The sequence below is a fragment of the Gorilla gorilla genome, chromosome 5, assembly GCF_029281585.2.
Source record: "Gorilla gorilla gorilla isolate KB3781 chromosome 5, NHGRI_mGorGor1-v2.1_pri, whole genome shotgun sequence".
Taxonomy (NCBI): Eukaryota; Metazoa; Chordata; class Mammalia; order Primates; family Hominidae; genus Gorilla; species Gorilla gorilla.
The window spans coordinates 45,223,136-45,294,626 of record NC_073229.2 but is presented as its reverse complement, the minus strand read 5'-3'; the positions used below and the strand labels follow the sequence as shown (position 1 = coordinate 45,294,626).

General features: G+C 45.0%; 7 non-coding genes across 7 annotated transcripts; 4 read left to right on the top strand and 3 right to left on the bottom strand.

The window, feature by feature from the left end:
• The first annotated feature begins 1,300 nt into the window (after positions 1-1,300).
• Positions 1,301-1,374, top strand: TRNAT-AGU (transfer RNA threonine (anticodon AGU)). The gene has a single exon. It is a non-coding gene; the product is annotated as a tRNA-Thr (tRNA).
• A 12,326-nt stretch (positions 1,375-13,700) lies between these two features.
• On the top strand, positions 13,701-13,783 carry TRNAS-CGA (transfer RNA serine (anticodon CGA)). The gene has a single exon. It is a non-coding gene; the product is annotated as a tRNA-Ser (tRNA).
• A 1,813-nt stretch (positions 13,784-15,596) lies between these two features.
• On the top strand, positions 15,597-15,669 carry TRNAR-ACG (transfer RNA arginine (anticodon ACG)). The gene has a single exon. It is a non-coding gene; the product is annotated as a tRNA-Arg (tRNA).
• Positions 15,670-18,006: 2,337 nt separating this feature from the next.
• On the bottom strand, positions 18,007-18,080 carry TRNAI-AAU (transfer RNA isoleucine (anticodon AAU)). Its single transcript has one exon. It is a non-coding gene; the product is annotated as a tRNA-Ile (tRNA).
• Positions 18,081-35,485: 17,405 nt separating this feature from the next.
• TRNAV-AAC (transfer RNA valine (anticodon AAC)) lies at positions 35,486-35,558 on the top strand. The gene has a single exon. It is a non-coding gene; the product is annotated as a tRNA-Val (tRNA).
• A 12,557-nt stretch (positions 35,559-48,115) lies between these two features.
• Positions 48,116-48,209, bottom strand: TRNAI-UAU (transfer RNA isoleucine (anticodon UAU)). The gene is made up of 2 exons: positions 48,172-48,209; positions 48,116-48,151 (listed from the first exon to the last, which is right to left on the bottom strand). It is a non-coding gene; the product is annotated as a tRNA-Ile (tRNA).
• Positions 48,210-61,257: 13,048 nt separating this feature from the next.
• TRNAR-CCU (transfer RNA arginine (anticodon CCU)) lies at positions 61,258-61,330 on the bottom strand. The gene has a single exon. It is a non-coding gene; the product is annotated as a tRNA-Arg (tRNA).
• Between the last annotated feature and the right edge of the window lie 10,161 nt (positions 61,331-71,491).

The following is a 71,491-nucleotide window of genomic DNA, read 5'->3' as shown; positions in this document are numbered from 1 at the left end:
CCGTAGGCATCAGTCACTTGCTGTTTGTCATCGGTCAGTTCCCTAGGAAACAGACACTGAGATGGAGATTTGTGTGCGGGAAGTTCATTGGGGACGCTCTCAAAATCAGCATCTGTGAGAGGGTGAGGTGAGCAGGATTGAGAAAAGATAGAAGCTGAATTCAATACAGGCGCAACATAAGTCCAGCCCATCTCACAGGTGTATATAAATCTGGAATGGTCCTTCACAAATGTCCTTAATTATAGTGGGGAGGCGGGAAGGGCAGACCTATATATTCCTCCGTCAACAGTCATGGGATTTGAGCTGCTCCAGTGGTGGGGTGTGACTTGGAGCAAGTGACTTCCCTTCCACTGAAGGTAGGTCCCAGAGTCGGACCCAGACATGAGCCGTCAGTAGTTAATATTCCTGTAGTTGAGGAATGAGTGCCACCACCTGGGCTTGGGGGGCCCGGGTGGGGAATCTACACTTGATCTTAGCCAAAAGGCCGAGAAGCGATAGGAGGGGGGGATCTGATAGATGCACCACATACCCTCGTAGTTCTTTTCCTACAGCAACCACGTGTCAGACGTGCTAATCTTCCACCAATAACCCCTGCTTCTCCACACTAACAGAGAAGAGAACAGGTGTGGTTAAAACAAAATGACGGTTAATAAAGAGTCAATTCATTTTTCCTTTGAGGTTCAGCAAAAGTCCCTACCTGGCCACCAGAGCCTATAGTGAGTCTAGCGGTATCCATGTTGGAACAACTTTTCTTTTCTTTTCTTTTCTTTTTTTCTTTTTCTTTTTCTTTTTTTTTTTTTTTTTTTTGAGACAGAGTCTCGCTCTTGTCGCCCAGCCTGGAGTGGGAGTGCGGTGGCATGATCTCGGCTCACTGCAACCTCCACCTCCCGGGTTCAAGCGATTCTCCTGCCTCAGCCTCCTGAGTAGCTGGGATTACAGGCGCCCGCCACCACGCCGGCAAATTTTTGTACTTTTAGTAGAGACGGGGTTTCACCATGTTGGCCAGTCTGTTCTGGAACTCCTGACCTCAGGTGATCCGCCCGCCTCAGCCTCCCAAAATGCTGGGATTACAGGTGTGAGCCACCGCGCCCGGCCGGGACAACTTTTCAAGGGGAAATAGTCATTTCAATCCAGCCCATGAATTAATCCTTTCAAAATAAAATTATTTGGTTTTCACTGAGACCTGAATGTCTATTTTTGTTGTGAAGTCACCTAACAAACTAGTTGCTGGGATTGTTGCAAATTATGGAAGTGTGAAATAGTTGTCAAGTAGTATACGATCCACGTCTTACTTGGCTGTGGCTCCGTGGCTTAGCTGGTTAAAGCGCCTGTCTAGTAAACAGGAGATCCTGGGTTCGAATCCCAGCGGGGCCTTACTTTCTGTACTTTACACGTTTTGTAATTTCACCCGGTGCAACTGAATTTACACCCAATAAATGCTGTGATACTCAGGCTTTTAAAAGCCTTGCTAGAAAACAGGAGGTACATTAGGCGAGAAGCGGGAAATGCAAACAGTTTCATGGCAAGCATTCCTAATTCTTGATAACTTTAAGACACAATATTTGTCCTATTGTAAGGCTAGGCAGCCTAGCATAGCTGAGGTTTGCTCCTTTGTCCTACCGTTCGAGAGCAAGTGATGCAGATTCAACAGCTTTAGAAATAGGCCCTTTTGGCCGGGCGAGGTGGCTGTCGCCTGTAATCCCAGCACTTTGGGAGGCCGAGGCTTGCGGATCACCTGAGGTCAGGAGTTCCAGACCACCCTAGCCAATACGGCAAAACCCCGCCTCTACTAAAAATACAACAGTTAGCCGGGCTTGGTGGCAGGCCCCTATAATCCCAGCCACTCCGGAGATTGAGGCAGGAGAATCGCTTGAACCCGGGAGGCGAAGCTTGCAGTGTGACGAGATGACGCCACTGAACTCCAGGTTGGGCGACAAAGAGACCCCGTTTCAAAAAAACAAACAGACAAAAAATATCCTGAACGCAATTGGAATACAGATGGTACCCAAAAACTTTTTTACAATAGACCACTAATGGCTTTTCTAATTTTTTTTTGAGACGGAGTTTGGTTCTTGTTGCCCAGGCTGGAGTGCAACGGCGCCATCTCGGCTCGCCGCAACCTCCGCCTCCCGGGTTCAAGCGATTCTCCTGCCTCAGCCTCCTGAGTAGCTAGGATTACAGGCATGCGCCACAACGCCTGGCTAATTTTGGGGTTTCTCCATATTGGTCAGGCTAGTCTCGAACTCCCAATCTCGGCTGATCTGCCCACCTCGGGCTTCCAAAGTGCTGGGATTACAGACGTGAGCCACCGCGCCCGGCCTTAAACTTTGAATTGATTACTGTAGTAGCTATTCTTCCTCTTTGAATGATTCTGGACTTAGGATATCACCACAGTTTCTGAAAAGAAGAGACTGTGATATCATCTTAAAGAATTATTCATGACAAAACTGATAAACTGTTAACAATAGACTAGAGGCGAATGAAAAATGCATTTTAATATCTGAAGCCTTTTCTAGGCAGATTTTCACATAAAAGATCTGAGAAAAACACCAAACCGTAAAGAGTAAGGTGTTTCTGTCTTATCTGCTCTGTTTCTTTGGGTATTCTAAGACTTATCAACTTTATGTCAATCTTTACTCACATATACAGGTACATATTCTTTATTCAAAAAGACTTTCCTTCTTCAAGGGCAAAATGCCAGTTTTCCTAGGATCCTCAAATGGACAGCTCTCTCTCTGTGTGTGTGTGTGTGTGTGTGTGTGTGTGTGTGTATGTGTGTGTGTGCTCTTAATGTAAGCCTTGTGTTGGCTTAAGCTAACTATGTGGTTCTTTCTTCTTCACGTCCAGGTGTTAAATCCTGACATTGAGCATAAATAAACTTTACTTTATTTATTAATCTTTTTGAGACGGAGTCTCACTCTGTACCCCAGGCTGGAATGCAGTGGCGGTCTCGGCTCACTGCAAAATCCGCCTCCCCCGTTCAAGCGATTCTCCTGCGTCAGCCTTCCCAATAGCTGGGATTACAGGATCCCGTCATCACGCCTGGCTAATTTTTGTATTTTTAGTAGAGACGGGGTTTCACCATGTTGGCTAGGCTGGTCTCAAACTCCTGATGTCAGGTGATCCGCCCGTCTCGGCCTCTCAAAGTGCTGGGATTACAGGCGTGAGCTACCGTGCCCTGCGGGTCACTGAATAAACTTCAGTAAATTGATTTGAATATTCCTGAAAAGGTGAAAGGTATGGCATGGCGATGATGGAAAATGTTGGGAAGGAGAAATAGTCTCAGGAGGCATTTCCATCTGGTATCCAACCAGAGAACTTTAAGCGTGTGAGGCGAACGTGTTAACAACTACACTACAGAAAACAACTTCCAAATATTGTTATCCGGCAGAGTCAGCACAGATTTTTCTGGAGTCCACTGTTCTTACTGCCTTCTATAGTACTTTCTTCTCTTTGTTAAGACTGTTTAATGCTAACGCTGTGTCCACAATTCCACATAAGCAGCACACCAAACTTAGGAATGTCCAACACCCACAGATTGTTTTAAGTTCCCTGAACCTTGATTAAAATCTAAACCATGATCACACATGAAAAAAATCTCAAGAATCTTGCCACTTTTCAGGACTGACATTTACATCTTGACTGGATTGTGGAGTCAATCATTTTAATTTAGTAGAGACAGGGTATCACCATGCTGGCCAGGCTGGTCTCCAACTCCTGACCTGAAGTGATCCGCCTGCCTCTGCCTCCCTAAGATTTTTTAAATCTTTGGTTTCAACCATTTTCATATAATTTGAACAGTTATAGTTTTCTTTATGTTTATCTTTGTTGGCATTTGTTGATGGAATTAAATTTGTGAGTTGACGTCATATGTGTTCATTGACTAGTACACCTTAATAAATTTTTTAGAAAACCAAGAAAACAAAACTCTTCACTGGACGACATCTACATGCCAAGAATCAAAGATTAGTCCCCAATCTCTCCAATTTCTCTCATCACATTCAGATTAAAATATATCTTCCCCTCTTTTGGAGACACTTCCTCCCTTCTCTGATCCAGCCCATATATTCCCATTTAGTCTAATTTCTTTCCAGCCTTGCTTCAAATCCTTGGATTTCCTCCCTAAGATTATGACCACTCCATTCAGTTCCTAATGACAAAAAAATCATTTTCTTCGTCTAAGAGCTCCAGAGGGAGCAAAAAAAGAAAAAAAAAGCTCCTTTCTAACCTATCTACAACCATCATTCTTCTTTTCATCGATCAAGTCTCAGATCTGCCGTCTTTTTCTCCAGGAGGTCTTCCTTGATGGGCACTGGGGCATTTTTTAGTTTTTTGTTTGTTTGTTTTTTTGAGACGGAGTTTGGTTCTTGTTGCCCGGGCTGGAATGCAATGGCGCGATCTAGGTTCACCGCAACCTCCGCCTCCCGGATTCAAGCGATTCTCCTGCCTCAGCCTCCCGAGTAGCTGGGATTACAGGCATGCGCCACCACGCCTGGCTAATTTTTTTTTTTTTTTTTTCAGTAGAGACGAGGTTTCTCCATGTTGCTCAGGCTGATCTCGAACTCCTGACCTCAGCTGATCCGCCCCTCCTTGGCCTCCCAAAGTGCTGGGATTGCGGGCGTGAGCCACAGCGCCCGGCCCCCAGTTTTTTGACTGTTCAGGCTACTCTGAACACTCCGAACAATATTATAGTCGATATATTTGGCGAACGCATTTCTGCTCGTATCTGTCATCGGTATGTGATATTGGTGATTCCAATTAATAGGAAAAGTGAGGGTGAGAACAATACTACAATCGGAAAATTTTCTACAAGGAAAGAACAATTCCAAAATTTCTAAACTTGGGGGATCAGGGTATATACTTCCATGTTTCAAAGGAAAGGAGCACAAAGAGGGTGTTTCCGTAGTGTGGTGGTTATCACGTTCGCTTAACACGCGAAAGGTCGCCGGTTCAAAACCGCGCGGGGACAGGCAAGCTTACAACATTTTTCGTTGCTGCCTAGTTTCTATTCCTTCTTACGCACGAACCAGTTTGCGGTTCTGGACTTTAAAAATACGCAATTCTGAGCTCAATTTGTGGTCCAGAAGTCTAAGATGAAAGATTTCTCACGCCACTGACATAGAAGCCCGTGTCACCCCACCTCCTCTCGCCACAGTAAGTTTCCCATCGCTTTTCCTCCTCTTCTGGGCTTCAGAACCCTAGAAGGTGTCAATCCCAGGAGACGCCCACGGCCCAGGACTCGGCCTACGCAGCTCAGGTGAGACTGGCTTCCTTGGAATTCCATCTTAGATTTCTGGACCACAAATTGAACTCAGAATTGTGTATTTTTAAAGTCCAGAACCGCAAACGGGTTTGTGCGTAAGAGGGAATAGAAACCCAGCAGCAACGAAAAATAATATAAGCCTTTCGCGTGTTAGACGAACGTGACAACCACTACACTACGGAAACCTCGTGTTGCTGCGCTTTTACCTTACTAAGTCTGCGGGTTTCCCGCAATTCGAAATTCCGCAGCGGCCGCTACCGAGTGTCAGTTAACGGATAGCAGACGTCTCGGGCAATTATTAGTAGTAGTACTATCGGTACTGTTAGTGCCACACAATATTTCTAAAACCCATGAAGCGTGGACGAGAAGGAAGAGCTGTGAGGAGAGAAGGGTAAAGGAATAAATAAGAATATATTCCTGCCGTCAACGGCCTGGATAATCTGTATTGGACTAGGAGACTTGAATTTTCGTGACCGCCTTTCCCCTCCACGTTTCCACCACCCGAGAAGATCCTCTGGGACTTGATTCTCAGCGGGGCTTGATCTCAGACGTTTCAATTCCAGTGCGTTCCTCCCAGTGGGAATTCGGGGCGCGACTTCGTGCGCACTGGGCGGACTCCCGGCCTCGCTCGCTGCCAGGAGCCTTCTGTACAAACGCGACCTTCTCCCGTGACTCAGCAATGAGCGTTCAGCTCGGTTCGAAATGAGCTCCCAGCAGGCGACCATCCTGAGTGAACGAAGGGAACCCTACCATTTCTGGAATCAGCGTAGTGTTCACGCCGTTTGCGAGATTTCTCGGAAATAAGAAAAAAAAAGAGGAAAGGGTTAAAAAGTTTAGCGACTTTGTGTGTTTCGTGGCCTATTTTGGTAAAAATCGCGAACTTTAGGACAGGTTTTCTTCTGGGATAGACATACACTCGGAGGGCGTTTCTACTTTCCTAACCTACATTCTGAGAGATTATTTCCTCATTTTGTCTCCTAGTGTTAAACTCAGTTAACACCCTGCCTGCAATAAGTGACTCCCCGCAAGTGGCAAAGACTGGGCTCTCCTGATGGTCGATCGCCAACCCCTACCCCCAGTGCACTAAGAGAACTCTCACGATCATGCTGATACATGAATTCTTTCAAACTTATTGAAAGAAACTTAATTGACTTCCTTAGAGGTTAACTCACACCAGATCTCAGATTCTGGTTGTTTTATTTTTTGAGTCGGAATTTCAGTCTTGTTGCCCATGCTGGACTGCAATGGCACGTTCTTGGCTTATTGCAAGCTCCGCCTCTCGGTCCGCTTCTCGGTTTCAAGCGATTCTCCTGCCTTAGCCTCCCAAGTAGCTGGGATTACAGGAATGTGCCACCACGCCCGACTAATTTTTAGTAGAGACGGGGCTTCACCGTGTTAGGGTGGTCTCGAACTCCTGACTTCAGGTGATCCACCCGCCTCAGCCTCCGAAAGTGCTGGTATTACAGGGGCGAGCCACCGCGCCCAGCCCTCAGACCCTGGTTAATTTGAGAAGGTAAAGGAAAGAGGAGGCAGAAACTAACATTTTAAGAATCTGGGCCGGGCGTGGTGACTTAAGCCTGTAATCCCAGCACTTTGGGAGACCGAGGTGGGCAGATCACCTGAGGTCAGAAGTTCGAACATGGCGAAACCCTGTCTCTACTAAAAATACAAAAATTAGCCTGGCGCGGTTGCTCACGCCTGTAGTCTCAGCACTTCGGGAGGCCGAGGCAGGCTGATCACCTGAGGTCAGGAGTTTGAGATCAGCCTGGCCAGCACGGCAAAACCCCATCTCTACTAAAAATACAAACAATATCTCGGCGTGGTGGCACACGCCTGCAATCCCAGCTACTTGGGAGGCTGAGGCAGGAGAATCGCTTGAACCCGGGAGGAGGAGTTTGCAGTGAGCCGAGATCACGCCATTGCACTCCAGCCTAGGCAACAAGAGCAAAACTCTGTCTCAAAAAAAAAAACCCCTGATATATATACTACACATTTTAGAGGTGTTATCTTCTACACTCATTATATATAACTTCCTGAAATGCTGTGCGTGTCTAACTTTTAAAATGCTTCTTCATCTGCAAGTCATGGTTTGATGTCTCCTGCAGTCTATGCCTCATACTCCGTGAACTCCACGCAATCAGTCTCTTTTTCATGACTGGACTTTTCACCTGAGGTTCCCTCTAGCTGAAAAGCTTTGTGCTTGGCTTTGCCTAGTTAAGATATCTTTACCTCTTGACTGTATCTCAGGGAAACTATTTTTTCTTTAGGAAAGACTTCCTTAAACTACATCAGTGAAAGTCCTGTATTCCTCGTAGTACCATGAACTTTGTTCCCTTGCCACCTTTACATTTATGAGCATAATAACTAGATTGATGTCTGTCTCCCTAGAATGTAAGCTGCATTTGGACAGGAACAGTGTCTGTTCTTGCTCATCAATGAATCCATACTGCCTTGCGCTCAATGAGTACCTTTGAATATAAGACTGAACCCTTACCCTGATTCTCTGAGTGAACTATTATTTTCCTAATTTTAAGTTGAAGCACCGAGGCTTGCAGCGATCATCTGTCTTGCCTAAGTGTGGAGCTAGTATGTGAGTTACGGCTCACACACAGATACTCCTGGCTTTACAGTCTTGCTCATTCCTTAATATACTATTGGATGTGGGTATATTTTTAACAAATCCCCAAAGTTCTGATCTTTGTAATTCCCTAGAAACTAATAATGAAAAAGAAATCACTAGAACAATAGTAATAGCTACAATTTATTACCAGCCATTAAATCAAGTATTTAATGATTTTTCATATGTAAACGAACAAAGCAAGCCTAAGGTGTAGGTGCAATTGTTACTTGCAATCATTTGCCTGTCTTATAGATGCAGAATCTGAGGAGCGGGGACGTTAAATAATGTAAATAACTTCCTCAAGCTCACACAAGTTATAGAACTTGGAACCAATATTTCTATCCATGTGTGTCTGAGGTCAAAATATTACTCACAGCCGGGCAAGGTGGCTCATACCTGTAATCCCAGCACGTTGGGAGGCTGAGGCGGGCGAATCACGAGGTCAGGAGTTCGAGACCAGCCAGGCCAACATGATGAAACCCCATCTCTACTAAAAATACAAAAAATTAACTGGGCGTACTGGCAGGCGCCTGTAATCCCAGCTACTTGGGAGGCTGAGGCAGGAGAATTGCTTGAACTCAGGAGGCGGAGGTTGTAGTGAGCCAAGATTGTGCCACTGCACTCCAGCTCAGATAACAGAGTGAGACTCTGTCTCAAAAAAAAAAAAGTATTCCTCACTATTGCAGTTTTCAGGAAAAAGGAAGGGTCTATGAAAAGACACTGGTATTAAGAGGGTGAAACTGAGCATATAATATGAAAATGATTTTTACAGTATAGGGAGAGGCAGAAAAAGCTCAATATAGAGACACTCTGAGGATATGGAGAGTTGCCAGCGATAACTCTTACAAATATTATGCTTGTAATTGGTACTACTTCCTGGAGAAAATGGGAAGTGCATATTTCAAAGTAAAAGGAGGACATTTTTCATTTAAGAGAATGGGTATGAACAATGGCCCAGGAAATATTCCCTAATGCAAATTAAATGTATTGCTACCCTTGGATGCGGGCATTAGAGAAATACTAGTCTGCCGGGCGCGGTGGCTCATGCCTGTAATCCCAGCACTTTGAGAGGCTGAGTTGGGCAGATCACCTGAGGTCAGGAGTTCAAGATCAGCCTGGCCAGCATGTCAAAACCTGGTCTCTACTAAAAATACAAAAACAAATTAGCCAGGCTTGGTGGCGCCAATTCCAGCTACTCAGGAGGCTGAGGCAGGAGAATTACTTGAACCCGAGAGGCAGATGTTGAAATGAACGGAGATCACACCACTGCACTCCAGCCTGGGCAACAGGGTGAGACTCTGCCTCAAAAAAAAAAAAAAAAAAAAAGAAAAAAAAGAAAAGAAAAGAAATTCTAGTCAGATACATGGTTCTTTTGGTGAAAGCTGTTTGTTTTGGTAGCGAGAACCATCCCACTTCCCTTAGAGTCCTTTCTCTTTCCACACTTCAGACGAATTTGCCTCCTTGCCCTCCTCAAATACACTGTCTTCCTCTAAGTCTCCCTGGAAGACTAGAAAGATCTCTAGGCAGGAAATCTGAATATCTGAGCTTCAGTCTTGGTGTTTATTATGTTGTGTCCTTGGGAAACTCAGTGACCTCTCTGAATTTTGTTTTCTAATCTGTGAAATGGGATAATGAAACCTGTATTCTAATGTATTTTCAACAAATATTTATTGAATGTCACCCATATCTCTTCTAGGTATTAGTAATCTGACAGTAAACAAATATCTTGCCCTCATGGAGTTTGCATTCTCATAGGGAAGACAGACAATATGAAAAATAAATAAGTTATATAGTGTGTTTTTAAAATGATCGTAAGTGGGCCAGGCGTCGTGGCTCATGTCTGTAATCCCAGCACTTTGGGAGGCCGAGGCAGGTGGATCACCTGAGATCAGGAGTTCAAGACGAGCCTGGCCAACATGGCGAAACCCCATCTCTACTAAAAATACAAAAAGTAGCAGGGCGTGGTGGCACACTCCTGTAATCCCAGCTACTCGGGAGACTGAGGCAGGATACTTGCTTGAGCCCAGGAGACGGAGGTTGCAGTGAGCCGAGATCATGCCACTGCATTCCAGCCTGGCGGACAGAGTGAGATTCTGTCAAAAAAAAAAAAAGACTGAGCCCTGAGATATCCTGGTACAAGGATGGAGGAGAGCAGGAGGAACCAGCAAAAGAGAAATTGAAGGAGAAAGACAATGAGTGGTGAAAAAATAGACAAATAGATCAATGACAAACAATAATGACAAATAGATCTAGAGAGATCAGAAATAGACCCGTACAAACATGGTAGTCAAGTAGTCAATCTTTGACAAAGAAGCAAAGGCAACACAATAGAGCAAAGATAGTCTTTTCAACAAATGGAAACAATTGAACAACTGAACTTCCACATGCAAAACAGTGAACCTAGACACAGGCACACCCTTCACAAATATTAACTCAAAATGGATCATAGCTCTAAATATAAAATGCAAAACTGTTAAACTAAAATATAACAGGAGAAAACCTAGATGACCACGGATATGGCAATGACATTTTATTTTATTTTATTTTATTTTATTTTATTTTATTACTCAATTAGAAAATTTTATTGAAACAATGTGAGGGAATAATTTTTTTGCTGCAAATTTACAACTATTAAGATATGATCATGAAAATGGGTTGATCACTAATGAATGGGTTTGTCATTAGAGACCAACCCATTTTTTAAACATAAAATGAAGGATCAGGCCCAATATTAGCATAAACTACCTCAGTATCAATAAAAGATATTTTTAAAATCAGAAATAATTAAAGTGACACATACCTATTTTGTTTTTTTTATTAACTACATGGGCACCCATGAGAGGATTCTAATGATTCTAATAATCTTAGGATTGTCAGAAGTAACATATGGAAGAAGAAATAAGACAAAAGACCTACAAAAGGCCAGGCACAGTGGCTGACGCCTGCAATCTCAGCACTTTGGGAGGCCAAGGCGGGTGGATCACGAGTTCAGGAGATGGAGACCAACCTGGCTAACACGGTGAAACCCCGTCTCTACTAAAAATACAAAAAAATTGCTGGGCGAGGTGGCACGCGCCTGTAGTCCCAGCTACTCCGGAGGCTGAGGCAGGGGAATTGCTTGAACCCGGGAGGTGGAGGTTGCAGTGAGCTGAGATCTCGCCACTGCACTCCAGCCTGGGCAACAGAGCGAGAGACTCCGTCTCAAAAAAAAAAAAAAACCTAAGACTGTTGCTCATAAAGAAAGCAAGAAGGCAACAAAGCTAAGACTCCCACTCAGAGAGTGGGCAGTACTTCCTCTCGCTGGGGGCAGGTCAAAAGGAGGACTCCCACGGGAGCCTAGCTTGGGTCCCAGTTGGCAGAAAAATATAAACAGATGTTCTGTTGGGCGACTCGAATAACTCTTATTTTTATATACAATCTTTCAGAAAAGAACTATAATAATTATGATGTGATACTATTCTAGAGAATAACTACTTGATATTTTTACTTTATTAACCTTTTTTCTTGTGTGCATACAAACATGCACATATACACAGTTTTGGAGGAAAAGACAGTTATAGTTCATAGTTTACTATAAATGCGTATCACCCAACTCAATAGAAATTTACTACAAATGCGTATCATACAATTCTAGAGAAATCTATGTGCTCCAGAATGTACAGAAGTTACGCAATGTTCCAAAGAGTGTCATTGTCACCTCTGGTTTTTTGTTTTGTTTAAAGACAAGGTTTCACTCTGTCTTCCTAATGCAGTGGTGTGATTACGGCTCACTGCAACCTCTGACTCCCAGGCTCAAGCAATCCTTCCACATCAGCCTCCCAAGTAGCTGGGGCTACAGGCATGTTCCACCACACATGACTAAGCAATCACATTTTAGATAAAACATCAAAGATATGTCCCATGAAAGAAGTAATAAACTTCATTAAAATTTAAAATTCTACTCTGCTAGAGATAATATCAAAAGAGTGAGAAGACACAGATTAAAGAAAATATTTGCAAAAAGCTTATGTAATGAACAACTTATTCAAAATATGCAAAGGACTCTTAAAACTAAACAGCAGGAACACAACCCAATAAAAAAATAGGCTAAAGACCCTAACAGATATTGCTAAAGAAGATATACAGATGGCCAATGAGCATAAGAAAAGATGCTCCACATTATATGTAAACAGAGAGATGTATTATTGTTTTAATTGTATTATACCACTCACTACCCACCTATTAGAATGGCCAAAATCTGGAACACTGACCACACCTACACTGGTGAGGTTATGGAGCAACAGAAACTCTCATTCATTGCTGGTGGGAATGAAAAATGGTACAGCTACTTTGGAAGACAGTTTGGTGGTTTCTTACAACACTAGACATACTTTTATTATATGATCCAGCAATCACACCCCTTGGCAACTATGCAAAGGAGCTGAAAACGTGTCTACACAAAACCTGCACATAAATGTTTATAGAAGCTTTATTCATAATTGCAAAAAGTTGGAAGTAACCAATATGTCTTTCGGTAGGTAAATGAATAAATATACTACGGTACCTCAGACAATGGAATATTATTCAGCCCTAAAAATAAATGAGTTATTAAAGCATGAAAAGACACGGAGGAACCTTAAATGCTTATTACTAAGTGGAAGACAACCAGGAAAATTGTTACCCTAAAGTCAATTGAAGAAAGTGTTGTAAGAAGGAGAATATATTAATAGCTGCAGCTATCCCAAGTAAGGTGAGGACTGGGAGGTGATTTTAGCCATGTGGAGATAATCGGCGACCTTGTCAAGGCATTATAGGATCACTGACAGTCCTTCAAAGGCTGGTAGGTGGATGAATGTGGTGATAGATGTGCGTGGAAGGTCTCTTCTGATTGTGAAGTAGGAAGTAAAGTCATCAATTGAACGCAAGGATGAGAGAGGAGGTGTTGGAGCATTGGCATGAGAGATATGAAATAGTGACTTAATTTTTTTTTTTTTGAGACGGAGTCTCACTGTCTGTCACCCAGGCTGGAGGGCAGTGGCGCCATCTCAGCTCACTGCAACTCTGCCTCCCGGGTTCAAGTTATTCTCCTGCCTCAGCCTCCCGAGTAGCTGGGATTACAGGCGCGAGCCATCACATCTGGCTTTTTTTTTTTTTTTTTTAAGTAGAGATGGGGTTTCGCCATGTTGGCCAGGCTGGTCTCGAACTCCTAACCTCAGGTGATCCCCCCCGCCTCGGCCTCCAAAGTGCTAGGATTACAGGCTTGGACCACTGCATCCGGCTGAAACAGTGACTTAGAACAAGAGGATTGGGAGTGGACTAACCTAATCGCGTATGGTACAATTTGCCTGGTAGCCTTGAGCACCTACCTGACATTCATTGTCATGAATTTAAAGTGAGGTCTGTCAACTGATTGTTTTTCTTCCGCCATGTTTAGCTGCCCTGGTTGTGGCTTTGCCAAAGGAGTACAAAGTGAGAGAGGCAGGGAAATTGAGAGTGCAGCAAGAACGTAACTCTAACATGTGCTGGGTAAAGAGAGAAGAAAATTCATGAACTGGAGGGAGGAATAGGGAACAGACAATTGAGTCTTCGGGGATTTGTTCCAGCAACAAAAGCAGCCACTAAGCACCAAATAAGTTTCTGATGCATACAGAGTCAGATAACAAGTAAAGATTAAGACACTATTATGTTTCCCAGGAACTTCTTGTTGAAAGAGAGAGACAAATATATAAAAAGTGACAAATACAAACACGGAAGCATTAACCTGCGGTGGGAACATTAAACAGTGAGAGAGTCAAAGAGCCTAACACGACTTCCTCTGAGACAAAAAGGGTTCCCGGGGCTGTGATGGCCGAGTGGTTAAGGTGTTGGTACTCGAAATCCAATGGGGGTTCCCCGCGCAGGTTCAAATCCTGCTCACAGCGTCGCCATTTTCTGGTTAGATTTCCAATTTGCTACTTCCATCAGTTAGCTTTCATTAGTTCACTAGGATAGAAAGTTGTGAGTGCTATCGCTGTGGGTTTTACAGCGCGCGCACACTTGTGGAAATGTACATCAAGAAATATGTACATTTGAAGGCCGGGCGCGGTGGCTCACTTCTGCAATCCCCGCACTTGGGGAGGCCGAAACGGGCGGATCATTTGAGGTCAGGGGTTGGAGACCAGCCTGACCAACACGGTGAAACCCCGGCTCTACTAAAAATGCAGAAAAATTAGCCGGGCTTACTGGCGCACGCCTGTAGTCCCAGCTACTTGGGAGCCTGAGGCAGGAGAATCGCTTGAACCTGGGATGCGAAGGTTGCAGTGAGCCGAGATGGCGCCACTGCACTCCAGCCTGGGAGACAGAGTGAGACTGTCTCAAAGAAAAAGAATATGCTAGTTGTCTTACATCTAATCATAATGGCAAATACAAGACAGGTGCAACGTTGAAAATATTAGGAATACAATTTCCCTTTTAGATTACTAGTATGACAGCTTTCTTAAAGCATTCTCAGGCAGCAATCTTTACTTTGTATTTGTCCTGATCTCACAGCTGGTGGGAGCCAAAAAAATTAGGATGATAACACTCCGTCATATGCATTAGTTGCTCTTCAAAGCGTTTTGTATAAACGAGGAAACAGAGGCACAAAGAGGATACATTTTGGCTTCTGACCACCTTTTTAAACCCATACGAAACTTCGTCTCCTTATAAGCACTTCTTCATTTTCCACTGTTTTGCTTACTTTGAACAGCTATGCAAGTAAAGTTCCTTGTTTCTAAGTTTCTGTCAAATGTGATTCTGAAAAATGTGTACTTTTCCGAATTCTTGACTCCTTGTTAAATTTGAGTGTCTTCATCTGCTACTTTGAGTTGTAATACCATTTTACAATAAACTTCTCCCTAGTGAGTGGGTACTTGTTTTTTCCTTTTGGACGAGAAGAGGGAAAAACTATGATTAATACTTCCAGAAATGTATTACAAAGCACTTTACTTTTTGCAATATCTAAATTTAAAATAATACAGATTGCTCATTACTGATCCACATACATCATTAGTGCCCAATGTAAGTATATTAAAAATGAAATTCAGGCCGGGCGCGGTGGTTCAAGCCTGTAATCCCAGCACTTCGGGAGGCCGAGGTGGGCGGGTCACCTGAAGTAGGAAGTTCGAGATCAGCCTGACCAACACGGAGAAACCCCGTCTCTACTAAAAATACAAAATTAGCCGGGCACGGAGGCACATGCCTGTAATCCCAGCTACTTGGGAGGCTGAGGCATGAGAATCACTTGAACCCAGGAGGCGGTGGTTGCGGTGAGCCGAGATCGCGCCGCTGCACTCCAGCCTGGGCAACAAGAGCGAAACTCCGACTCAAAAAAAAAAAAAAAAAAAAAAAAAAAAATCAAATTCAGGTAAAACAGCTGATTGGCCTGAAAAAATAAGTAACAAAAAGCTAAAAAGTAGGCACACACATGAAAGAGAAGATAGAAACACCAATATTGCTTTGAAGGAAAGACATTCATCTTAGCACATACATAATGTTTCAAAGATGAAAATTGGTCATTATTTTCAATAAAGACACTTTATGTGAATGTCTATTATGCCAACAAACGACAAAAGAAAACATGCTTTCCTTGAATCAGTGCGATTTGGGGTTTTAATCCCTACCTAAATAAAGAAACAATCTTTTTTTTTCTGGCCCCAATAGTATAATACAATATAATTATGAAAAGAGTAACAGTTAAGGGAGCGTTACAGGCTAGGGCCAGTGGCGCAATGGATAACGCGTCTGACTACGGATCAGAAGATTCTAGGTTCGACTCCTGGCTGGCTCGCTTGTGCACTCACTTTTTCCTTCTTCAAAGCCATATTAACAATCCTGTGAATGTCCTTTTCCAGAGTGGTGCTGTTACTTGAACGTGAAAGAGACAAGCGTCGAAAGAGCCAACCTACAGGATTTTGTTTCTACCTTTCATCTCATTCTCAACTGGAGAAAGGAGAAAGGAGAAAAAGACCATTAGAAAGCTTAAAAATCAAAGAAGCTTTAAAAAATGTTTTTTCACATAAATCTTCTTCATCGGTATTTTTTTCTATTGGGAGAAGTCCACATTCCTGGCGTCTCTGAGGCACAGCTCTTTCCCTGGGCGTGACTGTTGTCAAAAAGAAAGGGGACATCTGAAGAAACGTTGAATCATAAAGGCAGGGCTGTGGGGATGCAGGATGCAAGCTGCTCCTTGCATCAGCTGGGCCCCCTACACAGAGCTCAACCCTGAAGTCGGTGGACCCAACTCAGCCTCAACATCGCCCCCATCCACCACTCCCGCCACGGGCCTCTTCTCTGCCTCCCAGGTTCCCACCACTTTTCCTCCGCCCTGAGATCCTAGAGAAATAGAAGACAGGAGAATCGGCAGGGACAGAGATAGACAGACAGACAGACAGACAGACAGACAGACAGACAGATAGATGATAGATAGATGATAGATAGATAGATAGATAGATAGATAGATAGATAGATAGACAGACAGACAGACAGATATCCCAGAAGAAGATGAATGTGGAAGGTGGCAGCTTTGGGGCGGTGTCTGAATAGAAGGACCTCCTTTCTCAGCGACCAGGAAGATGGTGGAGGAGAGAGAGGCTGGGAGGCAACCACAGTCAAGAGAGGGAAAATTCCTCAAACTAAACCAAAAGAGCATCTTAATATGTGGCTCGGTTTCCGAACGTGTAGCTTGGATCTTCGCTCTGCATCTCAGGTGAGTTTACTGAAGTCACTTACCACTATGCGCTGTCAGGGGCACTGCGGGTAAACGAATGAAACCACAAACCTGGTAGTCCAAATGTGTTGAGCTGTGGACAGGTTGAACGGAGAACTGGCGATTCTTAAAACACTGCATTCACTTATATACTCTTTAAGCTAAAGGGGAGAAATTTTCCGTGAAAGCCAGTGGCAGCCTCACGTGGTGTGGGCATTTATTTGCCTTGGAAACTGCCTGGGATCAGAAAAAAAGAATGAAGCACAGCCATTGCGAGGAACAAAACCTCATATCTTGCTGCTATTGGTATCACACTCTCACCAAGTCACTGGCCACGCTGAGCCTGCTTTCCTTTCCCTATCGAAACTCGTTTAAAGCGTCAAAATAATATTGTCTCCCTTTCAATATTGAGAATGAAAAAAATTGAAAAAAGTATATATTGCTTCCTAACGTTTCACTAAAAACTAAACAGGCAAATGTCATACCTCTTCTTTTTTTTTTTTTTTGAGACGGAGTCTGGCTCTGTCGCCCAGGCTGGAGTGCAGTGGCGCAATCTCAGCTCACTGCAAGCTCCGCCTCCCGGGTTCACGCCATTCTCCGGCCTCAGCCTCCCGAGTAGCTGGGACTACAGGCGCCCGCCACCACGCCCGGCTAATTTTTTGTATTTTTAGTAGAGACGGGGTTTCACCATGTTAGCCAGGATGGTCTCGATCTCCTGACCTCGTGATCCGCCCGCCTTGGCCTCCCAAAGTGCTGGGATTACAGGCGTGAGCCACCGCGCCCGGCTGTCATACCTCTTCTTAATTCCCCATTCCCTAAAACACACCCACCTAGCTGCCGCACTACTCCAACCCAATTTTCTTCAGTACATTCTTCCTAATGCTTGCATCTTTTTTGTTGTTCTTTGTTTGTTTTGAGACGGAGTTTCGCTCTTGTTGCCCAGGCTGGAGTACTATGGCACGGCCTCAGCTCACCGCAACCTCCGCCTCTCGGGCTCAAGTGATTCTCCTGCCTCAGCCTCCCTAGTAGTTGGGATTACAGGCATAAGCAAGGCTTATTTTGTATTTTTAATAGAGACGGGATTTCACCATATTGGTCAGGCTGGTCTCCAATTCCCGACCTCAAATGATCACCCCGCCTCGGCCTCCCAAAGTGCTGGGATTACAGGTTCGAGCCACCGTGCTCGGCCTGTTCTTTTCATTTTTTACAATAAAGGGAAGCGAACGTAAACAGCCTTCTCACTTGACGAATAAGAGGGCTTTTTAATTTCGGATTCAGAACAGCTGTCATTCGATTCAGAGGAGCAGCTGTGATTCGACTCGGAGCACCTGGGATTCGATTCGGAGCACCTGTGATTCGACAGGCTTAAATTAAAACGCTCCCCATCAGATAAGTCAAGGGCCCGACCATGACATCCAGTGGCCCGTACGGGGATCGAACCCGCGACCTTGGCGTTATTAGCACCACGCTCTAACCAACTGAGCTAACCGGCCACACCAGTACGGTACTGTTTTAAAGGAACCATATATAAATTCGTTGACATTTTTGTTTTTCTAAATAAAACAGAACTTTTTTCTTACTCCTTTCAAGAGACCTTTGAGACTATATTTACAGACTTTAGCAAGCAAGTCCAAACTATTTTAACTCTGAGCCAGACTAGAAAATTCACGGAGAAATTTTTGACAGAGGATGTGGAAAAAGCGCTGTAATAGGATTTTCAAAGGTGAGTGAAGGGAACCTCCTCTTTTTTATTTTTGTTGTTGTTAGACAACAAATTTTTTTTTTTGAACGGCACTGCTCCTTGCGGAGTATGGCTAATTCAAAGGCAGTACGCCCAGAGTCGGCAGCCTTCTCCTTTTAGAGTCATGTCAGCGTACTGGATCGCAAGTTGCAAACTTCCCTTTAGTGACTTGTAACTTAACGACCTATTATTTTCAGGTTGGTTCAAGACAACGCCGCCGAAAGGAAGGCGAATGGGGTTGAGGGAAGGAGCCGCGCCTTCTCAGTGTCTCTGAAGTCACAAACATAAGCATTGATGTAATCGGCGAAGATATTCAGGGGTGGAAACTGAGGTAGCCCAGCAGTACCGGAATTACATAGTAAGTCTGGTATGTTTTTTGAGGGTGGTAGAAAAGGGCTACAGAGGGTGGTAGAAAAGGGCAAGATTGTGGTGGCATCCCGCTAGGTATTAAGTCTCATTTAACAGCACTTGCTGGGTGTCACTCAAATTCCAACTTGGGAACCGAAGGATTTCAGCCCGAGTTGGAGAGGCCAGAGTAAGTGAGATACGCTCCTTCATCCTTGGTCAGGCTACTGGTTTTGTCACCTGGAGACAAGTTGAAAGAAACCTCCTGCAGCGTCAGGAACTATCTCTCTACATGTGCCTGGGGTTTCCTTCGTGTTTTTGGAACTTTCAAGATCACTGACGCCTAATAAACTTTTAACGAATATATTAGCAGTTAAATGAATCAGCAAGTAACGATTTTGTTGATTCTAAAACTGACGCTGGCGCGAGGAAGTGTTGGAATTCCAGTGTTACTCTTAATGTATTCAACGGTTAAAGACCGAAGTACCACCAGGAGCTTCGATGTTTTTCTTTCTTCTAGTCCTCAAGAGGTTTTATCCTAGGTGTCAAGAACTGAGGCTTCTACTTGCTCAAAAATCACCTGAAAGTAAACTGTCTGATACAGTTCCTGTAGTAACACATCCTCTTCACCGGTCGCAAGGAATTACATTCTGGCTTTTGAGGATCCCTCTTGCACATTCCGACTGGTGTTTATATACCTCCGAAGTTCACATGTAAAGCCATAGCAAGGGAATGAACTTGTTATATATGACATCAACACCGGAAGGATTACCCTTTTTTCTCCTTCAGATAAATGGGAGCTAATCTTCTAACATTCCTGTACTCTGTCCTGAGGCTTGTTGGTAGGCAGAGCTCTTCATGCTGTCCTGACTCTAACAGCACCAGCCTGGGTACTTGCTCTTTCTTTTGTAACGAAAACCAAGTACTATTGAAGAAAATCTGCACCTGGGACTAGAGAAATCACATTTTTTGCTAGTAACACCTAATATTTAAATCTGTTCTTCTCACCCCACCCCCACCTTCAATTGTGTTTCCCGGATCCAAAAACCGTATTATTCTTTACTTTGCTTCAAATGAAATACTATGTGTTAACGTTACCAGCAGTAATTCCAGACAAAAAGAAGAGTTCAATACAAGGTTTTCTGTCCTTCCTTAACCGTAAACATGATATAAAATGAGGATCAAATCTCCGTTAATCCTAGATCCTAACTATCCCCATATCCTCCTCAGAGACTATCGAATTTCTTACTTTCTTATCTTCCCTAAAATAATCTATGCATAATCAAGCATATCATTACTATCTTCACCTGCATTATTGGCAACACAGCGGAACATCTGTCACAAGTGTCTTGTAAGATATATGTATTGTTTTCTTTTTCTTTTCTTTCTTTTTTTTTTTTTTTTGAGACGGAGTCTCTCTCTGTCGCCCAGGCTGGAGTGCAGTGGAGCGATCTCGGCTCACTGCAGCCTCCGCCTCCTGGGCTCCAGCGATTCTCCTGCCTCAGCCCTCCCCAAGTAGCAGGGATTACAGGCGCCCGCCACCACACCCGTCTATTTTTTGTATTTTTAGTAGAGACGGGGTTTCACCATGTTGTCCAGGCCGCTATCGAACTCCTGACCTCAGGTGATCCGGCCGCCTCAGCCTTCCAAAGTGTTACTACCAGCATGAACCACCGATCTTGGCCTTGTAAGATAATTTCAAAATATTTATGTTATATTCCAGATTAGGTTATTTTAATTATCTAAGACTGCCTCAGGAAAAATACTGAATCAATACTAACAATTTTTTTTTTTAAAGAAATGTGGATGACCTCGCCATGTTGTCCAGGCTGACCTTGAAGCCATAGAACCAAGTGATCCTCTCGCCTGAGCCTCCCAAGTATCTGGGGCCACTGTGCTCCCGCACCTGCCACTGTGCCCAGCTCATTTATTTTACAATGTGAATATATATATGCGCATATATGTGTGTGTGTGTGTGTGTGTGTGTAATCACATATAGCCTTAGTATTACTAAAATTCAGGTTATTTTTAATATGTCCTCTCTTGCGTCTCTGCACAGTAAAAATGACTAGCTATGCACTGGGACTATCCCTGCAACTGAAAACAACTAAAATGCTGTATAAAACAAGCAAAGCTTCTAAAAAAATTCAAAGTGCTGATAATAATTTAAGGATTTAACAGACCAAATTCTGAGTGAAAGTAGAAACACAGGGAGTTAAGCATAGAACTGAAACTGCTTGGCCAGGCGCCGTGACTCACTCCTGTAATTCCAGCACTTTGGGAGGCCGAGGCGGGCAGATCACCTAAGGTCAGGAGTTTGAGACCAGCCTGGCCAACAAGGCGAAACCTCGTCTCTACTAAAAAAATACAAAAATTAGCCGGATGTGGCGGAGGGCCCCTGTAATCCCAGTTACTCGGGAGGCTGAGGCAGGAGAATCGCTTGAATCCGGGAGGCGGAGTTTGCAGTAAGCCGAGATCAAGCCACTGCACTCCAGCCTGGGCGACAGAAGGATACTCCATCTTAAAAAAAAAAAATGCTTATGCCCTGATTCTTATGTGTTTTGTAACATCATGACATGTAAGTGTGGCCGGGCACGGTGGCTCACGCCTGTAATCCCAACACTTTGGGAGGCCGAGGTGAGGGGATCACGAGGTCAGGTGACCGAGACCATCCTAGCCAACATGGTGAAACCCCGTCTCTACTAAAAATACAAAAAAATTGCTTGAACCCAGCAGACGGAGGTTGCAGTGAGCCGAGATCACGCCACTGCACCCCAACCTGGGCGACAGAGCGAGAGTCCATCTGAAAAACAAACAAGCAAAAAAACATGTAAGTGCACACTGAATGAGGTACTGAATAAGATTGCTTTCTTCCCCTCAACGAATTACTAAAACCTGTGGAGGAGTTCATGTTTATGGGCGTGGAACTGCATTTTGTGAAATGACTTACAAGAGCCCTTTTCATTATAAGGGCAAATGCATGTATTCCCTTACCATATAAATTAAATGTCAATATGGACTTACATATTGGTAGATGGCTGACATTTGGTGGAGGGCCAGTATTATTACACAGTTAACGCGGCCAAACATTAATTTTGCAGAGTCGACATGTACAAAAGAGTCCGGAAACAGCTGTCGAAACCCGGAATTGAACCAGAGACCTGCAGAAGATCTTCAGTCTAACACTCTCACAATTGAGCTATTTCGGCCATCTGTAAGGAATGAGTTGTTTTGTTTTGTTTTGTTTTTCTTTTTTCTTTTTTCTTTTTTTTTTTGTCAGTTGCTTTCAAATCGCCCTTCATGAACACCCTCCTAGTTTCCCTTCTGGGTGCTATATTTCAGAGAAAGTAAAACATATATGGTTCCTTAGGATATTAATTGGATGGGCATAGGGATTTTGTGATTCAAAACTTCCTGCTGAAATGGGATGTTTCCTAGAATTGAAGACACCACCAGACACCACCATCTGGGATAATTTCTTTTCTTTTTTTTTCTTTCTTTTTTTTTTTTGTTTTTTGTTTTTTGTTTTTCTGAGACAGTTTTGCTCTTGTTGCCCAGGCTGGAGTGCAATGGCGCGATCTTGGCTCACCGCAACCTCCCCCTCCCGGGTTCAAGCGATTCTCCTGCCTCAGCCTCCCAAGTAGCTGAGATTACAGACATGCGGTACTACGCCAAGATTTTTTTTTTTTTTTTGTATATTTAGTACAGATGAGGTTTCTCCATGTTGGTCAGGCTGGTCTCGAACTTCCGACTTCGGGTGATCCGCCCGCCTCTGTCTCCCAAAGTGCTGGTATTACAGGCGTGAGCCACCACGCCTGGCCGGAAGTATTGAGTTTTAGGAAAAATGAAGGATTAGGCACATATATTTACTTAAGAATATACATTTCTTTTTGGCAACTTCTACATAATATAAGGCTAAACACACTAATCTAGGAATAGTAATTATTTCTGAGAAAGGGAGTGGCATTGCAGGTGAGAGGAGATATTTTTGCTGTTTTTCCTGTATTGTGTAGAATATTTATATTCAGAAAATAGCCATTATTTGCATAATTAAAAGAATAATAATTTGGCATATACTATATTAAAATACATGAGACAGTTGAAGTCGACAAACCTTACCGCCTAAGTAATGTAAAACTTTATACTATTTAGTTATTGACAAAGCCAAACACAACCTTCCTCTTTTTTTTTTTTTTTTTTTTGGGACGGAGTCTCGCTCTCTCTCCCACTCTCCCAGTCCTGCAGTGCAGTGGCGCGATCTCGGCTCACTGCAAGCTCCGCCTCCAGCGTTCACGCCATTCTCCTGCCTCAGCCTCCCGAGTAGCTGAGACTATAGGCGCCCGCACCACGCCCGGCTAACTCTTTGTATTTTTAGTAGAGACGGGTGTTTCACCGTGTTAGCCAGGATGGTCTCGATCTCCTGACCTCATGATCCATCCGTGTCAGCCTCCCAAAGTGCTGGGATTACAGGCGTGAGCCACCACGCCCGGACACAAACCTTCCCCTTTTGCCTAAACCTGCTGATAGGCAGACCGTTCCCTTTTATCTCCTAGCCAATCCAGTTCTCTGTTTCAAGAGTGATTAGCTAAAATTAGAACTGTTTGTCTCTGTGTTGCGGGTCTCCAAGACTCACTCCTAGGTTCAATGATTGGCTAGAAGGGCTCACAGGACTCAGCATATAATCATCCTCACAAGTAATTCCAAATGTAAATAACGTCACCTATAACTTTTGAAGTTATATTTTTACCTCACCTTCCTCCACCTATTTGTACCACACCTTCCCCAACTCCCTGGCAACCACTGATCTTTTTTACTGTCTACCTCTCTTTATAAAAGTCTAAGCAAAACCACCCTGCAGAGTACACTCTGATCTTCAGATCCAGAGTGCTCTCCCAGTTGTAATACCCAAAGACAGAAATCAACCTCCTCACTTACCGAGTTTGGTCTTTGTGTTAGTGCTGTGAGTCACAAAGGAGCGAAAGCCTCCCTCAGACATCCGTCTTCTTCACTCAGGCACTAAATCCTTTCTAGCTTGTTCTGGTCCTCCCCTGACTGGCAACTTGGGGATTTCACACTGAGGCCAGCTCCTGACCGCTGAGCTACAGGCATCTGTCTGTGGTAGCACAGTAAGGATTTGATTTTGATTCTTTGAGGGCTCCCTTGGTTTGGTTTTGTTGGTGGCTTTTGTTTAACTTGGTATTATGGATAAATCTAAATCCACGCCTCAACCCCTTTCAAAAGCCCTCACGCTTTGCCACTGTGCTAACAATTCAGTTAATTACCTCTCATGCTTTGCCACTGTGATAACAATTCAGTTAATTACCTTTAAAAAATGGCATAATTTAACTATTAGGAGTAGCTCTTCTAATTCCTTGATAATTTAAGATAATTGAAGTCCATGTTTTAAACAGCTAAGGTCATTTACAATTATGTTATCCCCTATCCGCCTATGTTTACCTTTTTTTTTTCTTTCTTTGAGATGGAGTCTTGCTTTGTCTGCCAAGCTGGAGTGCAGTGGCACCATCTCAGCTCACTGCAGCCTACGCCTCCCGTGTTCAAGCAATTCTCCTGCCTCAGCCTCCCAGGTAGCTGGGATTACAGGTGCACACCACCACACCTAGCTAATTTTTGTATTTTTGTAGAGATGGGGTTTCACCATGTTGGCAAGGCTGGTCTCAAACTCCTGACCTCAGTTGATCAGCCTGCCTTGGCCTCCCAAAGTGCTGAGACTACAGGCTTGAGCCACTGCACCCGGCCGCCTTTTTTCTTTTCTTTTCTTTTCTTTCTTTTTTTTTAACTACAGCTGCTAGCAGCTCTAAGAAATTGTGTTTACTTTTATTATTATTATTATTATTATTATTATTATTATTATTATTTTCCTTTCTTAAGACAGGGTCTCTGTTTCCCAAGCTGAAGTGTAGCTCTCTGCAACCTTGAACTCTTGGGTTCAAGCAATCCTCCCACCTCAACCTCTTGAGTGGCTGGGACTACAGATGTGTAGTCCCACTATGTCTGGCTAATTTTTTAAATTTTTGTACAGACAGGGTCTCACTACGTTGCCCAGGCTAGTCTGGAACTCCTGGCCTTAAGTGATCCTCCCACCTTGGCCTCCCAAAGTGCTGGCTTTTGAAATTACAGGCTTGAGCCACCATGCCAGGCCATGTTTACCTTTTTAAATAAACTTTATATTTTAGACCATTTTTAGATGTATATAAAAATAGTGCAGAAAATACAGAATTCCCATATAATCCCTTCCCTAACTTCATTTTGAGCTAGTGTGCAAAGTGTTTTTAACATTAACATCTTGCATTAATGTGGTACATTGGTTACAATGAATGAATCAATATTATTACAATATCGACCAAGCACAGTGGCTCATGCCTGTAATCCCAGCACGTTGGGAGGCCAAGGTGGGCGGAGTTTGAGACCAGCCTGGCCAACATGGAGGAACCCGTCTCTATTGAAAAAACAAAAATTAGCTGGGCGTGGTGGCCGGTGCCTATAATCCCAGCTACTCGGGAGGCTGAGGCAGGAGAATTGCTTGAACCCGGGAGGCAGAGGTTGCAGTGAGCCGAGATCGTGCCACTGTATTCCAGCCTGGGCAACAGAGCAAGACCCCGTCTTGAAAATAAAAGACAAAAAACAAACAAAAAAATATGCACGTAGCTGGGCGCGGTGGCTCACGCCTGTAATCCCAGCACTTTGGGAGGCCGAGGCGGGCGGATCACCTGAGGTCGGGAGTTCGAGACCAACCTGACCAACATGGTGAAACCCCGTCTCTACTAAAAATACAAAAACTAGCTGGGCGCGGTGGTGGGCACCTGTAATCCCAGCTACTAGGGAGGCTGAGACATGAGAATAGCTTGAACCTGGGAGGCGGAGGTTGCAGTGAGCCAAGATCGTGCCATTGCACTCTAGCCTGGGCAACAGAGTGAGACTCTGTCCCAAAAACAACAACAACAACAACAACAAAATACAAAAAAAAAAAAAAATGCATGTAAAGTTCCTCTATGTCTTTTAATGACTTTATAGCTGATTTCTTTTTGTCATTGAACAATATTTCATTGTATGGATGTACCACAGTTTGTTCATCTATTCACCTATTGAAGGACAGCTTGGTTGCTTCCAAGTTTTGAAAATTATGAATAAAGTTGCTATAAACACTCATGTGCAGGTTTTTTGTGGACTTAAGCTCTTTAATTCTTTGGGTAAATATTAAGGAGTGCAATTGCCGAATGTTATGGTAAAAGTATATTTAGCTTTTAAAGAAACTGCCAAATTGTCTTTCAAAGAGATGGTACAATTTTGCATTTCCACCAGCAATGAATGAGAGTTGGTGTCGCTCCACATCCTCATCAGCATTTGGTGTTGTCAGTATTCTGGATTTCGGCCATTTTAATAGGTATGTTGTGTTATCTCATTTTTTTTAAATTTGAATTTCCCTAAACATATACTGTGGACCATTTTTACATATGCATATTAATCATCTGTATATCTTCTTTGGTGAAGTGACAAGGTCTTTGGCCATTTTTTCATGGGGTTGTTTGTGTTCTTACTGATGAGTTTTAAGAGCTCTTTGTGTATTTTGAATAACAGTACTTTATCCGATAGGTCTTTTGCATGTATTTTCTCTCAGTCTGCGGCTTGTATTTTCATTGTCTTGGTGTTATAGTGTTTTTGATCACTAGCATGTCTTTTTGGTTCTTTCTTAGAATTTCCATCTCTCTGCTTACATTGCCCATGTGTTCTTGTATGCTGTCATCTTATTCTTAGCATCTTAATCAGTTGTTTCAAATTCCTGGTTTGAGAATTCCAACATCCCTGTCATGTCTGAGTCTGGTTCTGATGTTTGCTCTCTCTCTTTAAACTGTGTATTTTGTCTTTTTTTATATCTTATGTTTTTCTTGATAGTAGGACGTGCTGTGCTGGGTAAAATGAGCTGCTATAAGCAGGCCTTTAGTAATGTGGTGGCAAAGTGTGGAGGGAGAAAAGCATTCTGTAGTCCCACAAGTAGGTCTCAGTCTATTAGTGAGCCTGTGTCTCTGGACTGTGAGCTTTAAACACGCTTTTTAGGTTTTTCCCCACTTTCGGTGGTACTGGATGGCTAGAGTGGGCTGGAGTTGGTTATTTCCCTTCCCGCAGATCCATCGGGCTCTTGATAAAACCCCAGCAGGTTAGATTGAGATTAAATGGTTTCTTCTGGGGGCAGACCTTGTTAAGAACAGAATGGGCCGGGCGCGGTGGCTCAAGCCTGTAATCCCAGCACTTTGGGAGGCCGAGGCAGGTGGATCACCTGAGATCAGGAGTTCAAGATCAGCTTGGCTAACATGGCGAAACCCCGGCTCTACTAAAGATACAAAAATTAGCCGGGCGTGGTGGCAGGCGCCTGTGATCCCAGCTGCTCAGGAGGCTGAGGCAGAGAGAACTGCTTAAAACCCAGGAGGCGGAGGTTGCAGTAAGCTGAGATCGCGCCGCTGCACGCCAGTCTGGGCGATAGAGCGAGACTCCATCTTAAAAAAAAAAAAAAAAAAAAAAAAAAAAAGAACAGAATGATCTGGCCTGTTGCAAACTGGTTCTTGCCCTACCCGCTACCAGAGGGGATTTTTCTCCCTCATTGTGAGAACTTGGTTGAGCTCCTGAGATAAAATTCACAAATTTGTAGCTGGAGGTTTTTCCCTGAGATTTGTCCACAGAAAGCCTCAAGCAGTTTCTTAATTACAGCTCAGGTGTCCCTCCTCCAGCACTGATTCAGGTGGAGGATTTTGCTCTTTGGGTTTCCGGTCTGGTAAATTGTAGTACTCCGTATTTGCCTTTCTGTCTCTCCAATTTTGGGGGCAGTGGTTTGCCCTGTGACCTCACAGGAAGTATGGAAAACCTTCAGCCATGAATGTGGATTTTCCTATTTTTAGTTCCATTGTGGTTTTGTTGTTTTCTTTTTTTCTTTTCTTTTCTTTTTTTTTTTTTTTTTTTTTTTTTGAGACGGAGTCTTACTCTGTTGCCCAGGCTGGAGTGCAGTAGCGCGGTCTCGGCTCACTGCAAGCTCCGCCTCCCGGGTTCACGCCATTCTCCTGCCTCAGCCTCCTGAGTAGCTGGGACTACAGGTGCCCGCCACCACGCCTGGCTAATTTTTTGTATTTTTAGTAGAGACAGGGGTTTCACCGTGTTAGCCAGGATGGTCTCAATCTGCTGACCTCGTGATCCGCCCGCCTCGGCTTCCCAAAGTGCTGGGATTACAGGCGTGAGCCACCGTGCCCAGCCTGTTTTTCTTTTCACTATTTAGTTCCTGTGAACCATCAGGTCATCTTAACTTTTAATTTTGAAATTATTATAGATTAACAAGGAGTTACAAAGAAAGTAGAGAACTCCCCTGTACCCTTAACCCAGTTTCCTACAATGATTACTTCTTTTTTTTTTTGAGACGGAGTCTCGCTCTGTCGCCCAGGAGGGAGTCCAGTGGCGTGATCTCGGCTCACTGCAACCTCCCCTCTTGGGTTCAAGCGATTCTCCTGTCTCAGGCTCCGGAGTAGCTGGGATTACGGGCACCCACCAGCACACCAGGCTAATTTTTGTACTTTAAGTAGAGACAAGGTTTCGCCATGTTGGCCTAGCTAGTCCTAAATTCCTGACCTCAGGTGATCCACCCATCTCAGCCTCCCAAAGTGCTGGGATTACATGGGTGAGCCACCCAATGTGCCAGCCCAATGGTTACTTCTTATATAACACAATATCGAACACAGGAATTTAATATTGGTATGACATGTGTGTATGGTTCTAAATCATTTTTATCACATGTGTAGGTTTGTGTACCTAACACTGGAAACCAGACACAAAAACAATTCCAGCACCACAAAGATCTCCCTGTGAATGCCACCCCTTAATTAGTCATACCCACTTACCTCTCCTCTTAACAAAAATTCTTTTTTTTTTTTTTTGTTTAAGATAGAGTCTGGCTCTGTCGCCCAGGCTGGAGTGCAATCTCGGCTCACTGCAACCTCTGCCTCCCGCGTTCAAGTGATTCTCCTGCCTCTGCCTCTGCCTCCCGAGTAGCTGGGATTACAGGTGTCAGTTGCCAGGCCTGGCTACTTTTTCTATTTTTGGTAGAGATGAGGTTTCACCATGTTGGCTAGGCTGGTCTCAAACTCCTGACTTCAAGTGATCCTCTCGCCTCGGCCTCCCACAGTTCTCGGATTACAGGCTTAAGCCACTGTGCCCGGCCTTGACAAAAATCCTACCATTCTTTTTTGTTTTGAGAATGTTATAGAAATAGAATCATATAATAGATGACCTTTAAAGATTGGCCTTTTCCACAGCCTAGTTCCCTCAAGATCCGTCCAACTCATGATGTCAATAGCTCCTGACTTTTTATTGTTGAGTATTCCATGGTATGGATGGACTGTTTATTTAACCATTCACATATTGAAAGACATTTTGATGCTTTCCAGTGTTTTGCTATTACAAATAAAGCTGCTATTAATAATTGTATACAGATTTTTGTGTGGACATAAGTTTTCACATCATTTTTGGTCTATATATTTTGAAACCATGTTATTGGATGCATACACATTTAGAATGTTTATGTTTCTCTTTTATAAAATGTCTCCTATTACTATAAAATGCATACCTTATTGTTATGAAATATCTCTGTGGTAATGCTTCTTGTCTTAAATTCTACATTTTAAAAAATGTTGGCCAGATGTGGTGGCTCACACCTATAATCCCACTTTGGATTATAGGTGTGATCCTATAACTTTGGGAGGTCGAGGCAGGAGGACCACTGGATGTCAGGAATTTGAAACCAAGCTGGCCAACATGGTGAAACCCCGTCTCTACCAAAAATACAAAAATTAGCTGGGCATGGTGGTGCACGCCTGGAATCCCACCTACTCCAGAGGCTGAGGCAGGAGAATCGCTTGAACCTGGGAGATGGAAGTTGCAGTGAGCTGAGATCATGCCACTACACTCCAGTATGGGTGACAGTGTGAGACTCCATCTCAAAAAATAAATAAATAAAAATAAACAAACAAATAGTAAAGTTAATATAGCCACACTAGGTAAAAAACTAAACATAGGATTAGCTTTTGTTTTGTATATTTTTAACATTTCTCTTCTAGATCACTTACTTTATATCCTTATGCATATTTTCCCCCATGGCATTTTTTAAATTGTGGTAAAACATACATAATATAAAATTTGCCATTTTTATCATTTTAAGAGTACAGTTTGGTAAAATTAAATAAATTCAGTGTGGTGGAACCATCACTATCATCCATCTCCGGAACTTTTTTAGCATCCCAAACTGAAACTCTATAACCATTAAACAAAAACTCCCCATCTGCTCCCCTTCAGCCCTTGGTACCCATTGTCTATCTCTATAAATTTTGCTTGTGCTTTTATGTATCTAATAGAAGTGGATTATACAATATTTGTCCTGTTTGGCTTTTTTCACTTAGTTTAATGTCCTCAAAGTTCATTCATGTCATGGTATTTATGAGAATTTCATTTTTTCTAAGGCTAAAGTATATCCCATTGCGTGTATATATCACACATTTATCTGTCAATGGACATTGGGTTAAATCTATCTTTTTTGGGGGGGAGGGGATGAAAAGGTCTCACACTGTCACCAGGCTGGAGTGCAATGGCAGCTAATTTAAAATTTTTTTTGTAGAAGTAGCGGTCTCGCATTTTGCCCAATCCGGTCTTGAACTCCTTGCCTCAAGGGTTCCTTCAGCCTCAGCCTCCCAAACTGCTGGAATTACAGATGTGACCCAGCGTGCCCAGCCCCATCTTTTGACTATTGTGAATAATGCTGCTGGGAACAACTGGCGTGCAAGTATCTGAGCTTCTGCTTTTTTTTTTTTTTTTTTTTTTTTTTTGAAAGGAGTCTGGCTCTGTCGCCCAGGCTGGAATGCAGTGGCCTGATCTCGGCTCACTGCAAGCTCCGCCACCCGGGTTCATGCCATTCTCCTGCCTCAGCCTCCCGAGTAGCTGGGACTACAGGAGCCCGCCACCACGCCCGGCTAATTTTTTTCTATTTTTAGTAGAGACGGGGTTTCACCATGTTAGCCAGGATGGTCTCGATCTCCTGACTCTCCTGACCTCGTGATCTGCCCACCTCGGCCTCCCAAAGTGCTGGGATTACAGGCGTGAGCCATGGGGCCTGGCGGAGCTTCTGCTTTCAATTCGTTTAGATAAACACCTAGAAGTGGAATTGCTGGACCGTATGGTAATAATATGTTTAATTTTTTTAGAAACCGCCATACTGTTTTCTACAGTGGCTGTACTATTTTACATTCCCACCAGCAATGCACCAGAATAATAATTTTCCATATCCTTGCTGGTATTTATTTTGCTTTTTGTTTTCTTTTTCTTTTTTTCTAATAGCCATCCTAAGGGACCTCAGATGCTATCTCACTGTGGTTTTGATTAGCATTTTCCTAATGGTTAGTGAAGTTGAGCATTTCTTTATGTGCTTATTGGCTATTTGTGCTTGTATCTTCTTTGGCGAAATGATCCAAGTCCTTTGCCCAATTTGAACTGGGTTGTGTTGTTGTTGTTGAGTTGTAGCAGTTCTTTACATATTCTGGATATTAATTCTTTGTCAGACATATGCTGCACAAATATTTTCTTCTATTCCATGGATTGTCTTTTCACTCTTTTGATAGTGTCCTAATTCAATAAATAATTCAATAAAATCTGACTAAACAGTGTCCTGACTATAAATGTTTTTATTTTATTTTTATTATTTATTTATTTATTTATTTTTTGAGACAAGAGTCTCGCCCTGTCGCCCAGGCTAGAGTGCAGTGGCATGATCTTGGCTCACTTGAACCTCCGCCTCCCGGGTTCAAGTGATTCTCCTGCCTCGGCCTCACAAGTAGCTGGGACTACAGGCACACGACACCACGCCTGGCTAATTTTTGTAATTTTAGTAGAGATGGGGTGTCACCATATTGGTCAGGCTGGTCTCGAACGCCTGACCTCAGGTGATCCACCTGCCTTGGGCTCCCAAAGTGCTGGGATTACAGAAGTGAGCCACCATGCCCAGCCTACAAATGTTATCAATTTGATGAAGTCTAATTTATCTATTTTTGTCATTGTTCTCTGTGCTTTTGGTATGATATCCAAGAAATCATTGCCAAATGTCATGAAGATTTTCTCCAATGTTTTCATCTAAGAATTTTAAGGTTTTTAGCACCTATGTTTAGGTCTTTGATCTGTTTTTAAGTTAGTTTTTACGTGTATTATAAGGTAAACATCCAACTTCATTCTTTTGCATGTAGATATCCAGTTTTCCCAGCACCATTTGTTGAAAAGTCTGTTCTTTCTCCATTAAATGGCCCTGGCACCCTTGTCACAAATCAGTTGGCCATATAAGCCATAGTTTATTTCTGGGCCCTCTATTCGCTTGTGTCTGTATGTCTCTCCTTATGTCAGTACCATACTGTTTTGATTACTGTAGCTTTAAAGTAAATGTTGAGGTCAGGAAGTATGAAGCCTCCAACTTTGTTCTTCCTTTTCTTTTTCTTTTTTTTTTCTTTTTTCTTTTTTTTTTTTTTAGTATTTATTGATCATTCTTGGGTGCTTCTCGGAGAGGGGGATTTGGCAGGGTCATAGGACAATAGTGGAGGGAAGGTCAGCAGATAAACATGTGAACAAAGGTCTCTGGTTTTCCTAGGCAGAGGGCCCTGCCGCCTTCCGCACTGTTTGTGTCCCTGGGTACTTGCGATTAAGGAGTGGTGATGACTCTTAACGAGTATGCTGCCTTCAAGCATCTGTTTAACAAAGCACATCTTTCACCACCCTTAATCCATTTAACCCTTAGTGGACACAGCACATGTTTCAGAGAGCACGGGGTTGGGGGTAAGGTTATAGATTAACAGCATCCCAAGGCAGAAGAATTTTTCCTAGTACAGAACAAAATGGAGTCTCCTATGTCTACTTCTCTCTACACAGACACACTAACAGTCTGGTCTCTCTTTCTTTTCCCCACATTTCCGCCTTTTCTATTCCACAAAACTGCCATCGGCATCATGGCCCGTTCTCAATGAGCTATTGGGTACACCTCCCAGACGGGGTGGCGGCCGGGCAGAGGGGCTCCTCACTTCCCAGACGGGGCGGCCGGGCAGAGGCGCCCCCCCACCTCCCGGACGGGGCGGCTGGCCGGGCGGGGGCTGCCCCCCACCTCCCAGACGGGGCGGCTGCCGGGCGGAGACACTCCTCACTTCCCAGACGGGGCGGCTGTTGGGCGGAGGGGCTCCTCACTTCTCAGACGGGGCGGCCGGTCAGAGACGCTCCTCACCTCCCAGAGGGGGTGGTGGCGGGGCAGAGACACTCCTCAGTTCCCAGACGCGATCGCGGCCGGGCAGAGACGCTCCTCACTTCCTAGACGGGATGACGGCCGGGAAGAGGCGCTCCGCACTTCCCAGACTGGGCGGCCGGGCAGAGGGGCTCCTCACATCCCAGACGATGGGCGGCCAGGCAGAGACGCTCCTCACTTCCTAGACGGGGTGGCAGCCGGGCAGAGGCTGCAAACTCGGCACTTTGGGAGGCCAAGGCAGGCGGCTGGGAGGTGGAGGTTGTAGCGAGCCGAGATCACGCCACTGCACTCCAGCCTGGGCAACATTGAGCACTGAGTGAGCGAGACTCCGTCTGCAATCCCGGCACCTCGGGAGGCCGAGGCTGGCAGATCACTCGCGGTCAGGAGCTGGAGACCAGCCCGGCCAGCACGGCGAAACCCCGTCTCCACCAAAAAATACGAAAACCAGTCAGGCCTGGCGGTGCGCGCCTGCAGTCCCAGGCACTCGGCAGGCTGAGGCAGGAGAATCAGGCAGGGAGGTTGCAGTGAGTCGAGATGGCTGCAGTACAGTCCAGCCTTGGGTCGGCATCAGAGGGAGACCGTGGAGAGGCAGTGGCAGACGCAGAGGCAGGCGCAGGGGCAGAGGCAGAGGGACGGGGGCTTTTCTTTTATTTTTGCATAAAGACAAACTTTATTGAGCCCCTCAGCACTAGCTCTCTTTCTTCTGCACAGTCTTGGTTCCCCGGAGACGTCCAATCCGGCGGGGAGCAATGAGACCCACTTTGCGGCCAGCAGGGGCATCCATCTTGAGGGCTGGCCGGGCCTACCACAAATATAAGGCAAAGAGGAACTGTAGGCCACGAGTACGGGGTGTGGCCATGAACCCTGTGGAGCATCTTTTTGAAGGTGGCAACCCCCAGCACACTGGCAAGCCCTCCATCATCATGAAGGTGTTTAAAGTTTGTCAAATGCTTTTTTTGCATTAATGCAAAGGACTGTTTTTTCTTTCATTCTGTTTATGTATACATTATATTAATTACTTGTTTTATATGCTGAATCCTTCCATTTCAGGAATAAATCCTACTTTGCTATGGTGTATAATCCTTTTAATATGTTGTTGAATTTAGTTTGCCAGTATTTTGTTGAGGAATTTAGCATCAATATTCATAAAAAAATATTGGCCTGTAGCTTTCTTTTTTGTAATGGCTTTGTCTGGCTTTGGTATCAGAATAACGCTAGCTTCATAAAATGAGTTAGGAAGTGTTTCCTACTCTTCAGTTTTGTGGAAAAGTGTGAGAAGGACTGCTTAAGTATTTAAATATTTGATAGAATTCATCAGTTAAGCCAGCTGGTCCAGGGCTTTTTTTCGCGGTAGGTTTTTGATTACTGCTTCAATATCCTTACTAGTTATAGGTCTATTCAGATTTATAATTCTTTATGATTCAATCTTTGTAGATTGTGTGTTACTAGGAGTTTGTTCATTTAATCTAGGTCATCCAATTTGCTGGCATACAGTTTTTCATAGTGTACTCTTATAATTCTTTTTATTTTTGTAAATTCAGTGATAATATCCCCGCTTTCACTTCCAATGTTAATAATTTGAGTCTCTTGTCTTTTTTTTGTTTGTTTTTCCTTAGTCAGTCTAGCTAAACGTCAAGTTTGCTGACAATATAGACAATGTAGACAACTTTTCAAAGAACTTCTGGTTTTATTGAATTGTCTGTATTGTTTTCAGCCTGCCTTTTCTGATGGCCTTTTATTACAGCCTGCCCTATGGATTTAGCACTTTCTAACCAGTCTCCACAATTGCATAAGCGTATTACTTCTTCAATTTATCCGTCTCTTCCTGTGCACCTCTCTCCCAATCTCTCCCTCTCTCTCCCTCTCCCTCCCTCCTTCTCTGTCTCCGCCTCTCTCTCCCACCTTCCCCGCCTCTTACAGGCACACACACACACACCCCTTGAGTACACACAAAAGGAACACACCTGGGAAACCAGAGCATTTCCAGTTCCTTTTCAGTTACAACCCACTCTCCCCAGATGGAAGCACTATTGTGACTTCTGGCTGGACAGCGGAATGTTGCCTGCTTTATAATTTAAATCAGTGCAGCCACAGAGTACGTCCTTTTCTGTCTGGTTTACTTTAGTCGACATCTCTGTGAGATTCATCCACATAGTTGTAGATTGTTCATTCTTGTTGCAATAGATTATTTCATGTGAGTTCATTCATGCATCTGCTGATGGGTGCTTGGGAAGCTTCCAGTAGTTTTTATTATTCTGAATAGGTTACTGGGCATTCTGGTAAATATACTTGGTGAATATATGTGCCAATTTGTGGTAGGCAAATAACAACTGTCAGGATGTGATATCTTTGATTTCAATAAGTGGAAAGTCTGAAAGATATGGAAAGAAACTACCAGAAAAAAAAAAATCTGAGTAGAAAATATAGATTTTCTAAAGCCAAACCTGGATTGTCTCACCCTAGGTGCTTCAATTCTAATTCCTACCAGCAGGGTTGTTTCCGTAGTGTAGTGGTTATCACGTTCGCCTAACACGCGAAAGGTCCCTGGTTCGAAACCAGGCGGAAACAAGTGGTTAGCCCTGTTACGTTTTGTTCCTGATCCTGAGAGTCTCTATTTGAACCAGATAGGACCTTTGTATATGAACACGCACCTAAATCAAAGGATCTCATATCCTCCTTTTTTTTATTTGAGCCACCTCAGGAACATTTTTGCTCCCTCCTTTGTCCTGAGCCGCGGCGAGGCCCACATCGCCCCATCTTCCCGCGCCCCAGCATGTCGCTGTCCCAACTCCCTCCCCTTATGCTCTGCATGGCCTGTAGGTTCTAGGGCCCAAAGCAGGCTCTCGTGGTGCAGGACCCCGCTATACTGTGCAAGCGAGATTGGCTTCCTTGAAATTTCCAAAGCCACTTGTGCAGGTTCTTCGCAAAGAGATTTTCCTCAGGAGTTTCTAAAAATAAGCAATGCTTAGGACACAGACCCGTGAGAAAAAAATAAAAAAAGAAACAGGGCCATGCTTTGAGCCAAGTGAATAAGTAATATTCTATTGTCTGCCCTTTACCCCTAAGTGCAGAGAGAATTTTTCACAAAATAGGTAAGAGGCAATTTCATGTGGATACTTAGAAACTGTTAAGTGTTAAAATAAATAAATAAATAAATAATAAAAAATTAGATACTGGCCTGGCCTCTATGGGTACTCAATGCCAGATGTCGGCATTATTGGTAAGATGTGCCAATCAACTGAAATGATCAATAACAGAGAAACTGATTTCTTTCTTAAACTTAAGAGTGTGCTAGACTGGACGCCACGGTGGCTCAGGTCTGTAATCCCATCACTCTGGGAGGCCGAGGCGGGTGGATTACTTGAGGTCAGGAGTTCAAGACCAGCTTGGCCAACATGGCAAAACCCCCATCTCTACAAAATTACAAAAATTAGCTGGGCGTGGTGGCACGCATCTGTAGTCCCAGCTACTTGGGAGGCTGAGGTATGAGAATTGCTTGAATCTGGGAGGAGGAGGTTGTAGTGAGCCAAGATTGTGCCACTGCACTCCAGCCTGGGCAACAGAGTGAGACTCTGCCAAAAAAAAAAAAGTGTGCTAAACCAGCATTGTCACTTTAAATTTCACTGTAATAAAGCAGATGATTCCCTGACTTCTAATATCCACCTTCTGTAATCTACCCGTAGTGCCTCACTGAGTTTTTTAAATAAACTCTCCAACCAAATGGTTGTAAATTACTTGTTTTAACAACAAAACCAAAGAGCAACAATAAAAAAAAAAGCTTGATATACGGAAAAAGAGGAGGACCACATTCATGTAACTTTCATTACAGTATATTGTTATAATTGTTATATTTTATTATTAGTTGCTGTTATTTACCCTGGCTATTTTATCAATTAAACCATTATAGGTATGTGTTGTAAACCCAAAATATCTGAGACAGATCTCAACCAATTTAGAGAGTTTATTTTGCTAAGGTTAAGGATACGCCTGTTACACAGGCTCAGGAGGTCCTGACGACCTGTGCCCATCGTGGGTAGGGTACAGCTTGCTTTTATACATTTTAAGGAGACATGAGACATCAGTCAGTATGTGTAAGATGTACATTGGTTCGATCCAGTAGGACTGGACAACTCAAAGTGGTGGTGGGGTCTTCCAGGTCACAGGCAGAAAAGACACAAAAGGCAAAGGTTGCATTCCTTTGAGTCCTTGATCAACCTTTCACTGAATACACAATTTAGTCTGGCTCCGTGAATCTGCATTTTTACATAAACAATAAGGCAGAGGAAACAATCAGATATGCATTTGTCTCAGGTGAGCAGAGTGAGGACAGTTTTTTTTTTTTTTTTTTTTTTTGAGACAGAGTCTCGCTCTGTCACCCAGGCTAAAGTGCAGTGGTGCGATCTTGGCTCACTGCCAACAATCTCCGCCTCCTGGGTTCAAGCGATTCTCCTGTCTCAGCCTCCTCAGTAGCTGGGATTACAGGCGCATGCCAGTACGCCTGGCTAATTTTTGTATTTTTAGTAGAGACAGGGTTTTGCCATGTTGGCCAGGCTGGTCTCAAACTCCTGACCTGAGGTGATCCACCCACCTTGGCTTCCCAAAGTGCTGGGATTATAGGCGTGAACAACCGCACCCGGCCAGAGGGATGACTTTCTGTCCCACACCTGTGAAGGTAAGCTATCAGTTTACATTGCCAGGGTGAAATTCAACAGAATTGTTTTAGGATAAATACCTTAAAGCCCATAAGGAATTTCCTTGTGGGCAAATTGTGAGGGAGGTATGTGGCTCTTTTATCTTTTTAGCTATCTTGTTTAGGAATAAAATGAGAGGCAGTTTTGCGTGTAGTTCCCAACTTGACTTTTCTGTTGACTTAGTGATTTTAGGGTCCTAAGATTTATTTTCCTTTCACAGTGTATACAGAAGAAAAAAACAGTTATGTATAGGGTTTAGTACTATCAGCAGTCTCAAGCATCCACTAGGGGTCTTGGAATATATCCCCCATGAGTAAAGGGACTATTGTATCTGAAACTGTACCAAACTAAGAAGAAAGGCATAAGAGTCTGCACTAATGGAACATCCACAGTTGGGGCCCAGGCTTTTTCCAGGAACAGAATTACTGAGAAATTCACTGATCTTCCTCACATGCAGAAGAATTTGTTATAAGATTCTATGAAACAGGTTTTCCTGCTTTACTCTGAAATGCTGCATTACTCTGAAATGACCAAATCACAAAATATTGAGATTGTTAAAAAAATTTCTCTCCCTCTCCCTCTCCCTCTCCCTCTCCCTCTCCCTCTCCCTCTCCCTCTCCCTCTCCCTCTCCCTCTCCCTCTCCCTCTCCCCACGGTCTCCCTCTCCCTCTCTTTCCACGGTCTCCCTCTGATGCCGAGCCAAAGCTGGACGGTACTGCTGCCATCTCAGCTCACTACAACCTCCCTGCCTGATTCTCCTGACTCAGCCTGCCGAGTGCCTGCGATTGCAGGCGCGCGCCGCCACGCCTGACTGGTTTTCGTATTTTTTTGGTGGAGACGGGGTTTCGCTGTGTTGGCCGGGCTGGTCTCCAGCTCCTAACCGCGAGTGATCGGCCAGCCTCGGCCTCCCGAGGTGCCGGGATTGCAGACGGAGTCTCTTTCACTCAGTGCTCAATGGTGCCCAGGCTGGAGTGCAGTGGCGTGATCTCGGCTCGCTACAACCACCTCCCAGCCGCCTGCCTTGGCCTCCCAAAATGCCGAGATCGCAGTCTCTGCCCGGCCGCCACCCCGTCTGGGAAGTGAGGAGCGTCTCTGCCTGGCCACCCATCGTCTGGGATGTGAGGAGCCCCTCTGCCTGGCTGCCCAGTCTGGAAAGTGAGGAGCGTCTCTGGCCGGCCGCCATCCCACCTGGGAAGTGAGGAGCGCCTCTTCCTGGCCGCCATCACATCCTGGAAGTGAGGAGCGTCTCTGCCCGGCCGCCCATCGTCTGAGATGTGGGGAGCACCTCTGCCCTGCCGCCCCGTCCGGGATGTGAGGAGCGTCTCTGCCCGGCCGCCCCGTCTGAGAAGTGAGGAGACCCTCTGCCTGGCAACCGCCCCGTCTGAGAAGTGAGGAGCCCCTCCGCCCAGCAGCCGCCCCATCTGGGAAGTGAGGAGTGTCTCCGCCCGGCAGCCGCCCCGTCCGGGAGGGAGGTGGGGGGGTCAGCCCCCCGCCAGGCCAGCCGCCCCGTCCGGGAGGGAGATGGGGGGGTCAGCCCCCCGCCAGGCCAGCCGCCCTGTCCGGGAGGTGAGGGGTGCCTCTGCCCGGCCGCCCCTACAGGGAAGTGAGGAGCCCCTCTGCCCGGCCAGCCGCTCTGTCCAGGAGGGAGGTGGGGGGGTCAGCCCCCCGCCTGGCCAGCCGCCCCATCCGGGAGGGAGGTGGGGGGGTTAGCCCCCCGCCTGGCCAGCCGCCCCGTCCGGGAGGTGAGGGGCGCCTCTGCCCGGCCACCCCTACTGGGAAGTGAGGAGCCCCTCTGCCCGGCCAGCCGCTCCGTCCGGGAGGGAGGTGGGGGGGTCAGCCCCCCGCCTGGCCAGCCGCCCCATCCGGGAGGGAGGTGGGGGGGGTTAGCCCCCCGCCTGGCCAGCCGCCCCGTCCGGGAGGTGAGGGGCGCCTCTGCCCGGCCGCCCCTACTGGGAAGTGAGGAGCCCCTCTGCCCGGCCAGCCGCCCCGTCCGGGAGGGAGGTGGGGGGATCAGCCCCCCGCCTGGCCAGCCGCCCCATCCGGGAGGGAGGTGGGGGGATCAGCCCCCCGCCTGGCCAGCCGCCCCGTCCGGGAGGTGAGGGGCGCCTCTGCCCGGCCGCCCCTACTGGGAAGTGAGGAGCCCCTCTGCCCGGCCAGCCGCCCCGTCCCAGAGGGAGGTGGGGGGATCAGCCCCCCGCCCGGCCAGCTGCCCTGTCTGGGAGGTGAGGGGCACCTCTGCCAGGCCGCCCCTACTGAGAAGTGAGGAGCTCCTCTGCCCGGCCAGCCGCTGCGTCCGGGAGGGAGGTGGGGGGGTCAGCCCCCCGCCTGGCCAGCCGCCCCATCCGGGAGGGAGGTGGGGGGGTTAGCCCCCCGCCTGGCCAGCCGCCCTGTCCGGGAGGTGAGGGGCGCATCTGCCCGGCCGCCCCTACTGGGAAGTGAGGAGCCCCTCTGCCCAGCCAGCCGCCCCGTCCGGGAGGGAGGTGAGGGGGTCGGCCAGCCGCCCCGTCCGGGAGGGAGGTGGGGGGATCAGCCCCCCGTCCGGCCAGCCGCCCTGTCCGGGAGGTGAGGGGCGCCTCTGCCCGGCCGCCCCTACTGGGAAATGAGGAGCCCCCCCGCCCGGCCAGCCGCCCCGTCCGGGAGGGAGATGTAGAGACCAAAGTTAGGGCCCCACAGCGATACTAGTTTTGCAACAATGTTCAGTGTTCACCTTTGGTGTTGACGTTTGTGTTGACGACTGGAGTCGAGTTTAGTGAAAGAAGAATTAACTAAGCTAAAGTGGAGAGAGAAGAAAAAAAACAATACCGGCAGGATATATTTCTGCCCATTTTCAGTAGAGGATTTTTCTTGCGTGTGGCAAACGTGAGAACCACTACTCTGTGGAAACTACCGTACACCCAAGAGTCACCTCTAAAAATTAAAATGGAGGTTTCTTGGATGTCCTGTATTTAGTATTGTGAAATGTATTTTTTCCTTTAGAGCATTTTCATATTTGAGGCAAGTTTTTCCTTTCCTTCTATCTTCCGTTTATCAAAACCATCAATACCAAAACTCCACAACCCGAGACCCAGGAAGGGGTTTCCCCAGTGACCCAAATACTTCACAAATGCTGGGCCAGGTGAAGAAGGAAAGGTATTTTGACAGAGGAAATTTTTTTTTTTTTTTTTTTTTTTGAGACGGAGTCTCGCTCTGTCGCCTAGGCTGGAGTGCAGTGGTGCGATCTCGGCTCACTGCAACCTCCGCCTCCCGGGTTCAAGCAATTCTCCCAGATTCAAGCAATTCTCCTGTCGCAGCCTCCTGAGTAGCTGGGACTACAGGCACACGCCACCATGCCCAGCTAATTTTCGTGGAGTTTTTTTAGTAGAGGTGGCTTTTCGCTCTATTGGTCAGGCTGGTCTCGAACTCCTGACCTCAGGCGATCCACCTGTCTCGGCCTCCCAAAGTGCTGGGATTACAGGCATGAGACACCGCGCTGGACCGAGCAGAGGAAACTTTTAAAGTTGACTGACTTCTTTGCTATTAATAAACTTTGAACTTTTTTTTTTTTGCCTTTATGAAACAACCACTGCAAAATTATAACTGAGACAGTGAAAGAGATCTGACCTAACCATCTTTCTTCTAACCTCCAAGCTGTCCTTGTTCATTCCTGGATGTAGGCTGAACTAACTTTGGGAGGAACTTAGTTTATAGTTTATAGTTGTTTATAGTTTAGAACAAAGACCATAACGGCTTTTTCCCAAAAGAAACTCCCTTCTTGCCTGGGGACCATTCGCCTGTGTAGGACTAACAAATTAGCTACAAGATTACAAATTATGGTTTAGGGGTCCGTCATGCATCCTCTGGCTGCAAGAATCTGAAGCTCCCCATATTGCTCCTGGGGATAACATCACTACTGTAAAACCTAATAATCGGTGCTTGAGATATTTTGCAGACCCTACATTTGATGGATCAGCTACCACCACCCAGTTCTGCAATCCCACCCAGGAGCAGAAGACAGCAAGAAAACCTCACTTCGACCCCTGCTATAATTCCATCTCCAACCTGACCAATCAGCAAGCCCCTTACCCGCTAAATTATTTTGTAATTAATTTATTTATTTTTGTTTGTTTGAGACAAACTGTCGCTCTTGTTGCCCAGGCTGGAGTGCAATGGCACAATCTCGGCACAGTGAAACCTCCGCCTCCCGGGTTCAAGCGATTCTCCTCCCTCAGCCTCCCGAGTAGGTGGGATTACAGGCTCCCCTCCCGCCACTACGCCCAGCTAATTTTTGTATTTTTAGTAGAAATGGGATTTCACCATGTTGGCCAGGCTGGTCTCGAACTCCTGACCTCAGATAATCTGCAAACCTCGGCCTCCCAAAGTCCTGGGATTACAGGTATGAGCCACCGCGCTCGACGCTAAATTATCTTTTAAAATTACCATCCCCCAGTGCTCCAATGCTCAGGGAGACGGATTTGAGTAATAATAAAACTCCGTTCTCCCACGCAGCTGGCTCTGCGTGAATTACTTTCTCCATTGCAATTTCCCTGTCTTGATAAATTGGCTCTGTCTAGGCAGCAGGCAAGGTGAACTCGTTGGGCAATTACATTTAGTGACCTGAAAAAAAATTTTTTTTTTCTTTTTTTATTTATTTATTTATTTATTTATTTTTTTATTGATCATTCTTGGGTGTTTCTCACAGAGGGGGATTTGGCAGGGTCATAGGACAATAGTAGAGGGAAGGTCAGCAGATAAACAAGTGAACAAAGGTCTCTGGTTTTCCTAGGCAGAGGGCCCTGCGGCCTTCCGCAGTGTTTGTGTCCCTGGGTACTTGAGATTAGGGAGTGGTGATGACTCTTAACGAGCATGCTGCCTTCAAGCATCTGTTTAACAAAGCACATCTTGCACCGCCCTTAATCCATTCAACCCTGAGTGGATACAGCACATGTTTCAGAGAGCACAGGGTTGGGGGTAAGGTCACAGATCAACAGGATCCCAAGGCAGAAGAATTTTTCTTAGTACAGAACAAAATGAAAAGTCTCCCATGTCTACCTCTTTCTACACAGACACGGCAACCATCCGATTTCTCAATCTTTTCCCCACCTTTCCCCCCTTTCTATTCCACAAAACCGCCATTGTCATCATGGCCCGTTCTCAATGAGCTGTTGGGTACACCTCCCAGACGGGGTGGTGGCCGGGCAGAGGGGCTCCTCACTTCCCAGTAGGGGCGGCCGGGCAGAGGCGCCCCTCACCTCCCGGACGGGGCGGCTGGCCGGGCAGGGGGCTGACCCCCCCCACCTCCCTCCTGGACGGGGCGGCTGGCCGGGCAGAGGGGCTCCTCACTTCCCAGTAGGGGCGGCCGGGCAGAGGCGCCCCTCACCTCCCGGATGGGGCGGCTGGCCAGGTGGGGGGCTGACCCCCCCACCTCCCTCCCGGACGGGGCGGCTGGCCGGGCGCGGGGCTGACCCCCCACCTCCCTCCCGGACGGGGCGGCTGGCCGGGCGCGGGGCTGACCCCCCACCTCCCTCCCGGACAGAGCGGCTGGCCGGGCAGAGGGTCTCCTCACTTCTCAGACGGGGCGGCCGGGCAGAGACGCTCCTCACATCCCGGACGGGGTGGCAGGGCAGAGGTGCTCCCCACATCTCAGACGTTGGGCGGCTGGGCAGAGACGCTCCTCACTTCCAGGATGTGATGGCGGCCAGGAAGACGCGCTCCTCACTTCCCAGGTGGGATGGCGGCCGGCCAGAGACGCTCCTCACTTTCCAGACTGGGCAGCCAGGCAGAGGGGCTCCTCACATCCCAGATGATGGGCGGCCAGGCAGAGACGCTCCTCACTTCCCAGACTGGGTGGCGGCTGGGCAGAGGCTGCAATCTCGGCACTTTGGGAGGCCAAGGCAGGCGGCTGGGAGGTGGTTGTAGCGAGCCGAGATCACGCCACTGCACTCCAGCATGGGCGCCATTGAGCACCGAGTTAACGAGACTCTGTCTGCAATCCCGGCACCTCGGGAGGCCGAGGCTGGCAGATCACTCGCGGTTAGGAGCTGGAGACCAGCCCCGCCGACACAGCGAAACCCCGTCTCCACCAAAAAAATACAAAAACCAGTCAGGCGTGGTGGCGCACGCCTGCAATCGCAGGCACTCGGCAGGCTGAGGCAGGAGAATCAGGCAGGGAGGTTGCAGTGAGCTGAGATGGCAGCAGTACCGTCCAGCTTCGGCTCGGCATCAGAGGGAGACCGTGGAAAGAGAGGGAGAGGGAGACCGTGGGGAGAGGGAGAGGGAGAGGGAGAGGGAGCTGAATTTGTAAACTCTGATGAAGCTGGGGGCACTGAGTTTGTAAACTCTGATGAACCTATTTTGCCAGAAAGAACAGCTTCCCCAGCCACAGTAGTGGCAACATCCCCTCCCCGACCCATGCTGCCATCAGCCTTTCCACTTTTGTCTGAGGAAATAAACCCTGAGCTGCCTGAGGCAATAGGTGGCCTCCCCTGAAGCAGTCGCCGGGCAAAATAATGTTGATTCTCCTCAGGAGAACCCCCAACACCCCTGTTTGCTTCTAGGCCTATAACTAGACTAAAGTCCTGGTAGGCCCCTGGAGGTGAGGTTGAGAGTGTGACCCATGAGTCTTTACTACACTTGTAAAGAACTGTTTGAGTTATCTAATTTATATAAACAGAAATCTGGAGAACAGGCATGGGAATGGATATTTAAAGGTATAGGATGATGGTGGAAGGAACATAGAGTTGGATCAGGCGGAATTGATTGACTTGGGCCCACTAAGTAGGGACTCTGCATTTAATGTTGCAGCTCAGGGAGCTAAAAAAAAAAAAGGTTCTAATAGTTTATCTGCTTGGTTAGCTGAAATATGGGTTCAAAGATGGCCCACTGTGAGCAAGCTGGAAATGCCTGATCTCTCTTGATTTAATGTAGAGAAAGGGATCCAAAGGCTTAGGGAGATTGGGATGGTGGAGTGAATTAGTCGCTTTAGACCTACTCATCCCAGCTGGGAGGGTCCAGAAGATCCACCCTTGACCATGCTTTGCAAAATAGATTTGTGAGGGTAGCACCTGAATCTTTGAAGAGCCCTATAATTGCTCTTCTCTGTATAACAGTGGGAACCACAGTCACTCGACTACAAAACTTAAATACAATGGGAATAATTGGATCCTGAGGTGGCAGGGGCCAAGTGGCAGCACTCAACTATCAAAGGCAAGGTGGACATTGCTTCCATAATGGACAGCAGAGTCAAAGCAGCAATCAGAATAGTCTGACTTGTGTAGAGCTCTGGCATTGGCTAATTAATCACAGTGTTCCTAGAAGTGAAATTGATAGGAAGCCTACTGCATTCCTATTTAATTTATACAAGCAGAAAACTTCTAAGTCGAATGGACAAAAGATTAATTTGAATTATAAAGACCAGAATCATGGCCCCTCAATCAATTTCCAGACTTGAGCCGGTTTACAGACCCAGAACCTTTTGAATGAAGGTCCCCTCGAGGAAGAACCCCACTACATTACTGACATTATGCAGTGAATCTTTCTCCCATCCTTCCTCAAGAAGACCCCCCGCCTTTTACCAGGGCAACTGTGCATTGGGGAAAGGAAAATGATCAGACATTTTGGGGGCTACTGGACACTGGCTCTGAGCTGATGTTGATTCCAGGGGACCCAAATCGTCATTGTGGTCCTCCAGTTAAAGTAGGGGCATACGGAGGCCAGGTAATTAATGGAGTTTTAGCTCAGATCCGACTTACAGTGGGTCCCTGGACTCATCTTATGGTCATTTCCCGAGTGCCAGAATGCATAATTGGCATAGACACACTTAGCAGCTGGCAGAACCCTCACATTGGCTCCATGACTGGTAGGGTTAGGGCAACTATGGTGGGAAAGACCAAATGGAAGCCATTAGAGCTGCCTCTATCTAGAAAAATAGTAAATCTGAAACACTCAGTCATCAAAGGAAAGGTGAGTGTAGTGACCCTGATGAACTGAGGAGTCAAAGTAGCAATTAGAATAGTCTGACTCTCATAGACCTATGGCTTTGGCTAGTTGATCATGGTGTTCTCAGAAGTGAAATAGATAGGAAGGACACTAAATTCTTTTTTTTTTCCTAGCAGAATGATGTTTTTATTTTACCATCATGCATAAAAGGGAAGATAAATATGCCAATGGTGCACTTCTAATTTGTCAGAGCAATTTCACAATATTTATGCAATTTAGGAATGAGACACATCAGTTATTAAGTTGTTACTAGGGCAAATTATCAAGTAAGACAATCAACTACTTGATCTGTATAAACAGAAAACTACCAGATCAAGTGAAAAGAAGTCTAACTTGATAAAAACAGAGAGTCATGGCTTCTCAGTTCCCAGACTGCCACAGTTTGCACGGTTACTACGGGACTGAACGAAGGAGGATGAACACAGAAATGAAAACTTAAAACAAAAGAAACTGTTGTAAAGAAGGGATCCAGGGAAGGAGAAGAGAGCTCCTTGCTTCTAGTGAGCAAAGGCAGCCCTGAGCTTCTACAGCCCTTCATATTTATTGGGTAGAAAGAGCAGGGAGGAGGAGGTAACGATTGGTCAGCTGCTTGATGAGTCACAGGTTCACATTATTGCTAACAGGCTTCAGATGTGCCTAATCACAAGAAACACTGTGCTTGGGGTGTGACTGCCCTCAGCATTCCTTCTGGGTGGCAGACACAGCTGTCAGCTTGCCAACGTTCTGCATTTATGAGAACAGTTTGCTGTTTGCTCATATAGCCTCCAGTGGTATACTGAGTTGATCACGACCCTCACTCTTTCAGCTTGCTACACCAGACTTCAGCCAGTTTATAGACTCAGAACCCTTTGAATGGAGTGGCAGTGGGGTCTTCTTGAGGAAGGACCTGGTATGCTACCAAAAATTTATACTATTAATCTTTTTCCAAGCCTTCCTCAAAGGGATCTACCATCTTTTAACAGAGTAACTGAGCCCTGGGAGCAAGGAAATAATCAGACTCTTTAGGGACTATAGTTCTGAGCTGACATTGATTCCAGGAGACCCCAACATCACTGTGGTACTCCAGTCAGAGTAGGGGCTTATAGAAGTCAGGTGACCAGTGAAGTTTTAGCTCAGGTCTGACTCACAGTGGGTCCAGTAAGTCCCTGAACCCATCCTGTGGTTATTTCCCCAGTTTCAGAAAGCATAATTGGAATGGACATACTTGGCATCTGGCAGAATCCTCACATTAGTTCCCTGACCTATGGAATGAGGGCTATTAAAGCGGGAAAGAACAATTGGAAGGCATTAGAACTACCTCTACCTAGGAAAATAGTAAATCAAAAGCAATACTACATTTCTGAAGGGATTGTAGAGATTAGTGCCACCGTCAAGGACTTAAAAGATGCAGGGGTGACATTTTTGCTTTCCCACATCAGAGCTCCCTCCAGGTTCTCAGGCCTTCAGAATCTGGGACTCCAGAGGAGTCACCCTTCTCCCTGGCCCACTGCTCCCTCAGGCTTTGGGACGCAGACCTAAATCACACCGTTTTTCCTGATTCTCTAGCTTGCAGGCAGCATATTGTGAGATTTCTCGCCTCCACAATCCTGTGAACCAATTCTCATAATTCCTCTTATTTACCTTTATATATCCTAGTGGTTCTGTTTCTCTGGAGAATCCTGACTAACACAGAATGCGTATATCACTACATGTGTGGAAAGCTGAGGACAGAACTGGGGGAATATCCATATTTAAGGAACAGGAGGAAGATTCCACAAGACCAAATGAAATCCAGGAAAGACTGGATAAAAGCACAGCCACCTGGAATCATGTATTTCAGACACCAGCATCAAGATGAATGTGTTTTTCCAAACAAGGCAGTTTGTTTACTTTTTGATGAAATTAGGAAGAAATACATACCCAGCCACTTATGTCTGATGTTTCACTGCTGGGGGAAAATTAGCATTTCTTGTTTTCTAGTCAGGTTTTTGTAAAGTAGACAGTGGAGCTCTACACAGAACACATTTAGGTTTCACAGGTGGAGTTCAACAACTTCACTGCCAACCTTGTAGATATCAAAGCTAAGGTACCTGGGAGCACTTTCTGCACATCGATGAACCCTGGTGACAGCTACACAAATCACAGAGAATAAAACCCAGTTTTTCCACCTCCTTGCTCAGTCCCCAAAGAGCTGAAGAATAGTTTTTAAGTGGAGGAGCAAGGGAGGGAGGAAGCTTCATTGAAGCTGTACAGCCTGGCTGTGAGGCCTTCTGACTGAGGAGAAATGAGTTTGCTGGATCAGTTCAATTAGGGTCTTGCTGGATTTCTTCCCTTCTCTGAAATCTGCCAAATATCCCTCCTTGATCAAAGGAATCTTTATGGGCTCACCATGGAAAATTTATCCATTTTAGCTTTTTACTTTAAAGATAAGGGAAAAATGCATTATCGTGAAATGTCTGAAATCGCAATTGGAAGAAAACATGCTCCAGGTGAGGCTCGAACTCACAACCTCGGCATCACCCGCACATATACTGTCGTATAAGTACCGCGCGCTAACCGATTGCGCCACTGGAGCATGCTTTCCTTTGCTTGGCCATGCGCACTCTACAGAGCCATGAGCTACTGAAGCGCTCGACCCCGGCCTCGCGCCGGAGCGGGAGCGCGCTGAGCTGCCCGGGATCCTCCCTTCGCAGCCCCTCGCCTCTTGCATAAAACACAATTTGATCAAGATATCTCCATCTCTCCTGGAAGATGAATGTGATCCTCCCCTTATGCCATCAGGAGCCAAAATTTCCTGGGAATATGCAGGTGCTCTTTTCAGAAAGCCCGAGAAAAGCCGAGGAGAAAAAGGAGAGACTCCGGCTTCTCCTTGCCAACATTCTAGCAAGAACACAGTTTTTGTAGAAGACGCGAGCTATTTGGCTTCTTCGTAGCTTCACCTAGCACCGCCCCGCTGGCCTGTGGATGCTTTCAGAGCCAGGACGCGAAGAAGCGGAGCCCGCCGCCTGCCCCTCCCTCTGCGCGTCTCCCGATACCCGCAGCGCTCCTGGCGGCCCTCCTAGCCTCGCCTGCAGCGCGCCTGCATTCGCAGTCCAGCATCTCTGGGCTGTCTTTCGGGATTCCCCAAAACTCTCCCAGAGCCTGCCTGAAAACTGTATTCGAATTCACAAAGCCAGCTGGTCAGGCACCTCTTCAGGGAAAACTGGCACAGCAACCACTCCTTATTTGTGCAGCAGGTTACAAAGGTCAAGGCGGTGTTCACCCCCAGCGCTCCTGCCTCTGTCTTGATGTTCTTTTCCAGTTCATTGCAGAAAGTTTGGCTCTGTGACATATACCCGCTCAGTAACCTCATCTCTGGGGCCTCAATTTTAAGGCCAACTTTGTTTGTTGCTTGATTGTTCGATTTTGGTCTGGGGGAAAAGGCAGCTGTCAAAGTACACATACACACAAGATATGAAGTCTGTTGGCTTTTATAGAATAATTTCTGTCAACCAGAAGAATTGTGTAAAAGGAATAGCGTGCCTATTCCTGACCAAGGAACACTTAACAAATAGGACTGAGAGTAATGGACCAGCGACTAAGTTTCTCCATACTTTTTTAAAAAAGGGGATGCTTCCATATCTTGATGTCTATTACATAGCTGTTTTGAGATCATTTCATGTGTTTAAAATAACACCTTAAGGTGAGGAGCAGGGAGAAGCAACACAGGCTCCTTGGTAGATGACCACCTCACCAGAGAAGCTCCTACATTCTCACTACACAGTCCCAGAGGGAGCAACAAAGCTCTGCCTGAACCTCTAGAGATTGTTCCATCTAAATAACAGTAGCTCATAACAGTAGAGCTTACCATAGTGCTACGGTTTGAGTGTTTGTGTTTCTCCAAAATTATATTGAAACTTAACCTCCATTGTGATATTAGGAGGTGGGGCCTTTTGGAAAGTAATTAAGTCCTGAGGGTTCTGGCCTCCTGAATGGGATTACTGCCTACGTAAAAGAGGCTTCAGAGGGCTGCCTGGCCCTCTCATATCTTCTGCCCTGTGAGGATGCAGCAAAAGGCATCACCTTTGAAGCAGAGAGAGCGTCCCTCACCAGATACTGTATCTACTGGAGCCTTGATCTTGGACTTCCCTGTCTCCAGAACTATAAAAAAAAATTATATTCTTTACAAATTATCCAGTCAAAGGTATTTTGTTAATATAGCCCTAAAGTACTAAGACACAAGGGTAAGGCACAGTTCTCAGTGAGCTCTATAAACCTCATAACAATACTAATGATTTTATGTTCCAAAACCAGATCTAGATATGAAGAGCCAGCATTTGGGGAATTATTGTTCTTAAGGGATGAAAACTTATAGGACTCACAGTATGTCACTGGATATTAAACAACTCTTATCAGGAGGCCAGTCAGTGACATAATATAGGATTTATAAGCATAAAATTATGATCGGAGAAAAAGGTGGATGGAAAGCTGAATGTTTTGAATTGTTAATGTTAAAAAAGTGACTGTCTTCAGTTCTCTACCCACTGTGCCATAGAAAACTGACCTGTTACGATCTACACCAATAGACACCCCGGGCCTCTGGCTTCAAGTTGAATTTTTTTTTTTTTTTTTTTTGAGACGGAGTCTCGCTCCATTGTCCAGGCTGGAGTGCAGTGGCAATCTCAGCTCACTGCAACCTCTGCCTGCCAGGTTCAAGTGATTCTCCTGCCTCAACCTCCCAAGTAGCTGGGACTACAGGCACGTGCCACTATGCCCGGCTAATTTTTGTATTTTTAGCACAGACGGGGTTTCACTGTGTTGACCAGGCTGGTCTCACACTCCTGACCTTGTGATCCACCCGCCTTGGCCTCCCAAAGTGCTGGGATAATAGGTGTGAGCTACCACGCCCGGCCTCAAGTTGAATTTCATTAGTGGGAGCACAGCATAAGATCAGAATGAGATTGGAGAAAGAGGCTAGAGTATTTATCTGAATCTCTTTCTGTGGGTCAACTCTGGCTAGTTCATCAAAGTGGACCTTTCCTCCAAATTTCAGTAATGGTTTTTTCCTCTCTCCTTCAGGTCTAGGGGTGTAGACCACTCTGCTATCAGTAACCCTAGAGTACAGCCCTCTTCTTTGTCCTTCCCCCAGCCTGCCCATACCTTTACTAGACACTTTTATTAAACAGTCCCTTTATTAAATCCTTCTAAAATTATTGCAATTAGAATAAGACATCTGTATTCTCTTGAGATCCTGACTGATAGAAATCGTGGTACTATTGATAATGTCATTATGAGTGATTAGAAGTAGTTTGGGGAGGCCAAGGAGGGGGTGGCTCACGCCTGTAATCCCAGCACTTTGGGAGGCCAAGGTGGGCAGATCACCTGAGATCGGGAGTTCAAGACCAGCCTGACCAACATGGAGAAACCCCATCTCTACTAAAACTACAAAATTAGCTGGGTGTGGTGGCACATGCCTATAATCCCAGCTACTCGGGAGGCTGAGGCAGAAGAATCGCTTGAACCTGGAAGGCAGAGATTGCGGTGAGCCGAGATCGTGCCATTGCACTCCAGCCTGGGCAACAAGAGCCGACCTCCATCTCAAAAAAAAAAAAAAAAGTAGTTTTGGGAGTAGTAGTTAATATTATGTTTTGGCCAGTTTTGGGAGGCCGGGCGGGGTGGCTCAGCCTGTAATCCCAACACTTTAGGAGGCTGAGGCAGGAGGATTGTTTGAGGCCAGGAGTTCAAGACTAGCCTGGTATGGTGAGACCCCATCTCTGCAAAAAAAAAAAAAAAAAAAGTTTTAATTAGCCGGGTGTGGTGGCAGTCACCTGTGGTCCTAGCTACTCAGGAGACTAAGGTGGGAGGATCACATGAGCCTGGGAGGTCGAGGCTGTAGTGCGCTGTAATTGTGCCACTGCACTCCAGGCTTCCAGCCTGGGCCACAGAATAAGATCTTGTCAAAAAATATGTATATATATGTTTTAAGTAGGGGAACAAAAACATGAAGGTAAACATGCTGTGCTGTTTTTGCAATAGTTATACAAATATAGAAAAATTACAAAGTCTTTACTTTTCAAGGAGATAAAGATCTGGTATGTCCAGATCTGGTATGTCCAGATCTGCTATGTCCAGTCCATAGCAACTGATATGTCCTATTTAAACTCATCTCAAACAGCAACCATAGGTAATATACTCAAATTCCCTCTCAAAAATATTATGCTCTGTGCAACAATGGCAGGGAATTTTTTTAAAAAAATTATTTAAAAAAAGATGATTCTCAAGGGTCCAAGACTCAGTGCTCTAATCATTTTGTTCCAGAATCAGACATGGCGGTGCCTCCTTTGCCATTTGAGAAAAGTGATAAGCCTTTTTACAACCTGAGAGAAATGGTGTTTACCTTTTGGTGTATTCCTCATCACAAATATTTAAGGATATATTAATAAAGTGAAAATGTTGAAATAGTATTTTAAGCATTTCAGGGTGAACAAGGTTTTTTTTGTTTTTGTTTTTTGTTTTTCACACTCTGTCACCCAGGCTGGAGTACAATGGCGCTATCTCGGCTCACTGCAATTTCCGCCTCCCAGGTTCAAGCGATTCTCCTGCCTCAGCCTCTCGAATAGCTGGGATTACAGGCACTGGCCACTACGCCTGGCTAATTTTTCCATTTCTAGTAGAGACGAGGTTTCACCATGTTGGTCAGGCTGGTGTCGAACTCCTGAGTTCAGGTGATCCACTCACCTCAGCTTCCCAAAGTGCTGGGATTATAGGCATGAGCCGCAGTGCCCAGCCCAAATTGGAGGATATTAGTGCTTGTTTTCAGTTTTTTGTCTAATGAATGCTTAAATGCATTCATTTATAGAATCAATGTATCACCTGAGAACCTTGAAATATATGTCAATTCTTCAGAACTTTTTTTTTTTTTTTTTTTTTGAGACAGAGTCTCACTCTGTCACCCAGGCTGGAGTGCAGTGGCGCGATCTCGGCTCACTGCAACTTCCACCTCCCGGGTTCAAGCGATTCTCTTGCCTCAGCCTCCCAAGTAGCTGGGACTACAGGCGTGTGCCACCACACCCGGCTAATTTTTGTATTTTTAGTAGAGATGGGGTTTCACTGTGTTAGCCAGGCTGGTCTCGATCTCCTGACCTCGTGATCTGACTGCCTCAGCCTCCCAAAGTGCTGGGATTACAGGCGTGAGCCACTGCACCCGGCCAATTCTCAGAATTTTTATTCTAGATTGTTGCCCTTAATAGTTCATTCTTTGGGTGATTCTTTCAAATTTTATGTATATGTTGGGGATTAGAAAAGGATACCCCAAAGTATGGTGCTTGGGCATGCTGAGTTCTTAGACTTAAAGGAAACTGGAAGGCTTAGAAGCTGCCTCAAAATTAAGTCTCTCTGGCCTTCCCTTGTTTCTCCCCTCCAAGAGTAAGTGCAGGCAGGGGCTGTATCTGAAGTTCCCCATACATGACTGAAGGAATTTCTTCCAAAAGGAATGCAATTGTCTTGAAGTTTTTTCCTAGGAATCTCATCAAACAACCAGAGAAAATTAATCACTGAGAGAAGAGGAGATTAAAAGTCACCATGGCCAGGCACGGTGGCTCACGCCTGTAATCTCAGCACTTTGGGAGGCCGAGGCGGGTGGATCACCTGAGGTCAGGAGTTCGAGACCGGCCTGGCCAACATGGTGAAACGCTGTCTCTACAAAAAGTACAAAAAATTAGTGGGGCATGGTGGCGCATGCCTGTAATCCCAGCTACTTTGGAGGTTGAGGCAGCAGAATTGCTTGAAGCTAGGAGGCAGAGGTTACGGTGAGCTGAGATTGCGCCATTGCACTCCAGCTTGGGCAACAAGAGTGAAACTCTGTCTCAAAAAAATGAAAAATAAAAGATAAAAAAATTCTCCAATTTGGTGCGTGGAATGAAAATAAATCTCAGGACCCCAGAACCACTAAGACAAAGGGAAAAGTCAAGCTGGGAAATGCGTCAGGCAAACCTGCCTCCTATTTTAATCCCAAATAAGATAACTACAAAGATGAAAAAGCTACATACCTCCCTCACAGTTTTCCCACAAAAAAATTCCTTGTGGGCCTCAAGATCTTTACCCTAAAACAGTTCTGTTGAATTTTATCCTGACAATGTAAATTGATAGCTTATCATCTTCACAGATGTGAGACAGAAAGTCATCCCTCTGCTCACCTGGGACAAATGCATATCTGATTTCTTCCTCTGCCCTATTGTTTATGTAAAAATGCAGTTTCCCTGAGTGAGACTAAGGCATAAATGACAATTTGCTGCCCCCAGGTAAATTGTGTATTCAGTGAATTGAGTCCTTGATCAAGGACTCAAAAGAATGCAACTGTTTGTCTCTTATCTACCTATGACCTGGAAACCCCCTCCGCTCAACTCCTTCAAGTTGTCCCTTTCCAGACCAAACCAATGTACATCTTACACATATTGATTAATGTCTCATGTCTACCTAAAATGTATAAAAGCAAGCTGTACCCTGACCACTTTGGGCACATGTCATCAGGACCTTCTGAGGCTGTGTCACAGGCATTTTCTGAACCTTGGCAAAATAAGCTTTCTAAGTTGATTGAGACCTGTCTCAGATATTTCAGGTTCACAGGTGGTATGTACACTGTGTAGGGCAGAGGGTGAGGGGGTAGGGGGAGGAGTGGAGGAATGCAGACCAGGAAAAAGTTGCACAGTATCCCTCTATACTAGAAACCCCTCTCCTGCTACACTAAAAAGGGGTACTTGTCACAAGATAGAGCTGTCAAACTTCACTATTTTGGCATCTCCTCTCTGTAGGATACAGTTAGGAGAGTCTCTGGGAGTGATTTTGGAGACTACCCAGAATGAGTGATCTCCAAGAAATAATCAAGGCTTGGCAAGACACAAAGAAAAAAATAAAATAATGTGGAAATAGGGGTCAGTTGCCACAAAGATGCCCAGAAAGTCACACTAAAGCTCCCTCTCATCACTGTGGAGTAATTAGCGTCATATAGAAAGCCAAGTATTAGTCAGGATTCTCCGAGAAACCAGATGAATAGCAAATAGATAGACAGGTAGATAGATAGATAGATACTAGATATATGAGAGTAGATTTATTCTGAAAATTAGCTTGTGAGGTTACAAAGGTCAAGAAGTCCCATGATCTGCTGTCTGCAAGCTGGAGAGCCTGTAAAACCAGTGGTGTAATTCAGTCTGAGTCCAATGTCCTAGGACAAGAAGGGAGGCTCTAGTGTAATCCTACAGTCTGAAGATCCCAAAGCCAGGAGCTCCAATGACAGGAGAACATGCATGTCCCAACTCAAGAAGACAGAGCATTATCCCTTCCTTCACCTTTTTGTTCTTTTCAGGCCTTTAATGGATTGAATGATGTCCATGCACACTGGTGAGGGTGGATCTGCTTTACTCAGTCTGCTGATTGAAATGCTAATCTCTTTCAAAAACACTCTCACAGACATCCAGAAATGACATTTTATCAGCTTTTTTGGGTGTTCCTTACCCCAATCGAGTTAACACACATAATTTGCCATCACAGACCATAAGAACACTAAATCCACTACACCTTTCTCTCTCCAGAAGGAAGGTGAGGCTGGTGATCGGAAAAGATAGGGTTAGTGGAAGGATATGGTCCTAAGGCTAATTATTTCCGACAACCTCATGTTATAGTAGGCTCTAGGCAGACATGAGCATGGCATGTCTGCCTAGCTGCCCCAATCCCCTGCCCCAAGAATGTCAGGTCACCAGCAGGTGATGATCAGGGAGTTGTTAAACTGTCTCTCTGGAATAATAATTGGTCAGCTGGGCGCTGTGGCTCACGCCTGTAATCCCAGCACTTTGGGAGGCCGAGGCGGACAGATCACCAGGTCAGGAGATCGAGACCATCCTGGCTAACACGGTGAAACCCCGTCTCTACTAAAAATACAAAAACTAAATTAGCAGGGTGTGGTGGCGGGCGCATATAGTCCCAGCTACTTGGGAGGCTGAGGCGAGAGAATGGCCTGAACCCGGGAGGCAGAGCTTGCAGTGAGCCGAGATCGAGCCACTGCACTCCAGCCTGGGCGACAGAGCGAGATTCTGTCTCAAAAAAATAAATAAATAAACAAATAATAAATAAAATAAAATAATAATTAGTCATAGCCAGCACCAGGGAAAGGCAGTCTCCCAGTAGAGGCAGTCTCCCAATAGACAGAAAACATTTGGTGTTGGTGATTAGCAGCTTCCCAGTAAGGTCTCGGGAGCTGGGCGAGGGGGTCAAGCATGTGCACTAAGAGGCAAAATGATGGCGTTTAACCAGTGTCTGACCTTCCTCTAGGAACACTAGAAACACTAGACTGCTAAGAGAAAACACCTCAAATGAGCATGTGCACAACTTCAGTAAACACACAGTGCATGTGGCCCCTCCCAAGGGCTGGCAGGCCACTGAGCATGCAGATAGCCCACCTTAAGGGAAAAATCAAAAGAGGAGAAACAGAAACCCCGGAACCATGCCAATGTATAAAACCCCAAGTCAAGGGCCAAACAGCACACGGATCTCTCAAGTTGCATGCTTGGCCTTCTTCCAAGCTCTAAAACTTGCCTTGGTCTCTTACTCTACCTTATGCCCCTCGGACAAATTATTTCCTGCTTGGAGGCAATAACTGAGTTACTGCAGACCCGTATGGAATCGCCACTCCAAACACTCAGACCAACAATTTCACCTAAGCTAGAAGAACAATTTAAAACTGGCAAGTTAGAGTTCTTCCGGTATGACAGTCACTTTGAAATGGCTAAACCAGCTCTACTAGAAGTACATAAGGCATTCACTAAAGATTATAAAGTAGTTCATAGAACACCTGAGTAAGCCAGAACACCAGGCTTGTAGACTATACAGCTAGAAATAACACCCAAAATCACACTACAGAACTGCTCACACTGTTGCCACTACAAGGCAATAGTTCATGGCTTTTATAGGAAAATGAACATATTGGCTACTACCACCACCAGAATGGATGCCTTGTACTGTCTGCTTCTTTATGTCCACAATTTCATTTCTTTTCTTTCTTCCTTCCTTTCTTTCCTTTCCTTCCTTCTTTCGTTTCCTTCCTTCTTTCCTTTCTTTCTTTTTTTTTTTTTTTTTTAGATGGAGTCTCACTCTGTTGCCCCAGGCTGGAGGCGCAGTCTCAGCTCACTGCAACCTCCACCTCGTGGGTTCAAGAGAGATTCTCCTGTCTCAGCCTCCCGAGTAGCTGGGACTACAGGCGTGAGCCACTACACCCAGCTAATTTTGTATTTTTAGTAGAGATGGGGTTTCACTATGTTGGCCAGGCTGGTCTCAAATTCCAAACCTCAGGTGATCCACCTGCCTTGGTGGCTGGGATTACAGGCATGAGCCACTGCGTCCGGCCTATGTCCACAATTTCTGAATCAAAACCTGATGTGGATGAACTTGGTTGGTGAATTCTTTGTCATATGCTTATGCTCTGGATGCAAAGAAAGTTAGTTCAAAGACAAATGAAGGGGGCTTTGTGCTGTGGCTCACGCCTGTAATCCCAACACTTTGGGAGGCTGAGGAGGAAGGATCACTTGAGGACAGGAGTTTGGGATCAGCATGGGCATCCTACTGAGACCCCGTCTCTACAAAAAATTTTAAAAATTACCCAGGTGTGGTGTCATGCACCCATAGTTTCAGCTACTGGGGAAGCTGAGGTGAGAGGATGGCTTGAGTCCAGGAGTTTGAGGCTCCAGTGAGCTATCATCACACCATTGCACTCCAGCCTGGGTGACAGGGAGACCTTGTCTTAAGAAAAGAAAAAAAAAAAAGACAAGTGAAGGGGATCAAAATATGGCATCTCAAAATATGCTACTATAGCATAAGAATTATTTTTAGCTGAAGGCAACTGAGTGAAACACCAGATGCCAGAAATGCTCTCTACCTTCCCCCTTTCTGTCTAAGAGCAGAGCATAAATTTACTTTTGTGAAGGTCTTCCCTCTCCCCTCTCACGCACTGGGAAGAGGAGACAACTCTTATCATTGGAAATGCATCATCTACAATCTGCTTAAACAAACCTTACTTCCATTAACATCTTCCCCCCATCTGTATATTTACCTTACCTTACCTAAAAGCCTAAATGCTTTTCATTTGTCTTGTCAGTTCTCCAGAATTTATCACCCTTTGTTAAATAGTGCATAAGTTCTCAAGCCTAAACACTTCTTTGGGTTTTTACTTTCTTTTCTGTGAGACCCCTGTGTACACATTAAAATTAAAATAATAGCATCAAACAAAGTTTGTATGCCTTTTCTCCTATTATTGTTTTTTGTCAGTTTAATTTCCAAGACTCCACTCACTAAACCTAAGAAAGTCAAGGAAAAAGTTTTATTTCCCCTTATAGAAGATAACAGAATTGAGTGAAAGCAGAGATTGAAGAGCAAAGAAAAGAGTGTGCTATAACAGTAACAGAATTAACAAATCAGAAACAGCAAGTAAAGGAGTTTGTGGTCCTTCCCCAAAAAACTGAGTGGCAAGAAAAGGTTAGTGAAAATTTCAAATAATTCAAAGAAAAAAGACAAACATGTAAAAAGTTATAAATTTTATTGAAAGATAATGGAGAACTAAGCAAAATCAGGTAACGTGTGTCTGAAGTTGAGAATAACTTCAGTGGAAAAGGAAATAAAACTTCAATAGAAATATTTGTAAATATTTATAAAGAAAGCCATGTTCCATGAAAAACAAGTACTTTCAATCCATCAAAACCGATACCTTGGCTGGGCTCTGTGGCTCACGCCTGTAATCCTAGCACTTTGAGAGGATGAGGTAGGCAGATCGCTTGACGCCAGGAGTTCAAGACCAGTCTGGCCAGCATGGCAAAACCCAGTCTCTACTAAAAATACAGAAATTAGCTGGATGTGGTGGCACACGCCTGTAGTCCAGCTACTCAGGAGGCTGAGGCACAAGAACCTCTTGAACAGGGGAGGTGGTGGCTGCGGTGAGCCGAGATTCCCCCATGACATTCCAGCCTGTGTGACACAGTGAGACTCTGTCTCAGACAAACAAACAAACAAAAACAAAACTAAGATACCTTTTAGGTCACCCCAGAATTTAGAAAAAACAAATAGATAAACAAAATGGAGACACATCCTCATGGTTACCAAACTTCTAAATGTAATTGCCCAAAAGGTTCGTCCTGCCAGCTGCCCAGGTGGAGCTGATTTATCAAGACGGGGAATGGCAATGGAGAAAGAGTTTAATACACATAAAGCCAGCTAAATGGGAGATTGGAGTTTTACTGTTACTCAAATCAGGCCCCCTGAAAATTCAGAAGCTAGGGCTTTTAAATGATAGTTAAAAATTAAATTCCTCCCAAAGTTAGTTCCACCTACACCCAGGAATAATAAGGGCAGCTTGGAGGCAAAGGCCAAGATGGAGTCAGGTCAGATCTCTTTCATGGTCATACTTTTCCCACTGTTATAATCTTTGCAAAAGTGGTTTCAAAAATACAGAAAGAGGCCAGGCGCTGTAATCTCAGCACTTTGGGAAGGCGAGGCGGGCAGATCACCTGAGGTTAGGAGTTCGAGACCAGCCTGGTCAAAATGCTGAAAGCCCATCTCTACTAAAAATACAAAAAATAGCCAGGCATAGTGGCGGGCACCTCTAATCCCTGCTACTTGGGAGGCTGAGGCAGGAGAATAGCTTGAACCCGGGGGGCGGAGGTTGCAGTGAGCCAAGATCGCGACACTGCACTCCAGCCTGGGTGACAAGAGTGAGACTTCCTCTAAGAAAAGAAAAAATACATTATTATTTACTAGATATTATTCAAATATAATAAAAGAGTGCAAATGGTGCTATGAAAAAGCATCTCTCACCTAGATTGAGGGCAAAGTGATACATTATTTGAATTCTGAATTAGTAGGACTTAGCTAGAAGAAGGGATGAAATTATTATTGCATGCAGAGAAAGCAGTATCTATGAAGTCATGGAAACATAAAGTACCCTGAGGGCTTTCAGAAAGGAATGATAGTCCTAATGTGCAAGCAACTAAAAGCTGCTCTGGCGGATTTTAGTGGAAATGAATAATCTGTGCCTGTCCTGATTCTTAAGCAATTTAAAGTAGATTTTCCAAACTTAGTACAACAAAAAGTGTTGGATTATTTCAAGAATCCAAATTACCATTTTGAGAAGTGTATTTGTGGCTTGTGGACATTATTATGTTATTCAGTATTTAGAACAAATGTGGTGGAGAGAAACTCCATCATTTTAGTCTCTGATATAGATTACTGATTTTAACAATTTATGTGAGCCACTCAGATGTTATCTTTGGGTGTTCAATTTTGCAGGCAGCTCAATTCCAATTCTAAGGCATAGAGACCAGGAGGATTGGTCACTTTACATTTAGGTAGAATCTTTATCAGGGCTTGCTGTGTTGTTTTCTTTGTTCTATATTTGCTGACTTTGATTTCTCAGGCTTCAGGTAAATTTTCTACCTCCTACGGTATTTACAAACTCATTACATTCTGATTGTCTCTTTCTTTCTTTTTTTTTCTTTCTTTCAACAAGGTCTCAGCTCTGTCACCCAGGGGCGTGACCATAGCTCACTGCAATCTTAAACTCCTAGACTAAAATGATTCTACCTTGGCCTGAAATTACAGGCTTGAGCCACCGTGCCCAGCCTGGTTGTATTTCTTTAGCTGTGCTTCATTCAAGAAACTGTTACTTAGCAGAGACTAGGGTTCATACTCTGCAAGGCTCTGAGATACAATATTAAATAAGATATGATGCCTGCTATCACGGAGCTTACAGTCCATTAAGTAAGCATCATAAAATCGATAATTATAATAAGGTTTCTTTAGGCCTACAATGACTAAATTCGTGGGGACTCCTTAGGTTGCAGGTGACTGAGATTTGATACAAATTAGTTTATCAGAAAGAGACATTTATTAGCTGGTTTATATTGCCACTAATTCTTGTATTGGTAGATCTTCAAAGATTCCCACTGCTGAATTTCGTGCATCATCAACAGTTCAGATAGCACAGCAGTTTCATTTCCATCTGTTATGAGGAATTTTAATTTTAGAATTCCTTACGTTTGGTGATAATTTTGGTGCTGTGTATTTAGTTTTGGTTTTCAGTAGGAAGCAGTGAAGCCAGCTTGCTTCTGCCATTTTGGAACCAGAGTGTATTTCTAGCATTTCCTACTTTTGCTACCAGTACATTCCTGCATTCTGAGAAGGTGGGCTAAAATGGGTGCTTATCGATTTGAATAATTTCCAGATTTAGGTTTTGGCATCTAATAAACGCACCCTTCGGCAGGGCGCGGTGGTTGACGCCTGTAGTCCCAGCACTTTGGGAGGGCGAGGCGGGCAGATCACTTGAGATCAGGAGTTCCAAACCAGTCTGGCCAACATGGCGAAACCTTGTCTCTACCCTAAAACACAAAAATTAGCCGGGCTTGGTGGTGCAGGCCTGTAGTCCCATCTACTCGGGAGGCTGAGGCGGGGAAAAGATCGCTTGAACCCGGAAGGCGGAGGTTGTATCGAGCCGAGATGGCGCCACTGCACTCCAGCCTGGGTGACGTGAGCGAGACTTTGTCTCAAAAAAAACATATAAGTTAAGACACAGGAAGTGTAAGTAAACACCAGACCCCAAGGGGCAGTCTGTTAGGCCCTGGTGAGATTTGAACTCACGACCTCCGGTTTAGGAGACCAGTGCTCCAACCCCTGAGCTACAGGGCCACGGTGAAGTTGAGTTTACTTCCTCTTACTAAAGCTATTTTCACTCTCGACTGAGTTTTGTTGCTGATTTTTCACTTTTCTCCCTCTTCCGATTTTCTGGCTTATGGTCAAACAACACAGATCCCTGCATTCTCTAATAATTTTAGCCTCCCGTCCAATTAGCTTTCGGCCATTGTTAGCCACGCCCCACTGTCTGCAGTACTTTTCACGCTGCTTAACGCCCAGGTATTCTGGACTTCAGTTCTTAGCGCCTTGGGGGAAAAGTGCCTTCATCTGTCTCAAATTCCCCCAAATCATAAATCAAAAGCGCCACACTGACAGGTGAGGGTAAGGGTGAGACAGTAAAGAAGGGGGCAGTGAAGCACCTCCCGGGGACAGAAGCCCAAGAGAGGCTCCGCCTGCTCGAGTCGTCTTTAAGATTGTATCATTTTGGATCCTCCACCCAGGGAGTAAATCCTTGCCGTCTTTCTACTTCTCCACTGAGCGACACCGAAATCCAAATAAAAGAGCTCCGTCCAACGGCGCTGTAGCAAAGAAACCAGAAATTTGTTCTCTTCCACAAGGGGAAAGGGGCTGGGAGGGGCATGAGAAAAGCTATTTGAGATTCGGCTCGGACAAGCAGACCGGGGTAAAAAAGTAAACTAAACCATAAATCTGAAGTCTCCTGTCCCAAGTCGGGGGCCCTGTGCTCATAAAGAAACAGTATCCCTTAAAAAAATACAATAAATAAAAACTTAAAAAGTCCTCGACTACTGACAAATACAAATAACATTAAAACAACTCAGAAAAAAAATGAGAGCCACTGGTTGGGAAGCGGGGAATCCAGGCTCTATGCGCCTGTCTTATCCCGAGGACGCAGCTCTCCCTTCCAGAAGACAGGCTGTGAAATCTGCTGTTTAAGAGCAATCCAGCCAGCTCTCCCAAAGGTCTTAAAGGGTAAAACAATCACACATTCCGCATCCCCACCTTCATTCCCCAAAGTCATACCGGCAAAATAATGCCCGTGTGACCGGAAGTGGTATAAACGCAAACAATAGGAAAACAAAACAAGAAATGGAGGGGTATATTAACGCGGCAGAGAGTGAGAGCGGAGAGAATGCAAGGTCAATTTTATCACTGTTCTCCATCCCGAACTTCTTAGAATCAATGGTTCGCCTCCCAGAGGAGCCAGTTGTTTGTTTCTATTTTCCAAAATCCTAAACTTGCCTGGGTAGAAGGGACCCTTTCTCCTGAAGCTCCTTGTCATCACCCGAGTACCAGAGAAGAGGAGGATGCAGGTCCAAGAAGGATCGTGGAGTCCCAACAAGCCTGTGCAGGGCAGTTTTTGAGAATGTCGTTTTATGTTTAGGTACAGTGTTCGCCTCCTGATTTCTAGTGCCTAAAGAAAAGTATAACCTCCGTGAAACACAGCTCTATTATGTTCAGAGGAATCACTTGAACCTAATTTTTTTTTTTGGTGTGTTTTTTTTTAATGCTCTTAAGGTATCTCAGTAGGCTCTCTTTCTTTCCTTGTCCGCTGAGATTAAGACTTCTGATTCTTAAAGGTATTCATTTAATACAGTATTCAGTAAAGCATAAGCAATCATTATGGGAAAGGTACTATGGATGTCACTTCTTTATCTCAAGGCGTACACAGTAGTTAAGAGTAGGCAGGGCATGCATTCAAATCTCTACCACATAAGGCACTTGTGACACAATACTTAACCTGCAAACACACTATTATATCGCAAGTCTTTTGGCAGCTACGCGAAGGCCTGCAAGTACTGAAATTCTGGAAAAGTACCAGCCTTAATATCTCTTACTTCTCACTTCATTTTCCACAAGTCAGCAGAGGCTTGCACCAGGGAACTTACATGGAGGGTGTCCGGAGCCAAAAGATAAAACAGACCTTCAGTTCTTGATAAAATTAGGTATGGCCTCTTTTACAGAGCTTTTCTCAACCTGGGCTCCTTCAGAATTAGAGAAGACTCATAAGTTAGGGGGTGGAGGGAAGGGGACAGTGGTGAGAAAACAGAGACATAAAGGAAAAATAATAAAGATGAAAGGGAGAATGCTGAAGCGGCGGGAATTAGGAGTGGATAGGTAGCCTGTTCCTATACACATTTCCTCTACCAAATTTGTTAGCCACATTCCCAAAGATGCCCTGACTCCACTGCCATCTCCCAGGCTCAAGTCTCTGGTTGTGAATCTGGATTTTAGAAAATAGGTAATGATCCACCTTTCAACTTATGAACACCACATTATATACTATATACTATATATAGGTATATGTAGGTACATATATGTGTATGTGTATAGGTATATATTGTATATGGAGCTTGTGCCAGAAGGCAAATCAACTATATCACTAATCATCTTTAGTTCCATTGACTCACTGATTGTAGGAAGAGTTCCTCAGTAAAGGCAGCAGTTGTTTAATTATACTTTGGTGCAAGCTTATCTTACCATACCATATCCATATGGAATATCATGCAGCTCTTACAGGTTTTTAGAAGAAACCGGCATTTAATAATACAGAGAAAGTTCATGAACTACCATTGAGTGAACAAAGCAGAGGACAAAACTTTATGAATGATCACAATTTCATTCTCAGTGTATTTGCATAGCAAAATCTTAGAAGGAAATAAATCAGCATACTGATGGCTATTGGTTGACTTTTGAATTTATCTATAAGTCAAATGATTATATTGCAATACTTTCTAAATTATAAAAAATATGCTAAAGTAATATTTCTTTGTATTTGGTTTAACCTTCTAATAAATGTGATTTGAGGAGCTGAATAATTCAGGATTTAGTAAATGTAGGATCTGTCCTTTTGACTCTGTGACACTAAATTAAACAATTAACTTTATTGTTTTTATTGTTATTAATTTCTACTTCCTGTAGGAAGCAGTGGCTCACGCTTGTAACTCCAACACTTTGGGAGGCCAAGGCGGGAGGATCCCCTGAGGGCAGGAGTTCGAGACCAGCCTGGCCAACATGGTGAAACCCTGTCTCTGCTGAAAATACAAAAAATGGCCGGGTGGTGGCTCATGCCTGTAATCCTAGCACTTTGGGAGGCCGAGGCGAGCGGATCACGAGGTCAAGAGATGGAGACCTTCCTGGCCAACATGGTGAAACCTCGTCTCTACTAAAATACAAAAATTAGCTGGGTATGGTGGCGCGTGCCTGTAATCCCAGCTACTCGGGAGACTGAGGCAGGAGAATCGCTTGAACTCGGGAGGCGGAGGTTGCAGTGAGCTGAGATTGCCACTGCACTCCAGCCTGACGACAGAGCGAGACTCCGTCTCAAAAAAAAAAAAAAAGAAAGAAAATACAAAAAATTCGCCGGACGCGGTGGCGTGCGCCTGTAATCCTAGCTACTCAGCAGGCTGTGACAGGAGAATTGCTTGAACCTGGGAGGCAGAGGTTGCAGTGAGCTGAGATTACACCATTGCACTCCAGTCTGGGTGACAAGGGTGAAACTCCATCTTAAAAAAAAAAAAAAAATCCTACTTCCTTCTATTGTAGTATATACCTTTGCCTAATTAGAATGTTTTAATGAGTGTTTTCAGAGCACCCGTTATATTGATTTCTAATTTCAGAGTTATCTTTAAGAGGGAAAATCACAAATGCAGGGAAGTTACTATTCAGGCCATGGACCTTGATGCTCTTATAGACTCCATCTTTTTTTTTTTTTTTTTTTTTTTTGAGACGGAGTCTCGCTCTGTCGTCCAGGCTGGAGTACAGCGGCGCGATCTCAGCTCACTGCAAGCTCCGCCTCCCGGGTTCACGCCATTCCCCTGCCTCAGCCTCCCGAGTAGCTGGGACTATAGGCGCTCGCCACCACGCCCCTCTAATTTTTTGTATTTTTTAGTAGAGACAGGGTTTCACTGTGTTAGCCAGGATGATCTCGATCTCCTGATCTCGTGATCCGCCCGCCTCGGCCTCCCCAAGTGCTGGGATTACAGGCGTGAGCCACCGCACCTGGCCTAGGCTCCATCTTTGAAGCGCCTCCCCCCACTGCGGTCAGGAGAGTAAGGATCAGAAGTGGGCTTGGGTAAATCTGGTTATATTCATCAGGTGGATTGAGGAAAGATTATTGGAGGGCTTCTTTATAGAATTAAGGGAACCAAGAAGATGTGAGGAAATCTTCAGGGATCAGAACAGTGGGAATCTTCACTATTCCTAGGCATTAAGGGAAAAGGGAAGGGGCAGAATTGCCAGAATTTGGCAAGAGTTCCAGCAACGGGAGAGGAACCACCCACTGGGAGCTGTGCTCATGAGAGGAATACAGGCTGTCAGGGAGCAAGTAGGAGAAATACTGTACATGCATCTGCCTCTCTTTCTTTGTGCCCTCTTATCTCCTGCTGCTGTCTTCCATTGGCTGAATCCAAACGGGAGCCAGGGGCCAAGTGATTTCTTTCCAGGGAGAAGAAAGGCAGATAATGGATCTGGAAGTGCAAATGCAGAATAATCTGCATTATCTGATTGTTCTTATAATTATAGTGATATCTTCCAGGAGTTTGTTGGGTGATGAATTTCTGTACTTTTTTTTTTTTTTTTTTTTTTGAGACAGAATCTTGCTCTGTTGCCCAGGGTGGAATGCAGTGGGGCGATCTCTGCTCGCTGCAACCTTTGCCTCCCGGATTCAAGCGGTTCTCTTGCCTCAGCCTCCAGTGTAGCTGGGATTACAGGTGCCCACCACCATGCCCAGCTAATTTTTGTATTTTTAGTAGAGACAGGATTTCGTCATGTTGGCCAGGCTGTCTCGAGCTCCTGACGTCAGGTGATCTACCCGCCTCAGCCTCCCAAATTGCTGGGATTACAGGCGTAAACCACTTCACCCGACCGATGCTTCATAAACTTTGAATGATAGGATAAGTTGAAGCCTGAGTAGCTGATAAAAAATAATATTTACCTGAAGATATTTTTTATTTTCTCACATTGGGAACACCGCCACTGCAAGGAAGAGTATGAATAGGTTTGCCATAAACTGCTATGACGGAGGAAGTCTAGGTTCTTCCCAATAGATGCATCTCAGTGAGACTAGTATATAGAAGGCTCACCTTCTGTCAAAAAAGGGTGAGGAGGCATCTGGCCTGGGGAAGAATGCGATGCAGCTTCTGGCTTTAAGCAATAGCTTGGTTCATTCTAAATAGCTTGATAAGGCTGCAGTGATATTTTCTGGCTTTGTTATCCCAGTTTGTTTTTCTTGGAGACTTCATGAACTATATAAATAATGTTTCATAAATATTTTTCTAATTATACCAATAGAATGAATTCTCTTTTAAAAATACATATGCTGGGACAGGCACAGTGACTCACGCTTGTAATCCCAGCACTTTGGGAGGCCAAGGAGGGTGGATCACGAGGTCAAGAGATGGAGACCATCCTGGCCAACATGGTGAAACCCTGTCTCTACTAAAAATACAAAAATTAGCTGGGCGTGGTGGCATGCACCTGTAGTCCTAGCCACTCGGGAGGCTGAGGGAGGAGAATTACTTGAACCCGGGAGGCAGAGGCTGCAGTGAGCCAAGATCTCGCCACTTTACTTCAGCCTGGCAACTGAGCGAGACTCCATCCTAAAAAAAAAAAAAAATGTTGACTTCCATACAAGTGTTGGAATATCCCTCTAATACTAGTGGTGTGCAAAACTGTGCAGGGAACACAAGTTACTGGTCTACAAAAAGACAAGCTTGCACCAAAGTATAATTAAATGCACTGCTGCCTTCACTAAGAAACTATTCCTACTATAATCAGTCAGTCAATGGAACTAAAGATGCTTAGTGATATAGTTATTTGCCTTCTGGCATAAGCTCCATATCTTGAAACAGACCAGACTAGTAACTAACATTTATAAATTAGCACTGGGTTGCAGACCATGCTTTGAGTGGCTGTGCTTTACAGTCTTATGCCTCATAGTTATTTACGCCAAAACAGAATGTATCCACTGACAATGTCTACATACATTAGTACTACCTTGGATCAGTAGATAGCTAACTGCTTCTATTGGACTAAGAGTTTACATAAAAAGCAAAAAGAAGATTCTGATTTTGTAAACTTTTGGTGGCCAGTGCCTGATAAACAAGACTCAACTAAAATTCATAGCATTTGTCCTTACAGCTAATGCTTGATGAGGCTATTGTAATACTAACTGTGTTGACCTTTGAAATACCTAATAGGTAAAATTTTGTGGAACAAGTACTTTTGCCTCCTTCTTTGTAGGATGAAAAGGGGGCCGCAGGAGCCGAGGAGACATAGATGCATTTCTAGCCAGGCATAAATAACTGAAACTAGGGTGAGGCGTGGTGGCTGACACCTGTAATTGCAGCACTTTGGGAGATCCAGGCGGGAGGATCACTTGAGGCAAGGAGTTCAAAACCAGCCTGGCCACCATGGTGAAACCCCGTCTCTACTAAAAATACAAAAAATTAGCCAGGCTTAGTGGCAGGCACCTGTAAGGAGAATCGCTTGAACCCGGGAGGCAGAGGTTGCAGTGAGCCAAGATCGTGCCATTGCACTCTAGCCTGGGCAACAAGAGTGAAACTCCGTCTCAAAAAAATACAAAAATACAAAAGTTAGCCAAGCATGGTGGCACATGCCTGTACTCCCAGCTACTTGAGAGGTTGAGGCTGGACAATTGCTTGAACCCGGGAGGCAGAGGTTGCAGTGAGTGGAGATTGTGCCACTGTACTCCAGCCTGGGCGACAGAGTGAGACTCTGTCTCTAAATAAATAAATTAATTAATTAATTAATTAATTAATTAACTGAAACTGGGTTCAAAGAGCTTGGAAAGTAAAGTGGTTAGGGAAGTTCATTGGCAAGAATGTCAGGGATTCTATAAATGAGGCATTTTATCTCGGTTCCAAGAAAAGTCAGAACAGAAGAGCAATTGGGCCACGAAGCTCACTTGTATGGGAAAGAGACTGTCTTTATAACCTGCTTAGGTAAATAAAGAGAAATAAGTACTTTACCGTCCAAAGAGGAAGCTGATGGAGCCTCCAGCACATGATTATGGTGGAGGAAAGTATGCCTAGCTCTCTGCTTTCTGTAGATCCCTAAACCCCAAATTTATATCCCACCCCACTCCAGGCCATGCTTGCATATAAGGGGCAACTTGTACAGAATAGAGAAAAATTGTTAGCCCAAGCAGTCTGGAGTTGGTTCCGACTCCTCACACTTATATCACATAAACAACAAACATATGGAAAGACATGGAAATTCTAATCATCCTCCAGAAGAACAACAAAGAACTCAAAGTTATCAGTGCATACAGAATGAAAGGTACAGAACAAAAGAATAGAGCAATAAAGTCATGCCCTTGGCTTCATCTTTAGACCATGTTTTGCTGACAATGCCTTGGGTCTGATGTTTTCCTAGAAGACTTTTTTTTTTTTTCCAGCTAATGTGCCATGGCAGAAGCCTTTTCTTTTCTTCTCTCTTTCTCTCAGCAGAATCAAAGCCTTTTCTTAATTACAGCATTATCTGTCATCTTGAGAGGCTGGTAATGAGAAGCAGTTTTATTTTTGAATATCCAACAAGTCCTAAAGTATTCTTTCTTTAGTTTATCTCCCTGCTCTCTTATTTTACTATAGGCAGCTAGAAAAAGCCAGGTGGCATCTTCAATATATTGCCTGGAAATAACCTTAGCTAAATAAGCAAAATCATAGGTATATTTTCCACTTTCCACATTTTCTTTCTTTCTTTCTTTCTTTCTTTCTTTTTTTTTTTTTTTTTTTTTTTTTTGATATGGAATCTCACTCTGTCGCCTAGGCTGGAGTGCAGTGGCTCGATCTCGGCTCACTGCAAGCTTCACCTCCCGGGTTCATGCCATTCTCCTGCCTCAGCCTCCCAAGTAGTGGGGACTACAGGTGCCCGCCACCATGCCCGGCTAATTTTTTTTTGTATTTTTAGTAGAGACGGGGTTTCACCATGTTAGCCAGGATGGTCTCGATCTCCTGACCTCGTGATCTGCCCACTTTGACCTCCCAAAGTGCTGGGATTACAGGCGTGAGCCACCGCTCCCAGCCTCTTTCTTTCTTTTTTCTTTCTTTCTTTCCTTCTTCTTTCTTTCTTTCTTTTTCTTTCTTTCTTTCAATTCATTAGGTATATTTTATACTTTCCACTTTCTTTCTTTCAAATTCATTAGGTGTATTTTCTACTTTCCACATTTTCTTTCTTTTCTTTTCTTTTTTTGAGACAGAGTTTCACTCTTGTTGCCCAGGTTGGAGGGCAATGGTGTGATCTTCGCTCACTGCAACCTCCCCCCTCACCCCCATCAGGTTCAAGCGATTCTCCTGCCTCAGCCTCCTGAGTAGCTGGGATTACAGGCATGTGACACCACACCCAGCTAATTTTGTATTTTCAGTAGAGACGGGGTTTCACCATGTTAACCAGGCTGGTCTCAAACTCCTGACCTTAGGTGATCCACCCACCTAGGCCTCCAAAAGTGCTGGGATTACAGGTGTGAGCCACCGCGTCCGGCCTACTTTCCACATTTTCACAACAGTGTTGCTAAACTTTCTGTCTCTAGATAACAAAAGTCCGGTTTCTTCCAGCTTCTAGTAACATTTTCCACACTCTCCATTAAGCATCACTGACTTTGGGACTTAGTGACACGCAGCAATTTTCTTCAGGTGTTTTTACTCATATTCTCCTCAAGGTCTTTTCAGTTTCCACTTGCTGCCAAGCCCCAAAGTCACATGGTTCAGAATTTATTAATTTTGGCAGTATCCCATTTTTAAGTAAGAAAATCTGCATTTGCTTGTACCCATTCAGGATTTATTGCCTCTCAGCTCCAAATTCACCCTTTTTGCCTGCTTCGTGGAAATGAATCTTGAGTCCTTAGTTTTCTTTTGCCAACTGGCATTGAAGCTTTGTCAGTAGAGGGCAGTGGAGAGACATTGCGGAAGAAAGTGAGTTTTGCTTCTTGCTTCCCATGTATTACTTGGCCTGCTGCTTCCCCAGTGCCTAGCTCCTACATCATGCATGCCTTTCCCCTGAATCAGTCTCCTGCAGCACCCAGCAACCACTAATTTTCCCTGGCATCTTCTCTGAGTGTTTTGTAGTAGAGTGCCCTCAGTGAGAGACCTCTCCACGAAGAGCTTTTCAAGAAACGCTTGAAGATTAATTTCCAAAAAATTCCAGAGGACAGATTTCAAGCAAATTCTGCTGGCATAGCAGCATGAGCATTTCTCTGCTATTCCGTGAGTCACAGCCATGCTCTCCCCAACAAGGTCTGGATCTTAGCCAGGGGTGGGGTGAGAGGTAGAGGGCACTTCTTTTAGTGCTTTGTTTCAGCCCCAGGTGAGGTCACTTCTATGTTCAAATAACTGTGTAATTTCTCTCTCCTGATTGCACCAAGACTGATACACACCTAACTATTGTTACATAACAAATCATACTAAAATGCAATGGCTTAACTTAAACAACAATTATCATTTATTATCTCTCACAGATGTGTTGGTCAGGAATTTGAGCAGAAAACAGTGGGGATAGCTTGTCTCTGCTCCATGATTTCTTAGGACTCAACTGGAAGACTATAAGGCTGGTTGCTGAAGGCTGGGCATGGTGGCTCACACTTGTAATCCCAGCACTTTGGGAGGCCAAAGTGGAAGGATCCTTTAAGCCCAGAATTCAAGACCAGCCTGGCCAACACGGCAAAACCCCATCTCTTCAAAAATTTTTTAAAAATTAGCTGGGCGTGGTGGTGCATGCCTGTAGTTCCAGCTACTCAGGAGACTAAGGTGGGAGAACTGCTTGAGCCCAGGAGAGTGAGGCTGCACTGAGCCATGTGCATACCATTGCACTCCAGCCTCGGTGACAGAGCAAGACCCTGTCCCAAAAAATGGAGGGAAGCTGGTGGCTAGAAATAATCTGAAGAATCATTCACTCACATGCCTGGCAGTTGCTGCTGGCTATGGACCGGAGGCCTTAATTTTTCTCCATGTGTTCTGCTCCGATGGCCTAGTTTAGGCCTTCTCAGAGCACCATGACTGAGTTCTGAGGGCAGATGTCTTGAGAGAAAGCTGGTGGAAGCCTCTACCACGTTTTATGACCTAACATTGGAAGTCTTGGTGTATCATTTCCATCATGGTTACAGGCCTATCCAGATTCAAGGAAAGGGAATGTAGACCCCCACCCCTCAAGGAAATGTGTCAAAATTGTATTAAAATAAGA